Source organism: Lycium ferocissimum, chromosome 4 (assembly GCF_029784015.1).
Source record: "Lycium ferocissimum isolate CSIRO_LF1 chromosome 4, AGI_CSIRO_Lferr_CH_V1, whole genome shotgun sequence".
Taxonomy (NCBI): domain Eukaryota; kingdom Viridiplantae; phylum Streptophyta; class Magnoliopsida; order Solanales; family Solanaceae; genus Lycium; species Lycium ferocissimum.
The window spans coordinates 70,327,948-70,399,678 of record NC_081345.1 but is presented as its reverse complement, the minus strand read 5'-3'; the positions used below and the strand labels follow the sequence as shown (position 1 = coordinate 70,399,678).

The following is a 71,731-nucleotide window of genomic DNA, read 5'->3' as shown; positions in this document are numbered from 1 at the left end:
TGGGCGGCACGAGATGGTACCGGATGCGGGAGGCACGGCCGCGGGCTAATGATTATCGCACCGCGCGTATAAGGTCGGGCGAAACTTATACATATATGCATAAATGATATGATGATGATTATGAAGTAAGCCGACATGCATTATTTCTTTTATAATTGACGATCGATTCTGATTTGTCTCCTTATTTCATTGACGTATTATTATTGTTTTATGCCTTACATACTCGGTACAATGTTCGTATTGACGTACATTTTTCTTTGCCTTTTGTGTTCGTACCCACGAGGTAGATAGGGGAGGTGATCCGGACTCGTAGGAGCTATTAGGCCATCGAGAGCACTCCATTGTTCGGAGGTGCCATTGATTTATTCTTTTGGTATATATATGTTTTGGGCATGACGGGGTCACATCCGGTCCTATGTTCAGTACTCGTAGAGCTCGTAGATACGTATGTGTGGGTAGTATGGTCTCACAGTTTCTCCTCGTATGTATATGCATTATTTTAATTTTGATAGCGGAAGAGCTTATGTATATAAAGTAAATATGTTTCAAGTAGAAATGGTTCTTCTACGATTATAAGTATGAGATTAATGAATGACCGCAAAATGAGTAATAGAATGAGTGGCGCTCGGTGGTTAGCCCCGGGTACCCGTCATGGCCCTAGTCGGGTCGTGACAATAGATTTAGTTCTTCCCTTTGTGTTAACTATTTTTGTTTGAGATAATTGTAAGTTGCGGTCTTGAACAGGATTCTACTGTTCTAGATTTATCAAGTGCACAGCTAATTCAGCCTTCTCTGCCTTGTATCAGCAATGAATATTTTAAAATCAAGTTCGAGATGCTTTTCTTGTGCCATTTCCAAGTTGTCATATGTTCAGGATAAAGAGAAACTCCACTGTGTAATGTAAATGTCTTTAAAAGTAATTTATGCGTCATTTAATATGGCTCAGGAACTACACTAAGTTTTTTAGTACATGAGAGCTTGGATTTGTGATTGTTGATGTTCCAGTTTTATGATACTCATTTCCGTCGCCTATGAATCTTATTTAAAGGCATTTCAGCTTTGATGTAATTTGGATATTCTCAAAGCTCATAGTGTCTATTTCACTTGTCTTAACACTTTGTCTCCCTTTAAACTATGAACAAAAAATTGCAAAACTTGACATGTATCGTCACGAGCTGGGCACCAAAAAGGTGGCCCGCTCAGTTACATAGTTATCTTTTTTGGTTTTTGTCCAAAATTTCCATACTTGGAATCCATAATTCTGTTTCTAAGATCACTATTTTCTATTTGGGAGGTGGATCTACTCTAAATTCTTAGCGTTTGGACCAAATTTTCATTAACAATCCTTGCATGTTGAAATACAAAACAAAGCCTTAGTTGTATAATAAGGGTAATTTTGGCTTGGTCTAATTTGTCTTTCATTGTAAAATCAAGCCTTAGATAAGTTACTTTCTCCATTAATATATTTGAATATGACATATCATTTGCATTAGTTTCATTTGATTATCTAGTATCTTGGCATTTTACGTTTTCTTGCTATAATTAATGTGCATTTGTTACTCTTTGGCAATTTGATAATAGCAATCCGAGCATCCAAAGTGTAACTCATGTCAGGGGCGATATTTGCCCTTATAAAAGCCTCCTTCACGATGGGAGACCTCCTATGATTCAGGAATATTTGTCAGAAACTCTGACTCCTTTGACCTTTATGTATCCTTCCTACGCTTCACTGACACTCCATACCTTCATCTTCTTAGAGTTTAACTTATTCTCTTTCCCCTTAAGGATAACCTCAGAAACTGGTAATATAGTATCCCTTGTTTTCTCGAGACTTCCTTCCACCCATACACCTTACTTGATTCTCTCTTTCTCCTTTCTAATAAAGCCTCTTATGTTCGGTCTGGGCTATCGGTAATTCTTGCACTTACATCAAGAATATCTCGAATCTCTTCTTCAGTGATCCTCTTCTTTCAATTTATCCTTGAAGTTGCTAGTCCTTAGTCCAACTGATGAATTAGGGATAAGTTTGGAAATTCACCGAAATGTGAACCAGGTTTCTTACTACGCGGTGAATTCAAATCATTTCACTCTTTCCTTTGTCTGCAGTTTTCCATCATAGATATCTAGCAGAACCATTAGTTTGCTCGTTCTATGCGGTTTCATGGCCACCAGCTTTGTTCCAATCGGCGCATCATCCCTTTATTACTTCCTTTGAGATTCTTCTTGGACTCTTGGCCTTCGCTTGATTCTTACCTGCCAAATCTTCCCTATAATCTAGCGTACCTTGTTTGTTGCTTGAGTTTATCAGCCGTACAGATATTCGAAGTCCTTAAATACTCATTTTCTCTATTTACCTTTTGCGATTGAAGATTTTTTTATACATTTCCCCCTCATATCTTGACCTTATCCTTTAGCCAACCAAATTTGATTTCTTCTTGTAATGCCATCATAAATCAATGTACTATTGCATTTATTTCCCACTACTCGCTCTTTCATTTACCCGGCTAATTTGTTCCGTAGTTCTTTTACTAGGTGGTGGTGCCGTAGTCGGGGCGCCATAGTTCTTCCAATATCTTGTCAATCCTTGTCCTACTCACAAATACTTATAAAATATCTCTTTTTCTTCCGTCTTTCATTCCTTCCTGATCTTCCCTTTCGACACCATAACTTGTTCATATTTATACATATCCCTCGTATATTCATCTTATTTCCTTTATAATCGAATTTCTATACTCCTAATCAAGACTCTTATCTCATGTTGCCGATCTTTTGCCTCTTGGCCAGACCTGTTAGCTTATTATTCTTCCTCTTGTCCTTGATGGTTACCAAACTTCCTTTTGCTAATTCGTTAGTCCATTTTTCTTACTTTCGCCCTTAGGGTCTTTCTTCACTTCCCTTACTTATAAAGTGCTCTTTCCCACTGCCATTTTACAACAACGGCCCTGGAATTGTAGAATATTAAATTAGAAATACGAATCCTTTCCATTTCCAAAATCGTCTTTTGGGGGGGGGGGGGGGGTTCTGTTCTCTAGGTGAACGTGTCAATGTGGCATTATATTTATCCTTTCGGACGTACCTTAAAAGTCAGAAATCCTTTGACAGCTTTCATAAAACCTGGTTATTCTTCTCAGGTTATACTTATGTCCATCGTTATTATCATTCAACCCTGTTTATCAAGATCTATTTTTGGGATCTTCGCATTCGCTCCTTATTACATATTGCCATACTCTATCCGCCTGGTTATTTACTTTTAGAAATTTATTCGAATGGCTCTCCACTTCTACCACCGGCTTGACTCTTTTCTAGAAAGTTTTACTTAACCCTTACTGGCAACATACTTCCCTTGCTTACGCTTTCCTTCTTCTCATGACACCATAATATTCTTACTCCTATATACACATTTTCTTTTTCTCCCTGATATTATCACATCATAATTATCCAACTTTAACATTCGGAGACAATAATATCAACTTGCCCTGTAGCACTTGCTACCTTAACTTCAATACCCAGCTCGATCAATACCTTTAGCATTTCGTAAGATTGATCATAAGGGCATGCATAATATTTAATGTGACCACTCATGAGTTATCGTTTACTTCGCTTATTAATACCTCACTTACGAAGTATCCCAATACTATTTAAGATTGTCCTGTTTCCTTTGTAATCGTATCTCTATTCCAAGTCCATTGTCTTATGCTATCAATGTCTACCTTTGGCCAACCTTACTAATTTATTATTTTTCCTCTTATCATCGATGGTCACATAACTTCCTTTAACCAATTCATTAACGTACTTTCTCTTACTTTCGTCCTCAAGGTCCTTCTTGATTTCCTTTGCTCTCAAAGTGCTCTTTTCCCTTTGTCAGTTTATAGTATGTGCCTAGAAATTTGTGGAACATTCCACTATAAGTACAAACCCGTCATCAACCCGTCCTGATCTTATGTATATATACATAAACTTCTAGAGTAAAACTTTCCCCTCATCATTAACTTCCTTTCCCATATCAATATCTCCTCATTATCTTTTACTCACCAATCTATAAATTGTAATACTGCATTTGAGTTCTTAATGTCAACTTTCCCTATATCTTCAATAAATCTCAATTCTCCAAAATCTAGAATGCAACTCATTCCAGTTCCTTTAATTACTAATCATTTTCCCCCTCCAAGGTTCTTCTCTTAAATTAAATTGAAATCATACTAAAACTTCTCTTTGAAAGCATCTCATAATTGTTCATTCAATCATGACTTACCAAACATCCGATTGTCACATTTTCCCTTCATTCTTTCTCTATAGCATAGACATTCAAACAATTCAATTTGTAAAAATTTCGGCAGAGTTTCCTCTATACTTCTTACTGCCTCATTCCTGCACACAGCCCAGAAAACACATCCAATGCCTCACAGGGCGATCACAAATACCCGTAACATCTAGCTCAAGTTCTTATATCAAAGTCTATCAATATCAATAAGGCAGGAAACATACCTTTCGGAGTAACAACTTCAATTCTCATCAATTACCTCATAGCGGCATAATCAACTGCTTGTCCACAATCAAAACATTTAGGGTCAGAATCAGGGACATCACATCCAATACTTTAGCTCTACGACACGATTTAAGATGAGAAGGAAGGGTCAATGGTTCCTAAATGCCCTGCAGCCTCTTGTTTATAAGTGTGGCACGCTTCACACCCATAAACAAGACTCTACCGAATACGGTATGTATACAACCCTAGGATAGAACTACTCTGATACCACTTTTATCACGACCCGAGCCGATGAGCCGTGACCAGTGCCTGACCACTACTGACCAAGCACCCCTAAACTCGTACTTGCATCTCGCTGAGCAACATGGTTACCCATATAATTTATAACTGAGCTATACTAACTCCTGTATGCATCAAGAACTCGCAACCAGTATATATATACATATACATACGTGCTGAGGATAACAGTGCAATCCGACTAGGCCGCTACATATGCCTTACAACAAAATAAGAACCGACAAGGCTACATAACATCTCAACTACACACAACTATCTACAGAACTCTATGGAGTACTAGCTGCAGAAAGGATAGGACAAGGCCCCGTCATACCCATATATACAGGTCAAAATGGCATACCAAAAAGGACTACAGCTCCGATCCAAGTGAAGCGCACCGTCTATAGCTGAGCGGAAGGCCTGCGAGCCGGATCGCCCGTCTCTGCTACTCGAACACGCGTGTCACGACCCGACCTACGGCCGCGGCAGGTACCCGAGGTCGACCACCGAGCACCCCTCATTCTATTGCTTAACTTTGTCTTTATGCATTTCTCTTATCATTTATAATCATAGAAAACGACTTTCGTATAGAACATATTCACTTAGTTAGCGTGGCCCTTTGGGCTATCGAAACAAGAATAATATACATAGGCTTTCATTTGCATAATGACTATGGGACAATACTACCCCACACATACGTATCTACGAGCCTCTACTAGAACAACGAACATATGGACGGGACGGGACCCCGCCGTGCTCAAAATACATGTACACAAAATGATGTCTCGAAATAGCACCTCCGGAATAAAGGAGGGCGTACGTAACTTCCGCCGAGGGCTACCGTGAATCGGCACCGTCTCCCGTCTACACGTGGCACGAACACGGCGTCAAGAAAACGGACGTCGCACGAATATTGTACCGAGTATGTAAAGCATGAGCGGTAAAGATGGAGAAACATAACGGTATTATATGAAATGACATAAGATGGAAGACATTATCATGCTCTTCATAGTACTTACCTGCTTTCCATAGGGACGTTCTATTTCGTGCTCGTGTTCATACATTCATATCTTTTACTTACTTACCTTTCATATCTATTCACTTGTCATGCTCATGCTCGTGTCCCGTACTTTGCATATACATAGCCCTTACTCGTGCACTTACATGGTATTAGCATATCCGTACTCTAATTCGTCGTATACATAGCATACTCGTGCTCGTAAAGATGTCATATACTTATCTCATTCGTACTCACATGAATGTGATGCATACGGTATAATCATACAGGTAACACAATCATACTCACATAGATATCATACGTGAAACATAGTCGTGCTCATAGAAGTATCATGCATATAACATAGTCGTAGTCATAACGGTATCATACATGTAGCATACTCGTATTCATATAGGTTGGCATCATTCGTACTCGGCCCCCTTCGGGCTCGATAGGATCGCTAGCATACGTACTCGGCCTTCTCGGCTCGATGACATTCTTGGTATACGTACTCGGCCCTCTTGGGCCCGATGGGGATCCCCGGTACGCGTACTCGGCCCTCTTGGGCTCGATAGGCTTAGGATTATACGTACTCGGCCCTCATGGGCTCGATAGACTTGATGGCATTCGTACTCGGCCCTTATGGGCTCGATACATACATATATACATATATATCACATAGGGTATCATGACCTTAACATATCTAGTCATCATCTTGCATTCATCATAAACATACGTACAACTTATCATAATGTCGCATCTATTTATACACATTTAATCATTATCCATATTCGGCCTCATAGGCTCGATAAAGATATCGTATTCGGCCACGAGGCTCGACCACATCACATATATCTCATATCGTACATGCATTATAGGTTCATTATTATTTCTCGTTTCATAGTCATGCTGTGGCTTTGTTTTACTCTAACGTCATCATATGCTTATCACAATACATGCATAGGGACTCTTAGCTATTCATACTTTATCGGGGTGACGTAAAGTCGTGAACCCCCGATGTCATTATGAGCATTCTTACGTATTCTGCCTCACCTTGAAGGAACAAGCATAAGGTGAGTGTGCACAATGATCAATATCGCTAAATTACATCATTAGCTTCTTAGAGCATCATATCATAGGCTATAGCATTTCTAGACTTTAGCTTACTATCATAATCATCGTATTCATCTCGTATGTCTTATCTCGTATAGCTATTCATGAGAGAGGACTCTTAACTTTCTCGGAGATAGAACATTCATAGTAAAGAAGGAAATTCATGCTGTAGGACTCATGCCTTGGAAGAAAGGACTAGCCTTACATACCTTAGCCGTTTGGCTACTCTATTGCTGGCTCGTCCTCCCTCAACGCTTGCGTCTTTACCTTCAAGAGGGTTCGTATCGTCATTAGCTAATCAATCGCGAAAGCATACTTACTAAAGCTATAGAAATTCGGACAACATCTCCTTTGTTTATACTACTTCCCGCTATATTCTATATCAACTCCCGACGTTCATAATAATCATCACAATATCGTTAACAACAATCGCCATTCATTCATCTTATTTGCATTTCATAATCTCACTTCAATTTCCCATAATCATGACTAAAATCCATCGTCGTATTCTTTTGTATCCAATGCTCATTTCATGTTCTATAGGTCATTTATAACATATTTATAATCTCTACTTATCCATTTTCGTGATTCATTTCGACCACCAATTCAAGATGACATTATTCTTCCATATCTAACCCATTTCATGTATTCTTTTGTAATCCAAGTGTTTCAACTTTATAATACTCTTAACATTATGAAAATACTATAAAACATACCTTGTATGATGGAGGAACAATCCTTTGATGCTAATACACCCTTTGCACAAAACCCTAGTTTCACCTCCCTTGGATTCTCTTGATTTAGATGACTTCCATGAGGTTTCCTTCACTTGATTCACTTGATTTCTTGTTGTTGATCTTTGATTTCTATGGTTTTCTTGTGGATGAGATACTTGGAAGGTTCTAGAGGTGTGGAGAGGGTGGAAGTCGTGTATGGAAAATGAATAAAATGAAGTGGGCATCACTTATATAAACTTAGAACATTTCAGCTGTCGGGACTTCCACGGACTGTTCCACGGTCCGTGGAACCCAGAATTGGTCGTGGAACTGGTCATGGTTCACGACCAGCCAGACCTCTCCTCTGCTGCCCATTCCACGAACCATTCCACGGTCCGTGGAATATTATATGGGCCGTGGAAGTGGTCGTGGAAATCCTTTGCTTTCGCCAAAGTTGTTCCCGTCGTTTCGTTTGATCTCCAATCCTTATGAAACCTTCTTAACACTTGTTTATCACTTCATTAATAATCTAAGGGACGTTATAACTCTCCCTTGGAGCATCATTCATACACCATTAACTCAATGCTCGTACTTCCTTATCCGATACTCTCAACTTACAACTCGTTTCTCTTAACAACTTTCTTTCTTCAAGTCTAATGTCTTCGAAAATCTTAATTAGGGTCATCACATACTATCCCTCGCTCATCTAAACCTCATGTTCATCATGTCCCTTATGAGTCTACTCACCTGTACGCTAAGGGGAATTTTCCGAGATGTAACACTGCGGGCATGAACGTAGCGCCCCCCGGCAAAAGGGACATCAGTACGAAAGAATTTACTAAGTATGTAAGGCAAAGGATAACTGAAACTGAACTGAAAACAATACAATCTGGAGGCCAAAGAATGCCCTGAATATCTCACCTGACCTGTGTCATATGAAATGCAATATAATGCTATTATATATCTTACTGACCAAGTGGCCAGGCAACTGAAAAATCTCAATGACCCGTCGGCCAGGCAATCTATCTCACTGACCCGTAGGCCAGGCAACTGAAAAATATATATGTATATTATGCAGTATATCATGCATATCTTTGAAAGACACTGATACTGTAACATGTCTCTTCTGTCTCTCTATAAACTCAAGGACATAGGGAGGGATATGGCCCCTCAGAAAAAACAACATAACACTTGAAAACTATGCCACAATATGACAAGCTCTACTTTGACAAATCTCTAGTTATAAGGTTCTTTATACTCCTACCATATATGGAATCATGCCAAGAAAAGAAGGAACAGCCTTAACATACCTTTTGGGTCTCCTTAACTACTTAACGTTTATCCTCCCAAGCTCATATATTTACATTCAAGAAAATTCCTACTATTGTTAGGCTTTCCGTCGGATGCTTATCTTAAGCCTTCAAATTAAACCCTTTTTAGAATCTGCCGAAATTCGAGCAACATCTCCCTTATATCTTCTACTCCCTCCAATATTCGAAACAACTCCCAAAGCACAATAAAACATTAACAATTTCATAATCAAAAGATTACATTCAAATTGTACTCAATTTAATCCCAAAACTTCTTTTCATAATCAATCCATAACAATAACTTCGTACAACCCCTTATACACTCGTATACGACAATTCCTTAACATCATTATTATCCCTCATAACAAGATTATGCTCAAAACATACTAATAATTATAACTTAAGTTAATTCACAACTCAAAATATCATCAAATGTATATTTGAACTTTTTCTCCAATTTTCTGCTCCTCCAATCTTAACATAATTACCAAATAAACTCATAAACATGAAACTAAGATGAAATCTTACCTGAAAATTCAAGAACACTTCAATTCCATGGTTTCTCCACCTTAAAAATACTCACCCAAACATCTTCAAGAAGAGGAGACAAGTGTAGACCTCACTTGAAAACCTTAACCACTTTAATATTTACTTTGATCCATGGTTTAGGCTTGGAAATATGTTGGAATATGTTTGGAGAGGTTTCTAGGGCTTTCTAGGACTTAGGATTATGTTAAAAATGAAATAAAAATGGCCAAAATTGTCATATAGACTTGTAGGAATATATGTGGATGTTGTGGAAGTTAGAGGAATGTTCTAGATGATTTGGGATATGTTTAGGGGGGTTTGGATATTGGATGAATGTTGTGGGAGGTTCTAGAGAGGTGTGGAGATGAGAAATGGTGAAAATGAGGTGATTTAGATGACTTAAGAGGGTATATATAGTAGTCCAACTCGATTTGGGCTGATGGGCCAAAATTGGTGGGCTTTTTAAGTAGTTTCTAGAATTTCCGCGTAGGTTCGCAGGCTTCTGGCAGTCCGTTTTAAAACGCCCATATCTCTCTACTCCGATGGCATATTGACAAACGGTTTGTTGATTTGGAAACTACACTCAACGAACTTCATTTTAGGCTCTTGAAACACCTCAAAACTCCTGATATACTAGGAGATAGACCACTCTGAAGCTGACTCAAAATTCTGCCAAATTTTTTTCAAATTTTCGACAAACTTATTTTCTTCGATTTGCTCGATCCCAGAACCTTTATACACTTGATTAACACCTGTTAAGAGTATTCCTTAACCTTATAAGAGTTTTATGACCTCTCCAAGCTCACGTTAGTTTACTCACGACCCAAACGACGTGAGAATTTTCGAGGTGTAACATTATAAAAAGGGGATAAAGAGGATGAGACCAAAAGCGAATAAAGGTATGTGGTAAGTACTGGGTAAGCGAGCATATAAGGATATAAACGATAGAGGTCAAAGGGACAACGAGAATGATAAGGCGTGAACTAGTAGACAGACAGGTGATAAGGAAAAAAAGGATAACCGTGAGTACGTGCATAAATTTTAGCCATAAGAAAAGGAGGATGATATTCAAGAATTACTTGGGCAAGCAATTCAGCAAACTCGAGAATACACCCATTGGTAGTAAATAAACAGTAATCAAGAAATACCAAAGGAATTGTGAACTATGAATGTAGAGTCTACATGTACGTAAAGATGATGAGTCAGTAAGCGCACGAGAAAGAACTGTATATGTTAAGAAGGAACCATGTTATTGCTCATATAAGGAAACCTAGGAATCCAAGAATGGTTAATTGTTCGAAATTGAGGCCTTCGGTATAACAAACTATCGAATACCACCGCAATAAGGCGGGAATGCCAAAGAAAAAGATAAGGCAACCCAAGAGAGTTAAGGAGAATACTAACTAGTTGAGTAGAATCAATCAGTACTGACACAATTGAACGGTATGCAGACAAGAGATGAGTAACATTTCAGCAGAAGAGCTCCAGGTACAACTGTTAATCAACTGAGAAATAGAGCGTAGGGCTCATAGGGATAAAAAGAAAGGAAAAGCTAAACATCAAGTTGATCACTATTTATATGAATGATGGGGTTAATTGTTAAGTTCTCAGAAATCGTAAGCAGAATATGAGGAAAGATTGAATGGACCATAAGTATAAAGGTTTAAACCCCAAAATGAATAGGAGGGGATTGTCGCTTCAACAAATCAATATATCGTCATAAGTCTGCAAATTATGGTTACGATTTATTAACTTAAGGTATATCGCCTCCAAGGAACCGCGAGGAGGATCATAAGTTGCATGGTTCGAATAAAGTTCGGTTTTGAATACGTGAGTAAGACTACCAGTAAGTAAAGTAAATGCCAGCAGATGCAAGTGAGAATATTAACATCAACGTCAAAACGAGTTTTACTTCAACATTCGAGGACGAATGTTTTTAAAGGAGGGGGTGTGGGGGGGGGGGGGGGAATGTTACACCTGGAAAATTCTCGCGTCGTTTGCATCGTGAGTAAACTAACGTAAGCTCGGAGAGGTCATGGAACCCTTATAAGGTTAAGGAATACTCTTAACAAGTGTTAAGCAAGTGTCAAATGGTTCTGGGATCGAGCAAATTGAAGAAAATAAGTTTGTCGAAAATTTTAAAAAAAATTGGCAGAATTTTGGGTCAACTTCAGAGAGGTATATCTCCCGGTATATCAGGAGTTTTGAGGTATTTCAAGAGCCTAAAATGAAGTTCGTCGAGTGTAGTTTCCAACGCAATAAACCGTTCATCAATACGACATCGGAGTAGGGAGTTATGAGCATTTTAAAATGGACTGCCAGAAGCCTGCGAACCTACGCGAAAATTCTAGAAACTACTTAAAAAGCCCACCAATTTTGGCCCATCAACCCAAACCGAATTGGACTACTATATATACCCTCTTAAGTCATCTAAATCATCTCATTTTCACCATTTCTCATCTCCACACCTCTCTAGAACCTCCCACAACATTCATCCAATATCCAAACCCCCCTAAACATATGCCAAATTCTCTAGAACATTCCTCCAACTTCCACAACATCCACATATATTCCTACAAGTCTATATGACAATTTTGGCCATTTTTATTTCATTTTTAACATAACCCCAAGTCCTAGAAAGCCCTAGAAACCTCTCCAAACATATTCCAACATATTTCGAAGCCTAAACCAAGGATCAAAGTGAAGATTAAAGTGGTTAAGGTTTTCAAGTGAGGTCTACACTTGTCTCCTCTTCTTGAAGATGTTTGGGTGAGTATTTTTAAGGTGGAGTAACCATAGAATTGAAGTGTTCTTGAATTTTGAGGTAATATTTCATCTTAGTTTCATGTTTATGAGTTTGTTTGGTAATTATGTTAAGATTTGAGGAGAAGAAAATTAGAGGAAAAGTTCAAATATACATTTGACGATATTTTGAGTTGTGAATTAACTTGAGTTATAATTATTAGTATGTTTTGAGCATAATTTTGAAATGAGGGATAATAATGATGTTAAGGAATTATCGTATACGAGTGTATAAGGGGTTGTATGAAGTTGTTATGGATTGATTATGAAAAGAAGTTTTGGGATTAAATTGAGTATAATTTGAATGTAATCTTTTGATTATGAAATTGTTAATGTTTTATTGTGCTTTGGGAGTTGTTTTGAAGATTGGAGGGAGTAGAAGATATAGGGGAGATGTGGCCTGAATTTCGGCAGATTCTAAAGAGGGTTTAATTTGAAGGCTTAAGATAAGCATACGACGACAAGCCTAACAATAGTATGAATTTTATTGAATGTAGATATACAAGCTTGGGAGCATAAGCGTTAAGTAGTTAAGGAGACCCAAAAGGTATGTTAAGGCTGTTCCTTCTTTTCTTGGCATGATTCCATATATGGTAGGAGCATAAAGAACCTTATAACTAGAGATTTGTCAAAGTAGAGCTTGTCATATTGTGGCATAGTTTCGAGTGTTATGTTGTTCTTTCTAAGGGGCCATATCCCCTCCCTATGTCCTTGAGTTTATAGAGAGACAGAAGAGACATGTTACAGTATCAGTGTTTTTCAGCATATGCATGATATACTGCATAATATACATATATATTTTTCAGTTGCCTGGCTTACGGGTCAGTGAGACAAATTGCCTGGCCTACGGGTCAGAGAGATTTTTTAGTTGCCTGGCCTACGGGTCAGTGAGATTTTTCAGTTGCCTAGCCACTTGTTCAGTGAGATATATAATAGCATTATATTACATTTCATATGATACAGGTTAGGTGAGATATTCAGGGCATTCTTTGGCCTCCAGATTGTATTGTTTTCAGTTCAATTTCAGTTATCCTTTGCCTTATGTACTCAGTACATAGTTGTGTGTAGTTGAGATGTTATGTAGCCTTGTCGGTTCTTATTTTGTTGTACGACATATGTAGCGGCCTAGTCGGCTTGCACTGTTATCCTCAGCACGTATGTATATGTATATATATACTGGTTGCGAGTTCTTGATGCATACAGGAGTTAGTATAGCTCAGTTATAAATTATATGGGTCACCATGTTGCTCAGCGAGATGCAAGTACGAGTTTAGGGGTGCTTGGTCAGTAGTGGTCGGGCACTCGTCACGACTCATTGGCTCGGGTCGTGACAATATTTTACAGAGATAGAGGAGGTGCAACTTTATCTGGACAAGGTATATTATCTAATGGTTTACTCAGTCAATTGACTCAATTTCACTTGAAATTCTTGTTGTGATCCAGTTTGGAATCTTGGATAACTAAAATCTTGTGTTTGGGCTCCAAAGATATGTTGTTTTGGAAGCTCAATTTGCTCTTGAATATCATCAAATGCATTGCTCTTCGGGAGAAAGTTAGATTTCCTCTCTGATGACTTAGAAGTGCTTTCCCCCTACACACAAGTAGTTGCTTTTATGTTGGCATTTATGTGAATGCTATTCTAATCTAAGTAGTCTTATTCTTCGTCCCATGCTAGGAGTCGTGCGATCCGACGGCTTATGTGTGACCTTTGGTCCACACCTCCTATTTGTGCAGGACGGGCTGCGTGAACTCTAGATTCGATCCGAGTATTCAATCCCGCTGCTGAGATGCTCTTGCTTCCCCCCCCCCCTCCCCACCCCCAAAGATTGATTTGAAGGGGAGCCTTGGCGTAACTGGTAAAGTTGCTGCCATGTGACCAAGTGGTCACGGGTTCGAGCCGTGAAAACAGCCTCTTGCAGAAATGCAAGGTAAGACGGCGTACAATAGACCCTTGTGGTCCGGCCCTTCCCGGATCTTGTGCATAGCAGGAACTTAGTGCACCGTTAGTGTCATCGTTAGATCCTGATATTGATTTAATAGGCAGAGAGTTCTAGTAGCGGTTATTAAAATGAATATGTAACACAACACTGAGGTATGGTGTTGAGAATCAAGTGGGGCAATGATCATTAATCAAAGGAAGGATATTATATTCCATCATTGCTAAGCACTTGAGGTATTTTAACATTCAATCTTGATAATATGTGTGATCCAAGACTCAGATTCTGATAATGTAGGATAGGTAATTATATGGTTCTTATTATCAGCGTATGTGCTGGATCATTTGAATGACATGGCCTGCTTACAGGTAGCCTATCTGCAGAGCGCTGTAGTTTACATGGATCGCTTATGCAAATAAGATGGTTTTATGACTAGTTCTTTTTCATTAGCTTGTTGAATACTTGAGGCAAAATGCATCTCCAATGAAGAATTTATTTCAAACCACATTTACACGATGATATATCTGTTTATAAACAACTTCCAATATTGCATTTTGCATGTTGCTGAAATTACGTGAATGACCTACCAGAAGGTTGATATTGTAGGTCGTTAGATTTTCCATATTTTGTTTTTGTCAGACTAGGAGGTCTTCAGGAGAAGGAAGCCTGAGTATTTAACCATTATTAGTAATCTTTGCCATAGTGGGACACTGTATATGGAGATGGATGACATATCAGCTTGAATTTACTTGTAAAGAAGACTATTAATCTGCATATTAGAGAATTCCAATGTTTGGCCTTCTCTTCTTACAAAAATATCCTTTTGCAGATCTGTTCCCTTTGTTTTTTGTCTTGGAAAGCTACTTTCATGTAAAATGATTTAGTAGTATCCAAAAACTAATCATTATTTTGAACGTTTTCACAAAGACATGCATTCCTAGTTCTAACTAGCATTGTGTGGTAGTGAATGCTTTTCCTTTTGCTGCATTTTGCATTATGTTTAGTCATATCAGGTTATTTGGTGAGCTTTACTTAACACAAATGCAGGTTAAAATCAGAGGCAGATTCAGGATTTAAGGTTTATATGTTCAACTTTTAAGGTTCTTAGCATTGGAATCATTGTATCTTTTTAGTTATGGGTTCACTATATCAACTATTCGTTGCAATTTTGGTGAATGTTTTCACATAAATTTATGCTCTGCGTCGAAAGTATTGAGTTCGGATGAACCTAGTGTCGACACTTTGCATCCGCCTCTAGGTTTAATGCATTATAGAGGAGTGTCATATATCCAACTTTTTCAAAGTTTGCAAAAGGAAATTCTCAATTAATTGTTTGAGCATTTTTCGCTTTCCTTTTTTTTTTTCTTTTTCCGAAGTTCAGAATGTGTGGTGCTTTGTTGCAGGTAAAGAAGATGGTTAGACCAGGTTGTCCACCATAAGTGTTGAATATGGCATTGACTTCCATGTCAATGCTCGTTACAACCCTCTCTAAGTTGTCCTCGAAACCATATCCACCTTCATCTCTATGAATATGCAATAGCAACGTAGATCGTGGTGTTGTAAAACTAACATCAGTATATTTACAGCTACTGTGTACATATGTAAATGTGTAATGATTGTTAAAAAACAAGCTCTCTCATCTCTCTACTTCCTTTTTTGCATCAGGGGAATCAGGAAGAAGATGAGGTTGTTCTGCCGTGGTTCTTAACTATTCTATTATTGTCTCGTCTTGATTTGCTTCTTTTTTTTCCTTTAAGTTTCCAGATTTTGTCTTTTTTTGAGTTTGACTATTAGACGTGACTAGTAGTTTTAGCAAAATGAACCCATTTTTTATTAACCCGCTCATATTCTAGGTGTGTTCCATTATTAAATAACTGACATGTCCAAGTGTCCTAACACCTCAAGAAGCAATTACTCAGTTGATCAAGTAACTTGTTCAGACAAATATAACAAAACTAAGTAAACTTAATACTTGGTTAGACAAATCTACCAAAACCGAGTAATTACACCCAAAATCAATTACAAGATGGTTTTCAAACTGATATTGGTGCAGAGTGGATGAAATGGATGCTCGCATCCGGAGTCTTGTGTGATAAGAGGATGTCAACTAAATTTAAAGACAAGTTATATAGGATGGTTGTTAAACTAGTTATGTTATTGTATGGGCTGAAGTATTGGCCGTCAAGAACTCTCACGTCAGAAGATGAAAGCTACAGTGATGAGGATGAGGATTAGGATGTTGAGATGGATGTGTGGACATACTAGGAGAGATATGTTTATAAACGAAGATATCCAGTACAAGGTGGGAGTGACTTCGGTGGAGGACAAGATGCGAGAAGCGAGATTGAGATGGTTCGGGCATGTAAAAGGAGATGCACGGACACCCCATTGCGAAGATGTGAGAGGTTATGGATGGTTTCAGGTGAGTAGAGGTAGGCTGAAGTATTACGGGAAGATGGTTAGATAGAACATGACGCAATTTCAGCTTACCGATGACGTGACACTAGATATGAGATTGTGGAGGACACCGATTAGGATAGAAGGTTAGTAGGTAGTACAAAGTTGTCTCGCTTATCCTTTCATGCTCGTAGTCGTAGCATTATCCTTTTAGTTTGTTGCCCTTCAATTTTTGTTACTATATATTGTTTCTTGTACTTTGATTATCATATTATTATGTTGTAGTTCTTTGCTCAGAATGCTTTGTCATGCTCCTTATCATATTTTGCTATGACTTCTTCACTTCCGTTATTTTCAGTCTTTGAACTGCTTTGAACTATTTTTTCCTTGAACAGAGGGTTTATCTGAAATAGCCTCTCTACCTCCAAGGTTGAGGTAAGGTTTTGCGTACACTCTATCCTCTCCATACCTCACATTGTGGGATTACACTTGGATAAGTTGTCATTGCCCCAAGTAAATTTAAGACAATTTGAAATGAAACAATAAATAAGCAAACTAAAATAAATGAGGAATTAATACATAGAAAAGATTACTACAACTATAATTTAGCAAAAAAAAAAAAAAAAAAAAATTACAAGTAGCTTCCTGTTTAAAGTGCAATAAAATTACTATTGATATTTAATTGTTATACCTTCTATTAAGTAACATGTGATTATTTCTTATTTAAAAGGTTTGAAAGATACATGTACCAAAAAATGTTTGTTCTGTCTTTTGATCAAGTATGTGAATAAATTTATACCGAAAGATTTGGAACAAAAAGCCCCCAGCCGCATAAACAAGATAAGGTGAACATATAAATGTCAAATAGCATCCTGTTTATTTTAAAAAACCTTCCTGTTTAAAGTGCAATAAAATTATCATTGATACTTAATTGTTCCATCTTATTATTAAGTAACATGTGATCATTTCCAGTTTAAGAGGCCTGTAAGATGCATATTTCAAAAAATATTTGTATGTCTTTTGATCAAGGGTGTGAATAAATTTATACCAAAAGATTTGGAACAAAAAGCACCTAGCGACATAAATAAACAAGACAAGACGAACATACTAATGTCCAGTAGCTTCCTGTTGATTAAAAAAGTAAATGCAAGTAGCTTCATGTTTAAAGTGCAAAAAATTATTATTGATATTTAATTGGTATATCTTATTACTGTATTAAGTAACATGTGATCATTTCCTATTTAAGAGATCTAAAAGATACATATTTCAAAAAATGTTTGTTCTGTTTATTGATCAAGGCTGTGAATAGTTTTTTAATCTATTCTCTTAATTTTTTTTTTGTTTGGTTTCCCATTCGGTGTCTGGTACCCATATTGGAGCTCGGCTAATCTAGATTCGAGCTATGTATGACCCATTCGGTGGAAGCGCTTAGGACTTTTCCATAATTAGAGCTCGAACTCGAGAACTTTGGTTAAGGAAGGAGTAGCCCATCCGTTACACCACATTCTTTGGTGCAGGGGCGGATCCACCCCTTAGGGTGGGGGTGGCATGACACCCCCTAGATTAATAGTTTTTTTTATTTACTTATGTTGTAATTTGCTTAAATTAGGTTAAATATTTGATCCTGCCACCCCCAGTCTTAAATTAGACAAAGGTGCCACAGATGGTAGACATAAGTTTGAATCAATCTTGAACATTTTTCGACTCCCGTTTTTCTTTGTGCGTTTTACTTCTTTTGTACTAGTGATTCCCTTTTCGGCTCTCCCAATTTTCTATTTATCTTTTTATTATTGCTTATATTGCCTTTCCTTTTTTCTATTGTTTTATCTGTGATCTCTAGCGAGAACACACAAATAGAAACTTCAAAATTCCTTAAATTAAGCATTTCTCTTAATCTCAAATCTGTGAGTATTTAAATAAAAAAACTTGGGTCTCAATGGAAATTTTGGATTGAGATAAAAATTCATTTTTTTTTTTAATAATTTCTTTGGTTTATTACTCCCTCCGTCCATGTTTACTTGTCTATATTTGACTTGGGACACTCTTAATAAGCAATAAATAAAATGAGAAATGAATTGAAATACTTAATAATACGGGCAAAATAGGTATAAAATGATAAATTATGTCTTGGTTTTTCAAACTATATAACTTACAAGTAAAAGCGAACATATATTTTTAGTATAATGGACAAATAAGAATGGACGGAGGGAGTATATTATAAAAATTGATGCTATTCTATAATTGTTAAATTCAATTTAAATCATTTTACTACTTAAATTGTGATGGAAATTTCGTAAGCACTGCTTAGAAAAAACATGAAATTTATGATTTATTTTTGAGAACTTGTAGTTTATCTAATTCTACATTTACTTATGGGGTGTATTTACCTATTGAAGAGTTTTTCTATTGTTTTTCTTATTTTGATTGGTGTAATTCCCTTATTGAAGATGTTATTTTACTTGTGCAAATTCATTTTTTAATATACATAAGAGATGCAAGTCCCTTGATGAAAATGTTGATTTTACTTCTGTTGTTAGTGGGTGTGATTCCTTGTTTAAGATGCTAATTATGTTCGTTTCTTGATTTTTGAGATGTAATTTCAAAAAAAAAAAAAAAAACCTATTAAGTTGACCCGAACAAACTAAAAAGAGATGGACCCGACCCAGATACACGTTCCTAACAAGATGCACATTGAAGAAAATTGTAGCACTCGCCACCTTCAAATCCTAGGTCCGCCTGTACTTTGGTGGTGCTTAGATTTCTTCATATTAACTATATTTGTTGTTAATCCATATTACAACGGTATTTTACTGTACTTTACCTATAAATTTATACCAAAAGATTTGGCACAAAAAGCCCCCGGCCACATAAACAAGACATGGCGAGTTTCCACAACATACAAATGTCAGATCAGTTGCCAACTTTTCAGTTGAGAAACTAATGGACATCATGAAAATCCATGTCCTTTTATCCTCAAACTTTGCAAAGATGGATAAACTAGCAAAAAAAAAAAAAAAAAAAGAACACTATATAATTTGATCATCCTAAAGCAAAAAGAAAAAAAAATAGAAAACTAGAAACAATGGTACTCCAAAAAAGTCTACCAATGACTGCAGGAGATTCAGAATGCAGTTATGCCAATAACTCAATCCTTCAGGTCTCGTTTTTTTTTTTTCAATTTCTACTTCTTCATGCATGCAAATCCAAGAAAAGCAAAAAAGTGAATTGAAACTCATTGAATGTTAATCTTTCGTGATTGTTTTAATTGATTCATGCCTGATATAATAGAGGTCAATCCTTCAAAAATGTAATTTATATTGTAGTTTAATATGCCATTACAAGAAAGAAGACATTTGACAACATTTTATTTTATTTTATTGTCATAGATAGGTTATTGTTGCAAAAAGTACTTCTGGCAATAACATTTTTTTTGTTGTTGCATAAAATTTTCCCAACGGCTGTTATTGCAACGACGTGCAACAACTTTTTTTTTAATTGTCAAAAGTACTTTTTGCAACAATAGTCAATACTAAATGGCAACATAATTAAATTTTTGGCAACAAAAAAAAGTTGATTTTTAAAAGATTCATCATATATGCCCACAATAAAACTAAGCCTCCGTTTGGCCATAAGAATTATTCACTTTATTCCGGAATTCTTTTTCACTTTTTCCGGAATCAGTGTTTGGCCATGAGAATTTCGAATACAACTTGAAGTTGTATTCCGAAATACCAAAAACTCAAAAAACTTGTTTTTCAATTTTTTTTTACTTTTTTCACTTTTTTACAACTACATTTCACCAAAAACTACAATTTCAAAAACTATGGCCAAACACAACTCCAACTCCAAAATTTCAAAAAAAAGTGATTTTTTTTTGTATCTATGGACAAACGGAGCCTAAATTGTTGCCAAATATTGACTTTTGCCAACTATATTATTTTTATTGTCAAAAGAGCTTTTTAAATTTCTATACTTTCTTGTAGTGTGCATCATTAAAAAAGAAAGTGCTTATCTGCACTCCATAACATATATATATATATATATATATATATATATAAATAAATACAATATTATAATATGGAAACAATTTCTTGCAGAAATGTAAGGTAAGCGACGTCTGATAGATCTTATGGTTCGGCCCTTCCGACCAAGCATAGCGAAAACTTAGTGCAAAGTCTGCCTTTTGTAGTTATTTTAGTATATGGATTGTATGTTGCTATATTTCTTGTTTTTTGCTTCGAAATCATTTTCTGTCCCTGTCGTTTTCTTTTCTTTTTTCTTCTCTTTCCTTTCATTTTTCTTTTGAGCCGAGAGTCTTTTGGAAATAGCCTTTCTGCCCCACAAAGACAGGAATAAGGTCTATGTACATCCTACTCTCCTCAGACGCCACTTGTAAAATTACACTGTGTATCTTTGTTGTAGTGAAGGGAAAATATATCATATATAATTGTGCATCCTACTTCCTTTCTTTGCTAGATGATCCAGCAGTTTGTTCTGTTCTTTAAAGTTGTGCATGATATCAAGAGGTCTCCTAATTGACTTACTATTACGTATTAGATTTACTAGATGATGAAAGCCCGTACTAGCACGGGTCCAACACAAAAAATAGTATCACATTTTTCTTTATAGTCTGTCTAAAAAAGAAGGGATAAGGCACCATTACCCCCCTGAACTATACCCGAATTTGCTACGACACACCTTACCTTTCCCTGGGCCCTATTACCCCCTAAACTTATTTAAAACGGAATAATTACCCCCCTAAACGCTGATGTGGCAAAGAGAGTGTGTTTCACTCTCTTTGAGAATGAAAACATAAAAAAGGGGAAAACTTAATTTTTTTTTCTTAAAAATTTGCATTTTCTTAAAATTTGAAAATAAATCTAATCTTCCACATTTAGTTTTAAAAAAAGGGTTTTCCACATGTTAAGAAAATAATTAATTTTTTCAAAATTTTATAAAAATTCAGTTTTTTTCACATTTTGGCAAGAAAAATACTTTTCCGGATTTTATTTGAAAAATAAAAGTGTCCTAAGAAAATGAAATCATGAAAATCAAGATTTTTTAAGACATTTTAAAAAAATAATCAAGTTTTCCATATTTTTAACAAATCCATTTTTCCATATTTTAAAAAAAAAATCATTTTTCAGTTTTTTTTTCTTTTTCAAAAACGGGTTTAAAAAAAAACAAATTTTCAATTTTTTTTATTTAAAAAAGTGTTTTAAAAATCCTCTTTTTAAAAGAAAATTCAGTTTTTTAATCCATGTTTTTAGTTTTTTTTTTTTTTTTTAAATGGGTTTAAAAAAAATCAAATTTTCAAATTAAAAAAAAAAGACGGGTTTTAAAACTCTTTTTTTTTTTAAATGAAAATTTAGTTTTTTATTTTTATTTTAAAAAAAATTGACACGTAAGTGAAAAAAAAATTAAAAAAAAAAAGAAGAAAACAAATAAATACGCATGTGGCAAGGAGAGTGTATGTCACTCTCCCGTATGAGTGGGCGTCGAACTTTTGGGGGTAATTTTTCCGTTTTAAATAAGTTTAGGGGGGTAATAGGACGCAGGAAAGGTAAGGTGTGTCGTAGCAAATTCGGGTATAGTTCAGGGGGGTAATGGTGCCTTATCCCAAAAAAGAATGATATATTTTTATGTTTAGAAATCATCTAACTTGAAACTTTCCCTTTTACCTTTAATGAAATGATTTAAATCCACACAAATATCTATGACTTGTTTTAGACCACAAGTTTCAAAGATTTTTCCTTTCTTTTTTAAACTTCGTGCCTAGTCAAAGTATGTCACATAAATTAAGACAGAGAGAGTACCTTTTAGTAATATAATTATGGAATTTTTATTATAGAAAGTATTATAATTCAATTAATTGAAAATATCAATAAATTATTTTACTTAGTCCGCTTCTCCCATATATGACTTTCTTGGTTTGGTTCTTCAATTGAAAGATTTGAAATACACCTTTTCCTACCGAGTTTCATGCCATCATCTCTTTCTACTCAACAACACTGAAAAATGCTTTCATGTGTTAGCATCTGTTGCAGTCTTAAATTTTTAAGTATATGTGTATACGTTTCTTGACCGTTTAGATTTCGTCTTCTTGATGTTATTCCTCATTATTTGTGTGAGACGCATGTGTCTAAAATTAGTGCATTTTTATCCTTACCCAAAGGTATAAGTTTTAAATCTTTTAGTTTTATGACTTCTTTAGCGGGTTTTGTGTTCAATTTAAATCGTTATTTCTTTTTTCCTGAATTTCTCTTCTTTAAATTTTCTCTAAGCGTACCTTTACCATTTTTTGAATTTATTATTCTTATTATTTAAATGTCCTTTTTTTTTTTTGGCAATTGTCTCCTACTTCTTCACGTGCACCCACCTTTTTTTTTTTTTTTTTTTTTTTTTTTTTTAACTATTAACTATTATAGAAGAGTGGGTTGACGACCAAACCCACTCTTTTATATTTCGTCTTCTTGATGTTATTCCTCATTATTTGTGTGAGACGTATGTGTCCAAAATTAGTGCATTTTTATCCTTACCCAAAGGTATAAGTTTTAAATCTTTTGGTTTTATGAGTTCTTTAGCGGTTTTTGTGTTCAATTTAAATCGTTATTCATTTTTTCCTGAATTTCTCTTCTTTAAATTTTCTCTAAGCGTACCTTTACCATTTTCTGAACTTATTATCATTATTTAAATGTCCTTAACTTTTTTTTTGGCAATTGTCTCCTACTTTTTCACGTGGATACCACCTCTTTTTTATTTTTTTTTATTTTTTTATAACTATTAACTATTATAGAAGAGTGGGTTGACGACCAAATCCACTCTTCTATAATAGTAGAAAAATTACCCTTTTAATTGAGTCCACAACAATTTGAAACCATACCCATTGTATTTGTACCGGGCCCCCCTATCCATACAACTAGACTATAAGCATTAGTTCTGAATGTTATTAATCTTTTCTTGAACTGATTTCTCATCTTTGAATTTTCAGAGAACGGTGATAGTAAAGGCAAAACCTGTATTAGAAGACACTATAAAAAATATGTTCAAGAATGGTATTTTTCCAAAGTGTTTCACCGTGGCAGATTTGGGTTGTTCTTCAGGACCAAATACTCTTTTATCCATCAGCAATGTCATTGACACGGTTCATAATTTGTGCAAAGAAAACAAGTGTGAACCACCAGAACTTCAAGTGTATTTGAACGATCTGCCAGATAATGATTTCAATAGTGTCTTCAAATCAATTCCATCATTTATTGAGAAAATGAAAAAAGAGAAATATGGGAATTGTTTCATAGCAGGAGTTCCTGGTTCTTTTTATGAAAGGCTTTTTCCTCTCAACAGCTTGAACTTTGTTCATTCATCTTATAGTCTCCATTGGCTTTCTCAGGTACTTTAATTTCGTGAAAATATATGTGACTCACTTGCTAATTTTAAAAAAAAACTATTTCTTTAATTCATCTTATTTTTATTCTTTACTAAATATAACTAAAAATTTATGTCTGCATTAGGACTTTCTTCATAAGTGTTTCACATTTTTTTTGTTTTTTTGTTTTGTTTTTTGTTTCATGTTATCATGCCTTGATCTCTCCTAATTTTGATCCCCCTCTTCTATCACCTAACTAACTAACACTTAAAATAACTCATTTTAATTTTTAAGTTTCTCACAATTTCTTGACATTCAACAAGTTGATCAATATCACTCAATTTTCTGTCTTTCCGATAGGTGATGAAATTACATGCTTACCCACGGTTAGGAAGAAACATAAAAATTACAATGATATACCAAGCAATATTGTACTAATAATTCATTACAAAGTACAAATAATTGGGTCATTTACAAGAATGGCATTGGAGATGAGTGGTTTTGAATTTTTGACCTCGCTTGCCCAGAACTTCAAGTTTAACAAGTTTTGACTTTTGACCTAAAATGTTTGCTTCCTGAGCAAGCGGGGATCAAAAGTTCAAAATCACCAATTTCCAAGATCATTGAGTGTAATTTGTTGCAAATTTAAATGTAGGAGATTTCCAAAATATGGTAGATTTTGGCACTTAATCTTTTCATAGTCAAATTGTCATTTGTCACAGCCTAACATTACCGCAGAAATTGTCCGCTTTAGCCTCATCATAGATTTACGGATTTAGCTCTTGGGCTGTGTCACATAGACCCTCAAAATGCATATCATGTAAACTTGTGCTCTATGTTATATAAAATTTCAGATTAATCCTTCTCGTTATTCAATGTGAGATTTGTTTAAAGTGTCATGCGCTTCTTCTTAAGAAAATTTTCAGCCGAAAAGCCTATCAATTCTTTTCCAGCCTACCTTCTGTCATGGACGCTATCAAATTTGAGAACTAATTATACTTTGATCCTTATATATATAATGAATAAACAATTAATACAACCAACAACATTAGAGTAAAGATATTATGAAATCTTACATGTTACTTTTCCTCTATGCACATTTTTAAAACTAGATATTACCAGCAGGTTCCAAAAGGGTTGGAGTGTAACAAGGGAAGTATATTGATATCCAAATCAAGTCCACCACAAGTACTGGAGGCATATTTCAAGCAATACGAGAAGGATTTTTCAAGCTTTCTACACAACCGCTCTCAAGAACTAATGAGTGGAGGGCATATTGTCCTTGTGTTCGTTGGCAGAAGCAATCCAGATCCAAGAAGCTACGATTGTTGCTGTTTGATGGATTTGCTAACAAAGTCACTTCTTCATTTAGCAGCCGAGGTTGTTTACATGTTCCTTAAGCATCAACTTTTATTTTTATTTTTTCAGTGTGTTTGGTATGACAAAAGTTATTTTTCAAAAAATTTCTTTCCATCTATATCATTTCTGGTATTTAATTTACATAGAATACTTTCCTTCAAAATAGTTTCCGTCGAGAGGGAGAAAGTGACTTTCCTCATTTATGGGGCGGAAGTCACTGTCTCAATTGTTAACTTCCTATTGCTCCAACTATTTAGTCTTTATTATTACTCCGCACATCCCAATTTATGTGAAGGTATGTACTATTTTTTGGGAAGTCAAATAATTTTTTTATTTATTATAATTTTCTCAAACTTCTTTAAAATACTTTGCATCATTAGCTATGTTGATGTAGTACTTTTTGTGTAATTTGCAACTATGTAAATTTTATTTTAAAATATTAAAGAATCTATACCCGTATTCGTGGTCAAACTAAGTGTTTTCCCCCTCCTACTCCGAACACCTTCATATAAATTGGGATAGAGAGAGTAATTTTTAGCACCCAAAACTTAATTTTATCAAAACCTCTCTGATTTGATAAAATTATTATAATTTTTTTTACTTTATTTTTGTTGTAAAATATTTTCCACTCACCAACCGAACACCAAACTATATTTTTCAGAAAATATTTTTCGTAAAAAATGACTTATATGTTTATGTTTAACGTAGTTTTGTTTTTTAAATGGAAGCAGGGCAAGATCAAGGAGGATGAGATTGATTCATTTAACATGCCTTCTTATACACCATACGAAGAAGAGATAAAGAAGATCATACAAATAGAAGGATCATTTACTCTTCAAAGACTTGAAGCATTTGAGAGTGATATGGCTGCCATTGAGAAACCAAATGCCAAACATTTTGAGGATAGTGCCAAGTTAGTAGTTAAGACTATTAGAGCTGTTACTGAGGTTATGTTGGCTTCTCATTTTGGAAACTCCATAATTGATCATCTATTCGATATATATATAAAGAATGTCATAGAATATCTATCGATGGGCAACACGATAAAGTTCTTTAACATTAGTCTATGCTTGCAAAAAAAATAATTATTCAGAGGCATGCCTGGTAGCAAGTACTCAGAGAAATGGCTAAAAGAGCGTGCTAGAACACCACACGTTTATACAAATAAAATTTGATTACTGCATCCCTTGGAGGTAATCATAGTGGATTAGAAAAGATTAATTAACAGGTTAGTTTTGGGATACAACACTGCCATCCATGGCTAGGGCATTGGAGAATTTTATCTGAAGAACTTCTCCAAATAGTGAAGATGAAGAACTTTTCCGAATAGTGGAAATTCTTTTAACGTAGATCATTGCAAAAGTTAGTCTTTGCTTTTTGTACAACATCAATTTGTAGATAAAAGAGAAATAAGTTAAACGACATGTAGCTTTCTATATATGCGTGTACGAGATATGGTTTAATTCAAGGGCAACATCAATCCTATAAATATTAAATAGTAGAAGATGACAAGATCGATAAATGACGCGATCTTAGAAGCTATTGTTATCTTTCTATATTCTTAATCAGATTTAATAAAGCAGAATTTGTAATTAAACAACAAAGCAAATATAATTTCGAACCCACTAGTTACACGTGTATCCTTAAGGAATTTAATCCCTCATTGTTGTTCAAGGTTTCAGATTATTTCCTCCCACGATATAACGGAATAAACAATTCTACAATAGCAACACTTCAAATTACAGAACTTCAACGAACGCAAAAAACAGAACAAATTACACTTGACACTTGTTATTTTTGAAAGTAATGCAGAAAAAGAGGTGTTAGGATTGGGCTACTTCTATGCACTTCAAAAATTAGATTATTGAAGCAATTTGCTTAAGATGGTATTCCAGCGGAAGTAAATAATCACACAAGAATTTTCACGTGGAAAACTCCTTGCTCAAGGTAGTCAAAAACCACGACCTATCTTCTATAGGATTTAACCCCATCTTCACTATAATTTGGAGCGATAACTAGTTCTATAACTTCATTATCAAACCTAAGGGACCTGTTCCTTAATAATCCGTCTATGATAACCTAGAAACAATTTACCAACAAACACTTATCACCAATACTTGCTAAGAAAAATTAGTGAAACCACAATCATAACCTAATTATTACAACCAAAGAACTAGAAGGATAACTTGATAAAGTTCGAGTTATTTGTTGGTCAGTTGGCTCTTTTTGAGAATAAGATGTTGACTGTGCTCACACTCATCTCTCGTTGGATGTTTATAGTAGTAGTTGTATTTGTGGTTGAGTTTCAATGCTCCTTCATACTGTGTATATAATAGTGGTTGCCGCCTTTAGTTTCTGAATCCTTGAAGATTTTGGTTTCATTAATTGTACCCAAAAACCAACCTTCTAAAACTTGGATCTTCTTTTCTTTTCTTGTATGCGTGTTGGCTTCCATGTCCTACTTTAATGTTAATATTCATGTTATTCAACTTATGGTATATTGTAGAATATGACCATAAGCGAAGTTCAACTCTTCATAGAATATGAATCAATCAATATTTTGTTTTCTCCAAGTCGGCATGAAATAGCTTAAGTCTCCAGTTGTGTAAGGACCAGTTCCTTGAGCAGTTCTTCATGAATGTTGCAACTGCTTCACTAAGTCCTTTGGAGATCTGATTGGATGTCCGGTTCTTCAAGTGATTTCTTCCTTATTTCTCCAGTTAATTATCTTGGGGACATTGTTTGTCAAATCATCAAAACTTCAATGTATAGATCATGATTATTGGGCCAATAACTACTCAACAATTTCCCCCCTTTTTGATGACGGAAAACACATAGCAGCTTTATATATATCTTCAAATAATAATGTATCCAGCTTAATTTATCTCCATATCTGGATCAGCTTCATACAATCTTCATGTGTCCAGCTTACTTCATCTTCTGTTTTGGTTCAGGTTTTTCCCTCTTAAGCATTGCTACTATATTGACAATATTCCCCCTTAGAACTAGCTCCATGTTGTTCTAACACTACAACTTTGTGTTGGTACAACTGAGGCTCACTACACGAGGTTTATAAGCTCGTAGTAGTTCATCCTTGAGTTCAGCAGGGTTTGTAAGCTCGTTGACTCGATAAGACTAAGTAAGAGGGATTATGTAATCTAGGGACTAACCTTACACTCATTTCTACCTAGGTAGGTGGCTAGGTTGTAGAATTAAGCAAGTATGATGGTTTGCTTTAACAGTGCAGGATTTACCCTCTACTCATTGCAACCTGTTAGGTGGCTGAGTTGTATAGAACCTGTAATGATGATCCGTTGTCCCTTGATATGTTGATGTAATGACCCGTTTGGTCGTTACGTGCATTTTTGACCCTTTTACCCTCGTTGACCCTTCCCCTAGCCCCGTTAGCGTGATTTTGACCCGCGGGGATGGGTGACACGATTCCCGAGGTCATTGGGAGAGATTGAGAAAGTTAGGACCTTAAAGTGAAAAACATTTGACTAATAGTTGACTTTTGGGTAAACAGACCTTTTTCGAAATTCCGTCATGAGTTTCGGAGGGTCGATTATGACTTGGTGGGATATTTGGTTTGGTTCCTGAGGCATTCGGGAGCATTTTGTACCATGGGTTGGAAACTTGGTTTTGGTCGTTTGGGGGTTGACCGAGTCAAGTTGACCTCCATTGGGAATTCTAAGGTCACGGTTGAGTTCGTAGTGTGTTTTTACTAGTGTCCGCATGTTCAATTTATGATTGGGAGGTCTCGGGTGGATGTCGAAATTTTGGGTGAGACTTGGTGAAAACCAGATTTTCTGGTGTCCCGCCTCTACATGTCTGCCCATGGGAGACTTGGCCCGCAAATGCAGAAGCTGACTTATTTAATGAAACCCACCTCAGCAGACGATCATCCGCCCAGGCAGGAGCACGAAAGCGAAAAATTGAGTGCGAAAGCGGGGATCGCTGAACAGATTCCCCTTTTATTTCCCAATTCGAACCATTCTTTATTTATTCACCAAATTAAAACCCTAATAGATTCTAGAGGCGATTTCAAGAGCAATTGGAGTTGTATCATCCTTGAGTAAGTTTCGTTAACTGTGTTTTATGTTTATTTACTTCATAAGTTAGAATTCATGATGAATTAAAGGGGTTAGTATGAAAGGTAAGTTGAGACTCTAAGTTTGCCATCTTGATATCTTATGCTATAGAATTGGACTTTTGTTGGTTGTGGGCTTGTCGCCTTGTTGTGTGATTTAGGTTTGTCGCCCTTTCGTTATGATGTGACTCGTGTATGCATTCATCTCTCTTTGCTTACGCCACTTATCATCGAACGGGAAAAGAATCATGAGATTAGGCTTGAACTATTGTAACGACCAGTTTGGTCGTTATGGCCTTTCTAGTGCTTTAGATCCTTCCCGAGTTTGTTTAGCTCACATTTGATCCGAAGGGACAGTTGACACGCTTCCCCATGTCTTTGGATATGATTTGGATGACTTTGTGGGAATTTGGGCTTAAAGCGAAAAAGAGTTGACTCAAAGTTGACTTTTAGGTAAACGGACCTTTTTCGAGAATCCGTTGATTCCGAGAGGTCCGGATGATTTTTTAGAACTCGTGTGTATATTCGGTTCGGTTCCCAATGCACTCGTGTGCATTTTGGGACTTGGGTTGGAAAGTTAATTTTGAGGTATCGGGGGTTGACTCGGTCAACGAGACCTCCGATGGGAATTTCGAGGACACGAGTGCGTTCGTAGCGTGTTTTTTTGTATGTCTTGATATATGGTTGTGAGAAGATGATCTCGAGTGATAGTCTGGATTTCGGGTTGAATTAGTGAAATTTGGGAGTTTCTGGTGCCCACTATGGCGGCACCAGGACAGCGGCTGCGGTACCGCTATAGCGGTTACCCTGCCGCTATAGTGGCTTGTGCATTTGGGCAGAACCGCCGAAGCGGTCATGGGACCGCTGAAGCGCTAGAGTGTGCGCAGAAGCGGGTGACGGACAGTTAGATTCATTAAATGTGTATTAAAATCCCTAAGTTGTTCATTGAATACCTTTCCGGCTTTAGAGCTTTTTGGGAGCATTAACGGCTGTTCTTCATGGAAAATCATTGTGGTAAGTTCTTTTACCTTCCTTTGCATTAAAAATTAATCACCGCAGAAATCCATTAAACATGCTAGTCTCCTTAAGAAATGGTGGATTGAAAGAGGGTCTTGTGGGTTCTTCATTCTAGGCTATTAAATCTTGAACTATTGATTGGGCTAGCTTCATTAAGCATGGAATTGATGATTAGAAACTATTATTGCATGATTCCTTCCTATTTAGTGGCCAATTTATGGAATTGGTAGTTAGGGTTCATACCCAAATTTGGGGGTTTTGCCTAAAATTCGAATTTAAATGATTTGTTAGTTCTTCTACTTATAATTGATAGGAATTGATCACCTAGATCATTAATTTCATGTTGAGACCTATAGATTCCTAATTTCACCTTTTTAGTTCATAAACCCCATTCCATAGGTTGGGATTTGGTTTTTGAACAGAAGTAAGGATTGGATGATGTTTCTTTTTTATTCTAATTTCATAATTCAGATATGATTAGACTTCTATTATCTTGAGGCTCAAAGGAAGGGAAAGACTAAGGTTTGACTATTGGAGACTTTGCTGTTCGGCTTTCCAGGTAGGTTACGGTTTATCTTATGGTAAGGCTTCGATTAGCGAAGTGTATGTTTAGATGATATTATCAGAGAATGCATGTAAACCTTAGGGTATGAAGTTGGGTTGGATATTGTCTAAGGCTGGGCCTTGTTGTATGATTTGGGGGCTAGCCACCCCGCTGTGTTGTTGACTTATCTTGTTCTATTTACTTATTGGCTCGTTGCCACGTTGCGACCCCGGATATTGGTGATTAGTGATATATCATGACTATGATATTGCGGTACTTTACTTGATTTGATATTGAGATGAGAATTGTGATTCCATTGTGGCTTATTGTGTAGCCTTATTATTGATATTACATGTGTGGTACTGTTTGGGATTGAATTGGTTGATGATATTACATTGCATCATATTCATACTTATTTCCATGAAACATTGATATTGCATTGTTATGGTACTGAGGATGGAAAGTGAGATGGAAATACTGATGCGTTGAAACACATTATATATCGAGTCATCTCTGGGTTGTGTGCAGAATGACTGATATGAGGTGTATAGGTGGGAATGAAGTCATCTCTGGGCTGTGTGCGGAGTGACTGGTAAATAGACATCGCGGGTCCTCATCGGTTGTGCTGCTGAAATGTGATGTTCCATTGGTCGGAGTACATGTGTACGTTGCATATGCATTGCATTCATCATTCATACATTATTGCATTGCATTGTCCCTCTTGGTTTTCTGTGATATGGTTGTGATATGATTGTGATGCACTGGTTTGGAATGGTTATACTGAGATTTGACACGCTATTGGGTTTAGATGCTGTAATGTAGCTGATGACTTATTGTGATATGATTGTGATATACTGTTTCGGATTGATCACACTGAGACTTGGCACAGCTGGGTTTAGATGCTATAACATAAATGATGACTTGTACCTTGGTTATGGACTCGTGTTGACTTGTACCTTGTTGTTTTACGTGTTTATCTTGCTTCGTTTTCTTTATATATGTTAGCTAGTCTTAGTCGGCCTATGATACCTACCAATACGTGTTGTTTGTACTGACCTGTACTTGCTACATTCTTTTATGAATGCAGAGTGCCAGGTTAGATCTACTTCTACCTCTCGTGGCTGATACTCAAGGATTGCTGATTCGAGTCTCTTCTGGGTGAGCATGAGGATATTCGCTGCCTGAAGACTCTTCCTATTACTTGTGTCTTACTTTCCATTCTGAGACATGATTTTGAGACTACTTATGTATTATTATTCAGACTTGTAGTATTTGGTTTAGATGCTCTTGTATGACCAGACCAGATACTGGGGTGGATTTCATTTACTTCCGCACTTATTTATATTATATCTGTGAGACTTACGTTATTTTACTTTCTTCCGCTATTTTTCCATCATTTGCGAATGTTGAGTTAAGGTTTCGCCTACTGAGATAGGAAAGTAGGTGCCCGCACGACTTAGTGAAATTGGGTTGTGATAAGTTAGTATCAGAGTCCTAGGTTACTCGGCCTATAATACAAGCGCGTGTCTAGTAAAGTCTCGTGGATCGGCACGATGAGCTCCGTCCTCATCTGCGAGAGGCTATAGGACATTTAGGAAACTTCACATTCTTTCATTCTTTCGTGATACTTTATTCTAATTGGTATCTGGAACAATCGAATTGGTATTTGACTCATATCTCTTCTCTCACAGATAGTGAGACTCGATCCACGATAGCCTGCGATCAAGTGCCGGAGTCCGCAGCTGCTGCTGGCACCAGGGGACGAGGGACAGTTAGAGGACGCGGTCGAGCGAGACACGGGGTTGTACCAGCCACGGGCAGGGCTCCTGCGGTTGGACAGCGGCGTGCGAGATCTCCATCTCCAGAGCTTGAGCCTGAGGTTCAGCAGGTTAGAGACCAGGCCATCGGGTATGATGTGGCTCCTGCGCGGGCACACCCCTAGGTCACTTCAGATCAGGCGACCCAGGACACTATGGCTTGCATTCTACTTCATTTGGATGCCCAGCAGGCTGCCACTGGTATTACTTCTCCGGGTGAAGGATCACAGACTAGAGATGGGGCCCAGACCCCCGAGCAGAGGCAGACCCTTGCAGCGCATCCTGTTTCGGCTGTGGCTCTATGGATGGATGTAATGCCAGCCCCGGGAGATGATCTTAGACCCATGGCAGGCCCTCTTATGACTTTGACCGATCTGGAGCTGGTAGGGAGGTTCAGGAAGATGGATCCGCCGAGATTTACTGGTACTTCTGGAGAGGACGCATATAAGTTTATATTGGACATGCACGAGTTATTGCACAGGATGGGGATTGTTGAAACCTACGGGGTCGATTATGTGTCATACCAGTTTCGTGGAGACGCGAAGACCTGGTGGAGGTACTTTATTTCTTGCAGACCAGAGGGTTCTCCTCCACTTACTTGGACACAGTTTCATCGGGCCTTCCTTGAGAAGTATGTGCCCCGAGCTTTGAGAGAGGCACGTAGAGATGAGTTCCTCCACTTCCCAGCAGGATTATCTGTTGATGCTTATGTGACTCGCTTCTTGCATTTGTCCCGTTATTCAGCATCCCTGATTCCTACTGAGCCCGATAGGATTCGACTATTTGTTGGTGGGCTCGCTACTTCTCTTCAGATTCCATGCCTTTAGCTTGAGGCCACGGGTGCTTCCTTCCAGTTAGGGGTGCTCACGGTTCGGTTTGGACCGGTTTTTATCGATTTTTTCAATTTTTGTCGGGTTTTTATCGATTTTTGTCGGTTTTTTAAAATACATTGTAGTCACTATTTGAATTTAAACTCATCTGAAATAGTATTGACAGGAACAGTCACTCCTGAAACTAAACTCAGGAGCATACTTATTCCTAGCAATGGGTAGTATTGCCAAGAACAGTAGAACAAGCACAAAACAAAAGTTGAAATAGTTAAAGCCATTCCTCAAATAGAATGATGCCCCTTCAGTACCATAGTCTATAGAGATGACTTTTACCACCCCCAAAAACATTGTACACCAGCAAGTTGATAACGGAAACATGACAAAGTGCTAACCGTACTAGCAGAGCTTTTTGCATAATATCTCATAGCTTCAGCAATCATACTCTCTACTTCATAGTTAACACACCATACATATGAATAAACAGAAAATAAAACAAGGCTCAACACATGAATCAACATTAAAAAGAGGGCTCAACACAAATAGAAAATAGTAATGTCATTTTCATCATCCAACTTTAAAAAGAGTTGTATTACAATAACAAAATCATAATAGGGTCCTGTAAAACACTCTTTCACATAGCAAATTAAAACAAAATTCATCCGGAACTTCAAGAAACGAGAATATAGTAGTAGTTGCTTCCATCATTCGACCTAATCAATGCTCAAAACATCATCGGGATATTTTGAAAGAAAAGAATTAAAATATTAACATTAAATGAATTCAGAAACTTAAACATATTCACAAAGAGTTAAAGGTATAAGTTTACCTTTTTCAACTATTTCAAGTTTTTGAATTTCCTCTAGAATATCTTGAATGTTGTATTCTTTGGGAGTTGACCTGAGCCATTGTTGAGTGCAAATTAAAGCTTCTACAGTTTTTGGGGACAAAGAACTTTGATATGAATCAAGAATCCACCCTCCAGCGCTAAAAGCCAATTCAGAAGCAACAGTAGAAATAGGAATTGCAAGAACATCTCTCGCAATCCTAGAAACAATTGGATACCTTTTGCTTGCATCTTTCCACCAAGCCATGATAATTAAATCTTTGGTTAACTCCATATCATCTATCAAGTACCACTCAAGATCATTCTTATTTCCAACATTATCTTCCTCTTGTAAATATTTTTCCCATTGTGATTGACATATCTCGCCACTATCACTTTCAGTCAACATGTAAAATTGACCTCCCAAAATTAATATCAGAAGTCTTAGAAGAAGAATCTTGGTAATGATGATACAATCGAGTTAAAGTATTCATCACTTTCTCTGATCTCAAATTTCCCACCAAACTACCATAAGAGTTGGCAAAAATGAACTTCACATACCTCATCTTGTACCGGGTATCCAATAAAACTGACACAAATAATAAAATATTTATATTATCAAAGTCGCCCCAATATTTATCAAACTTGACTTGCATCTTATCAGCCATATCAATCAACACCAAATCATCACCATGAGATTTGTTTTTAATAAAACCAAGAAGATTAAAAAGCTCATGAAAGAAAGAATTTGAAGTAACATACAAAGTTCCCGAAAATTTCAAAGTAATCTGATAGAAAATGTCAAGAAACCTTGTAAAACCTTTTACCTTCTTCCAATTGTTGACACCTAATTTTCACCTCATAGAACACGCATTCTAATTTTCAAATTTTCCGAGTCCAAGACGGAGTAAGGATGCCTTTTAAAATTTTAAAAATTTTAAAAATCCCGAGAAAATTGCAAAAATTGACGTTTAATTATTATTCTATAAAAATTGACAATTACAAGAAATTACGAGTTATTTATTTTCATAAATGTAAGTCAAAAAGAAGATGCGTATCCCGCTCCGTCTAAATTCGGGAAATTCAACAATTAAAACGACGTATGAATTACGGTTCATCTTTCACCGCATTTTTCACATCCCTAAATGTTATCCGGAACTATCAATATTAGGCTCGTTTTGAAACCAATATTCTAAATTTGCGAGTTTTAAATTTTAAATTAGCCTAAAATAACTCTTTTATTTAGTTATATATGTGTTTATATTACTTAGTTATTATTTGATTTAAATTAAGAGGGGGTTAAATTAACCTTTTTAAAAACTTAAGGGGGGCGTTTCTTTTAAAAAAGGGGAATGAACACCCCCCCCCCCCCCCCCCCCACTTTTCATTTCCCTGGCCCGACTTCCCCTCTCTCTTTGCAGGCAATTTGAGGCGACTTCTACGGTTCCGCCTCCATGGCTATTTCACAGCCATTTTTGGCCGGATTTTTGAGGGTTCTACTCTTCGCCTCGTCTCATCATCATTTTCAGGTTTAATTTCCTGATTTTGTGAATAGTTGGGCTCGAATTGAGTCGATTAATGGGATGTTGCTCGAGTTCTTTCAGTACGAGGTTGCCATGGGCGGAACCAAGAGTTCCTAGCCAACTTGTGCACCTCGTACTACGAACAAAGGACCTAGGGTAATTTCCCAAAAAATATCGAGTGATTCGGGTACTATTTTAGGATTTCTATCCTATTTGTACAACGTATACGTTGGATGTACTGGTTCTTTTGTCTTATTTGTGACTAAACGTACTATCCTAGTATTTTGCTGATTTATCTGGTTTTATTTGAATTTTAAGGATAAAATTGGTTATATTTTGTGATATGTATTGTTTTATGATTGGGGAATCAGCGAGCTAGTTGAGGAATTTGCTGAGTTGTTATAGGATTTTGAAATTGTTTTCGAAATAGTGGGAAAATCTATTTGAGGGGAGGACACCTAGAACTTTCTATTTTTGTCTTTAGGGTTCCCACTTATTGTCCTATAAATATCTAGTGTTCATGAAAGAATAGGGGATTCTGAAAATTTTTACCCCACGGCTAAGGTTGAAATTATCCCTAAGTTTCTACATTAGCTACACATATATCAATATATACTACCCCTCCAATACCTATAAAGATAATAGAACTTAATATACACTATAATCATGGTAATATACTAGAAGACCAATAGAAAGACTACTATTCTTGAAGAATCTAAGGGGTTTAAAAGCTGTTTAAGGGTGCTTTGGTTGTTGGTGTTTGAAGTTTGGAGACTCAATTCCCATTTTGATCTTTAGGTTGCCCTACAAAAAGGTAATATTACTATTTTAAGCCTATTTTATTGTGTTATTTTAGTTTATATTGTTATTTATGTTGTTTGAATCATGATGTGCTATTTGACTTGTGAAACTGTTTTGGTATGTAGAATGTGATAATAGAGTTGTTTAGATGTATCTTACTATTGTTTAATAAGTGTTTTGAAGCCTTAAAATGCTTGTTTGATTGAAAGGGGACCTATTCTGTGTCTATGGTTACTGTTTCATTGAATTTTTCCTTTGTTTTTGAGGTGTTCAAGTTTGGTTCTGAGTCTTGAGGCATTCAATAGTGATATCCTGGTGTTATTTGAAGGATGTAATGTCTTGAATAGCTTTAGATATGAATAGAGGGGTTTGTTTGTGTTATGAGTTTATTGTTCCATTGATTTTGTCTTAGTCTAAGGTGTTTGATTTATATAGGCTATAATGTGATCCTTGTGAGTTCCTGGTGTTGTTTAAGAGGTCTTAAGTTTAGAAAATGCTTTAAAAGATGAAATAGGTGGCCAATCTTGTTTTGAGCACTGTTTATTGACTGTTTGTGTCATTTGAAGCTTGAAAGCCTGATTTTCCTGGTCTTAAGTCATCACTGGTTATGTCATGAATCTTGTTTTAAAGGTTTTGAAGGCATAGGAGGCTGGCATGTTGTTTTAAAACTAAGTCAAGAATAAAACCAGTTTTGTGCTCCCTTGTTTGTGACAGTTTTCATGAGATTACAACTTAAAATATTGTTTAAGACTTGAAAGAGGCTTTAAGGTGAAAACTAAGCTAAATAATGGTTACACTTTAGAAAATTCCCCTTATCGTACGATGAATAGGCTAACAAAGGACATGACGAATACGAAGTGCGGACAAGCAAGAAATAGTATGTGATGACTCTAATTAAGATTTCCGAAGGCATTCGGATTGAAGAAAGAAAGTTGTTAAGGAAAGCGAGTTATAAGTTGAATGCATCGGATGAGAATTTCGAGCATTGAGTTAATGGCGTATAAATGATGCCCCAAGGAAGAGTTATGACGTCCCTTAGAATGATATTGAAGTGTTGAACCGGTGTTAAGAAGGTTCCATAAGGATCGGAGGTCAAACGAGTCGACGAAACAACTCTCGGAAAACTGGGTAGACATACGGCCAGACATACTGGTCGTATAATATCTACGGACCGTATGTCTAGCCGTAGATCCAGCCCAGTATGTCATGATTCACTGGACCAGATATACGGTCCAACATACGGTCGCATAGATTTTATACGGACCGTATGTTGGTCCGTATATTTCAATCGGGACTGAACCTGATTTTTATATAAGTAATCCTTTCCATTTCATTTTTCATTTTATACTTCACCCCTACACTTCAAGAAACCTCTAGAGAGTTCCATAAACCTCAAACACAAGAACTCAAGAGAAATCAAAGATCAACAATAAGAAATCAAGAGAATCAAGTGAAGGAAACCCATCAAAAGTCATACAAATCAAGAAAACCCAAGAGAGATGAAATAGGGTTTTGGGTGGAAAAGGTGTAATATCATCCAAAGCTTGTTCCTCTATTAATTAAGGTAAGTTTCATGACCTTTACATGCTATTTGAAGTATTATTAAGTTAAGACTCATGGATTGTAGAAGTGTCTAACAAATGGGTCATCAAATGGATGAATAATGTCATTTTGAAATGGTGGTTGGATTGAATCATGAAAGTGAATATGTTAATGTTGTAAATACATTATGAATGATGTTTAGAACATGAAATAAGTATTGGATATGAAAGAATGCGATAGTGAACTTTGGCCATAATTGTGGAGATTTAGTATGAAATTGTGAAATGCGAATAAGATGAATGAATGATGATTGTAGTTAGTGATATCATGATGGTTATTATGAATGTTGGGAGTTGATATGGAATATGGCGGAAAGTAGTATAAACAAAGGAAATGCTGCCCAAATTTCTATAGCTTTAATGAGTATGCTTTTGTGACGATATAGCTAATGTCGATACGAATTCCAATTGAAGGTATAAACAAGCGCATTAAAGGAGAACGAGCAAGCGATAGAATAGCTAAACGACAAAGGTATGTGAGGCTAGCCCTTTCCTTCTAAGGCATGAGTCTTATGGCATGAATTTACTCTTTTATTATGAATGTTCCATCTCCAAGAAAGTTAAGAGTCCTCACTCATGAATAGCTATACGAGATAAGAGATATGAGATGAATACGATAACGACTCTAAAGACCATGGTATGATGTTCTTACGAAATCAATAATGATGATCACGATCCATTGGTATTCTTTCTTATATGTACTCACCTTAAATTGTAAATCCCTCCAAGGTGAGATATGACGCTTATGCTTATTCCATAACATGACTAGGGGTTTAAGACCTTACGTCACCCCGATATAAACATAGCTGCCCTTAAGCTTAATGTATGTATATGTATATGTAACTAAGGATGCTAAACTACGGTAAAGTTATGATAAGCCACGATATGTCCATGAATTGAATATTAATGATGACAAGTATATGAAATGCATGGTATGTGTGATAATGTGATTCCACAGCGCCAAATTGGCCGGACATGTCACCGCTACGGCGGGCTGCTATGATTCCACCGTACCGAGAAAAGGGCGGACATGATCACCACTAGTGGGCTGCATGGGATGGTTACCCGGACGCGGGTAACGATATGATGATGTATGATTGATGTGACGATGCTTGCATGCTATGATAATGTATGTGATATATTTATGTATGACGTATGTATAGTAAACTGGCTCATATGTAAAGAGTGTACAGGTTGCATCCTCATCTCATGACTTATGCTTTCCTTATTATGCTCATTTCACTCCTACCTTACATACTCAGTACAATATTCGTACTGACGTCCTTTCTTCGGACGCTGTGTTCATGCCCACAGGTAGGCAGGGAGACGGTGCTGATCCCTAGGAGACGATGGGCGGTTGTGAGCACTCCATCGTCCGGAGGTGCTATTGACTATTCTTTTGGTACATATTTGTATATTCATATTTTGGGCATGACGGGGTCCTGTCCCGTCCATATGTCTAGTACTCTAGTAGAGGCTCGTAGATACGCAGTGTGGGTAGTATGATCCCATGGTCTTCATGTATATGTATGTGCATGTATATGTATATCATTTTGATAGCCGACAGGGCTTATGCTTATAAAAGTGATTGTGTTTCAAATGATGAGATATTTTTATGAATATGAGCATATAGTACGACTGAGAGCAGATAAGTAACGGCATGAGCGGTGTTCGGTGGTTAGCCCCGGATACCCGTCGCAGCCCGTAGTTTGGGTCGTGACAATAATAGCCCCTAAAATGTTGGTATATGTCCTGCTTTGTTTGGCCTCTTGCAAGCCTATTGTGACTGTCTTTAAGAATTAAAAAAGAAGAAGAAGAAGAATTTGTGAACTTGCCTTGGTGCTGTCTATGTGCTCATTATCTGTAAACTAGTTTAAAAGGGTTTTGAATATCCTCTGAGTGAAAACATTTTCTTTAAAAAAAGAAAAAAAAAAAGAAAAAAGAAAAGTGACCTTGAAAACTCACTCTTCCTGTTTACACTTAGCATGATGTGTCTTGAATTTACTCTGCTATTTTTGGAAAGAAAAGCTTATCAAGTTAAAATCCTTCAGGATGACTCACGTCTTCTCTGTTTTGTTTAGCTAGTTGTGTTTAAATGTGAGGGTTTGGGATTTTGTGTCCATGAACCTACTTATAGACTTATGTGTTATTTTACCTGAACTTTATGTGACTGTCCAAAAGAGGCAAAAGAAAAATGATCTTCTTAACTTGGCTAAGTAGATGCTAAGACTGTAACTTGGTCACTTATTTGGTGAAAGGGTTTAAAAAGTTTGTGTTTTTCATGTTAACTCTTAGTTGTTTTTCTCTTTATGTGCATTTGGTATTTGATCTGCAAATTGGTAAAAGAGGATTGACTAGTATTCAGAAGCAAGTTATTTCTTCTTGAATTAGAATTGGGATAACAGGGTGTGGGAGTGATTAGCATGTTAGTAGCTTTGACTTGCTTCTGACCTGTAGACCACTGTCCTGTCCTATATTGGTTACCTGTTTTTAGTGTTCATGTTGGTTTATCACTTGTGACTTGCATTTTTACACTTAGACTGCTTACAAATTACTTGGTTCCCTTGGTCTGATATAACCACATCATATACTAAGTGTAAGGAGTCTGAACTAGGACTATTTAAAGGACTGAGTATGATACTTGTTTTGTGACTCACCCTCTTCCCCTCTTGTCATGTGTTTGTGAAAATCTGAGATTGCCTTATATGTTTCTTGTCTTTTATTTGCTTGCCTTATTGAAATTGAACCATGTCTACTACTGCTAAAGATCTAGGATAGTATCATGCCCCTTTTTAACTTCATTTCTGAGAACTCATGAATACCCCCTGTGAACCTTGTCTTTGTTATGTTAGTCACAGAAGGTTGTCTATACTAGTCTTGACCTATGCTTGTACCTCTTTGCCAACTGTTGAACTATGCTGTACCTAGCATTTCATCTCCAGCCTAGGATAGCATTCATGCACCTGTTATGATTCATCATGGTTTCTACTTGCATCTGTGGTCCTTTGTGTAATCCCGTAAATAGAATTGAGGTTATATCAATATTTGAGACCCTCGCTAGTATCCTATAAGGACTACTAATATACTTTGTGATCTTGCTAAATCAGTTCTGAGACTTATATTGAGTCTTTGGCCAAGATTTTCAAATCTTGAGAATATGACTTACATCACTTGAACCTTTATCCTACTTTAGACTCAAATCAGTCCAGAAATAATGCTTGGCTTGTAAACTTGCTTATGTGATATGATGTTGATTGATTAAAGGCCCTAAAAATGAGTTTGAATCTAATCTAACTTGCTTAAAAACTTAAAAGTGATTCTCTGAACTAGCTCAGTCCCTTCCCTGGACCAGTGAATTCTTTTAAAGAATGTTTGTGTCTTGACATTTGTTTTATTTTTGCTTTCTTGTATTTACGTACTTGGTATTGTCTTCCCTGTCTCCATCTTCCCTCATATTGTTGCTGTTTCTCCCATTTGTTCCATGAATCCTACTTGGTTCTTGTTTGTAGTACTATTGCTTCTGTGTCTAGATATTCTACCTTGTCTTGTTTTGATCTGGAGTTTGAAATCAGCTCGGGCCCGACAGACCTCAGGTGGCAAATAATGGCGGATGAAAGCATCTACAAACTCCTGCCATATCGGGGGAGGCACATTTTCCCCTCTCGAAGAAATCCAGTTATTAGACCAAAGGACGGCTACATCCCACAATCTATAGGACGCTAACTCCACTGACTCAGTATCAGACGCATGTATTATTCTTAGCGTCCTCAACATCTCATTTATAAAATCCTGCGGGTCTTCATCCGGCTTCGACCCGAAAAATTCTGGAGGATTCAAACTCATAAAATCACGGGCTCTGGCACTAGTCGCTTTGTCACCAGGGCCTGCACTCTGCCACTGAGCCTGAGCAGCAACTAACTGTGTCAATTATTGAATAGCCTCAGTCATCTGCTGGCCCGAAGCACCTGATGGAGGAACTGGAGGCATTGGAGCTGGAGTTGAGGCCCCTTCACGCCCCTCTAAAATAGGCGGAGTGTGAGAAGTCCGAGATGGAGCCTCATTATGGGACTCACCCTCCTTTGTATGTACCGGGGACTCCCGTTCAATCCGCCTTCCTGTCGGAGTCTTGCCCTTCTGCACAGCTGTTGCTTTCCTCTTCACCGGCAGCGCTAAAATCATAACGCACAATTAGGGAAAAGAGAAATCTTATATTATAGCTCTATCGCACGATCTATAAAGAAGAAGGACGGTCATTATTCATAAATGCCCCGCAACCTCTTGCTTATAAGTGTGACGTGCTTCACACCCATAAACAAGACTCTACTGGATACGGCTCGTAGATACACCCTTGGACGGAACTGCTCTGATACCACTTTTGTCACGACCCAACTAGAGGGCCATGACGAGTACCCGGAGCTAGCATACCGAGCACCACTTGTCAGACTTATCATCAAACTCAACCTGAACATACACCATTCTCAACACAAGCTTATCATGAAATGATCTTCGATTATCTCTCAAAACATATATGTACATAAGCCCATAAGGCTACAAAATGATAAACAGAGCATATACACTAAGAGATCACATAAAATCTACTACCCACACCTATGTATCTATGAGCCTCTAACTGGAGTACTGAAATCATAAGGACGGGACAGGAACCCGCTATGCCCCAAATATATACACAAAAGAATATACCAATAAGCTGCACCTCCGGAGTAGTGGAGTGCTCCTGTGTAACGGCTGACAAGGCTCCTATGTATCCGTACCTTCTCCCTGTCTACCTACGGGCATGAACTTAGCGTCCAAAAAGGAAGGAAGTTAGTACGAACAATGTACTGAGTATGCAAAGCATATGTAACAACATAATAAAGAAATAAGAGAGCATAAGATGAAGGGATAACCTGTAACTGATTGCCTCTTAAGGCAGAGTCATGCATGCTAACTTTTATATTACAACAACATCATATCATATATATACATACATGAACTGCCCGACCATATAGGTACGGTGTGATTATCATTAACTCGCATCCAGGCCTCCCGCGTCCGAGATAACTATCTCATGCCGCCCACTAGTGGTGTCTGCCCGGCCAACTAGGCACAGTGTAATTATCATCATACACATAACATAAAGCATGCATGAGAGCTCAAGTAAAAGCTATAACTCTATCGGAGTGATGTAAGGTCGGTAACCTCCGATTATATTATGGAACATTCATAATCGCCATGTCTCACCTTGAAGGAACTAATATCATGAGGTGAGTTAGCCAATAATGAATAATATCAAGGAAATTATAAAACAAGGTCATTAAGCTCATACTAGCATCAATTCATAAGTTTTGGAATCTCTAGAAATAGAATCATCATCATCATCATTATCATAGAACACATCTTTTCTCTTTGTCATAAGAAGCTCTTAAGAACCTTTAACTTTCAACTTTTGGGATGTAAGAAGGTCATGGAAACATAGAAACGAAATCATAATATAGAAGCCACGCCTTTGAAAGAAAGGGAGTAGCCTTAACATACCTTTACGTCTTCTTAACAACTAAACGTTTTCCTTCCAAGCTCACAACTCTACATTCAAGAGAATTCGTACTAAATTAGATTATTTAAAACATGCTTAAGTCTAAACTAAAGCGACTAAGAGGTAACGAAAATTGGGCAGCATTTCCTTTGTTTCAACAAATTTCTCCATATAATAAACAACTCCCAAACATCAATAGCAACACCCACAATACCATAATCAATAGACTTTTTCAAGTTAAACATTGTTCAATCCTCAAAACTCCTTTTCAAAGTCATTCATAACCATAACTACAACACAACACCATATTCGTTCACATATAATACTTCCTCAATGTCATTAGTATCATCCACAACAAAATAATACTCATAGCATACTAAGAATTATGACTCAAGTCAAGTTACTATTCAAGAATATCATTAAATCTATGTTTGAGCTTCATATTCTTTTTCCTTCCTTCACTCAAGTTATTCAACAACCACATACTTTTAATGAAATGAAATAGATGTAAAACTCACCTTTGATCATGTAAGTATGAACTTTGGATGAATATACTCCACTTGAGAGAAACCCCAACTTCAATACCAATGGAATTCTTGACTTCTACAAACCCTAGTGAGCTTCTTTGCACTTAATTCTCTTGGTTCTTGGTAATTAATCCTTGATTTCTCTTGGATTTGTGTTAATATGACATAGGGAATGTTCTAGAGCCTTCAAGAGTTGTGGAGAATGTGGGAAATGAGAAATAAGAACTTGGGTCACATATTTATAATTGGAGAAAAATCTGTCCCGATTGAGTTGTACAGACACTTATACGCTCCATATAATTGTCCGTATAATACTACCATGGACTGACCTTCTCTGGAAAGGTTATACGGACCCTTATACGGACCGTATAAAGTTATACGGATCGTATAAGTGGTCATATAACTCAACTTTTCTGAAATTGTTCTCGTTGATTCGTTTGACTTCCAATCCTTGTGGGACCTTCTTGACACTTGTACAATACTTCATTAACCATCTAAGGAGCCCATTAACTCCTTCCCAAGACATTACTAAACAATCGTTACCTCGATAATTGCTAAACCTTCACAAACACAACTTATGCTTCACTTCCTTCAAAGAACTTAATTTCTCCGATTCGTAATACTTCAAAAATCTTGTAGTATACACTTTTAAGCTACCAAATACCCTTCTTAAGGTCATATGGACTTCATGTTCACCTTAAGCTTACGTTAGTCTATTCACAGCATAACGACATGAAATGTCCGAGGTGTAACAGTTACAACCTTTTAGTCCAATGGTGGATACCTAAGCATTTAGATAAGAGCGGCGTATCTACCCGCCGAGATCCAGCCCTGAGAGAGGATGACTTGGGAGTCGCTGCTATGCCTTGTGGGGTTCAAGATAAAAAAGGATGGGCTCACATCTTTTCCAGATTGAGAGAAGAACATATCAGGTGGAGGGTACCTGATTTTCACTCCAAGACTATTTGTGTTAAGAGTCGTAGACGACCATATCTACCACTTATGGGCATTAGGAGAATCAGACCCTACGCACCATTGAGAGTTCTTAGATAGTTTTGTATGAGACAGGTTATTCCGAATGTGGGTAATATGGGAGAGTTTGTACGAGATTATGAAAAAGGTCGCATCGAGGGAATAAAAGATGCTCAGAAAGATTGGAAGAATGTGATAAGGGAAGGTAAGTTGGATAAGGATCCAAACAATCCAAGCCATGATGAAAATTACTATGAGTGGCTTAGGGCTGAGTTAGCTGATACTGCCACTCTAGGACCATATCTGTACAAATTTCCCGAGGATAGGGAAACCACGAATGCAATTCAAGTTTGAAGAATGAAACAACGAATAGAAGGAAGAGAAATGGATCATCAAGCAAATATAGAATATGATCAAAAAGATAATCGAGCGTTGGAATGAGTAGATGCTTCATTGAAGAGCTTGGAATGGCTTGACACTTTTGTTAAGGAAGCCATAGATACGGAGACGTCAATGGCTGATGATCAGAAGGGTCAATGGATCGGGACAACATTGATGCCATCCTATGTAGCCATTCAGACTGCCCTTCGAAGGGCCAAGAAGGCGCGAGATAATAGATAGTAGATTTCTGTCCGTGGAATGGACTTTTTATGATTATTGCATTTACTTTAAAAGCCTTGTAATCCCACTTGGGAAAATATTATTAATAAAAAGCCTTGGGATTTCTATTTTTTTGGGAACAATACATATGTTTTACATATGACACAATTTTGCTTCATACGCTAGCAGCCTTGGAGCAACGAGGTATAGGAAAGCGAATTATATATTATCTAAATGCTTACTTGATATAACTGCTGTGTGTGAAAATCATATAATTTTTTGAAACTCTTGATTGATCCACATTCCGGTCACTATCCCAAAGAAAAAGCAAGAAAATAACCCCCAAAACAAATTTAGCTCCACTTTTAAATGGTTGATTTGCTAATAGGAAATGGAGACTCCGGACAGCATGAGTGCGACTTCTCCTTACGTCAACCTAGTCAGTGATGATGACGACATGGAAGCGACATGTGAGAAAAACCGACAGTGGGACAACAGAATGGCCCTAGCCATTGCTAGAATGAAAGAGGCTATACAAACCACTAAGGCAGCCAATGAAAAAAATGAAAGAAGCAGAAACTCTCCTAGCTTATGTTGAAGAACTAACAAAGCAACACTCTGCCAATCGGGTAAAACAGGGAAAGACACCTGAAACTCCACTCGGGAGTTATGTCCCGCTCAATCAACAAGAAGGGATTGACCCCATACCATATAGAGACGATGAACTACTTAGACCCAATCTGAAAGTCTATGGAGACCCGCGTGAGTCTCAGCTCAAGGAGCCTCCTGTTTTATGCACAATTGTTCTGAAAGGAACAAGATTACATAATTAGGGTACACCAGTAGAGCTGTCAAAACAAGAACTCTTGGAGACTTTAGGAAGCGTTGGAGTGTTCGCACAAACCCCAAATATGTTGTCACCATGCGCTCCTTCTATGATTTACAGAAAATGCCTCTACCACCGAAGTTAGTCAGGACATACCGCCAATGAGTGTGGAGCATTAGAAAGGAAGCTTATTTGATGGATTGACCAAGGGAGAATTAGCCAACTATGGGGACCCCACTCTCTCCTGACTCTTGACCAAGGAAGAAATCACCCAAAAAGGATATCAAAGGTTAGGTTCTGGAGGAGCGACTTTTCCAAATTCGAAGAGTCGTAGCCAGGATCCTCTCCCTACTATGTAGCTGAAAAAGATAAGGGTAGTGCGACAAACCTATCAGGGTCACCCAGGATCTCCGAAAGAACGGGTTTGTGTGTATCACCATGGCCGCCCCGGCCACGACATTAAAGAATGTGTGAATTTCAAGCTTGAGCTGGAGCGCCTCGTGAATGAAGGTCATATTTGGATTGTCGCGGGAGGAGGAGGATAGAAGATGAAGATAAGAAGACAATGAAGATCTGCTTAGTATGGTTGGGTAGAAAAATATAAGTATCCCTTTACTGCTTTCAATAAGATAGAGTATCCCTTTCCTTTTTTTCTATGTGAATGGAACCACGCCAACCTGATGTCCCGTTGGGGATACATGGGAAGCCTATATAAGGCCTGGTCAGGGTAGAAAACTAAGTTTCGGGTAGCATAGGGAAAAACATTTTCTGTGTATGCTTGAACTACGGATGGACCTGATTTTCCTTTGGTGGGATACGTAGGCAGTCTATTTAAGACTCGGTCCTTTTACAAATAAAATCTAAATTCCCCCTTAGTACAGAATGGGTAGAAGCAAATCAACCATAAAAACCACTTACAGAAAAATCAATATCCCCACAAATACAAAAGGCCAAATACCCTTGGAATATGAATCAATCAAGAGTTGAAATAAAATGTATGACTTTATGTGCTATGAACTGCAAACAACATGATATTTTATGTTCCGTGCTTAAATCTAATGCTAACTTATGAGCTTTTGAGTTGTTTTCTCTTATAGACAGGGGTCGATTCGCCGGTTGAAAAATTAGTTACTTCGATCAAAATCCGGAGCGTTAGCATCCTTAAACCATCAAGAGGAAAACATGTCTGAAACTCCACCATCGAACAGAAATGCTTTAGTCGAAGGTAGCCCAACAGCTGACATAGCTGGAATGCCTTTAGAAGAGGCTGTTGGTTTACTGATGAGGCAATTAGCTGAAACCAGAGAAGAAGCGGACCACCTGAGGGCCGAAAAGGAAAGTGCTACTAATACTGAGGCTAGGAGACCTCCACCCACTTTCCCAAATCTGGATCTACCAATTCCTGACCATTTCGCTCAAACCCAGACTGGGGTTGCCTTTCAAACTCCACTACGCCAAAATACCACCCATGTGGGGAGTTCCTCCCACCAAACCCCAGCTTTTCAAACACCAGCTCATGCTACAAACACAAATACTTATCAAGCCCCTCGGGCAACAGGAGTTCCTGTGCCCCATCTCGTACAACCTAATGTCACTTTTCAAGACCATGTCACCCATATTGACTCTTCGCCAGAATTGGAGAACATGGAAATGTTCTTTGAAGCAAGAATAGACAAAATGGAGAAGGAGAGGGGGAAGAAAATCGCTGAACTGGAACATAGCTCTAAAAAGAAAGACGGGTTAAGATACTCTGATTTGTGCATACATCCAGACCTGGGTCTACCAGAAGGCTTCAAAATTCCCAAGTTTGATCACTTTAATAGGTCGGACAATCCCAAGGCCCACTTGAGGGCTTACTGTGACCAGTTGGTTGGAAATGGCGAAAACGAAGCTTTGCTCATGAGGTTGTTTAGTCGAAGTCTGTCAGGAACGACTATGGAATGGTGTATCTCTCAAGACATTAGCCGATGGAAAACATAGGAAGAAATGGCAAGTTCATTCATGGAAAGATTATGGCTTCAACGTGGAAAATGTGCCTGATCGCTTCTCATTGGAGAAAATTCGTCAGAAATCGGAAACCTACCGAGAATATGCTAGTCACTGGAGGGATGAAGCAGCACGTGTGCAACCACCCATGACTAAAGCTGAGGTGGTAGCCGCATTCATACGGTACCAAAAATCTGATTGTTTTGACAAGATGATAACTATGAAAGGGAGAACCTTTGCAGATTTAGTTGCCATTGGGGAAGATATCAAGGATGGCCTCAAGACCGACAGAATTGTTAGTGTACTAAACAGATCAGGTGCATCTGGCGCCATGGGTGGAAAAAAGAAAAGAGAAGATATAGCCTATGTTTCTAGAGCTACTAGCCCGAAAAGCCAAGGAAAAGAGATGTCCCACAAAAACTCAGAAAACTACCAATCACCTCCACCAACCAACTATATAACCACTTCAATCCAATATAGCCTAATGTTTATGTGCTACGCACAACCTGGCTATCAAGCTCCACAACCAAATTGTCAAACACCCACGCCAAGCAACAGAGCTCCACTACCAAATTATCGAATGCCAGCACCTAATAACCAATCCCTACAAAATCAGACTTTCCAGAACCAGCCTTCACTAGTAAACTATGAGGCACCCCAAAGGAAACTTATGAGAGCATTCACTCCTATGCCAGAATCGAGGACAAGTTTATTTTCCAAGTTAAGGGACACCGGGCGAATAAGCGCTGTCCCACCAAAGCCTGCTAATCCTACAGATCGGTGGTACAGGCCAGATCTCACTTGTGCCTATCATTCTAACCAAGTTGGCCATGCCACCGAATATTACATAAACCTAAGGCACAAATTACAGGATATGATTGATTAATCATGAGCTTATCCTAGAACCAACACCTCCAAATGTGGACACAAATCCACTCTCAATGCATGGAGGAAACCAAATTCACATGATAGAAAGAGGTGATGAATCGGAAGAGAGCCCGGCGATAATTCGTCCAGATATTGAAAGTTTAGAGAGCACCGTTGCTTCATTGTCTTTACATGAGCGAGAAGAAGTGCAAGGCCCTTTGACAAAGGAGTCTGGGATATCCCGTAATCCTAGCCAAAAAAGAGGCTTTGATGCTCGAATACCCCTCAACAGTCGCTTGAATTCATAATGAGCCATTCATACTCAAAGCATCACGATCAATGTAACGACCCGTTTGGTCGTTATAGTTCTTTCGGCATTTTCGCTCGCTCACGAGCATCGATTAGCTCCCTTTTGACCGAGGGGACCATTGACATGCTTCCCGAGGTGTCTAGACTGGATTCAGGCAACTTTGGGAAAAATATACACTTGAAGTGAAAAAGGGTTGACCCGAGGTTGACTTTTGGACGAACAGACCTTTTTCAAAATTCCGTCAATTTTGAGAGGTTCGACTGGTAGTTTAGAAATTACGTGTGTGTTTGGTTAGGTTCCCAATGCACTTGGGTGCATTGCAGGACTTGGGAGGAAAATTTAGAATTAAGGCACCGGGGGTGGACTCGGTCAATGAGACCTCCGTTGGGAATTCCGAAACCACAGTCGCGTTCATAGAATGTTTTTATATGCGACTAGGTATCTGGTATGTGATCAGATGGCCTCGGGAGTTAGTAAAAAAATCAGATCGAAAATAAAAGCTTAGGCCAAGTTATGGAGTCTGGTGCCCGCTTTGGCGGCACCACGTCAACGACGTTTGTAACACTTGGCATCGTTGGAAAAATAGCCCTAACAAACCGCAGTGGTCCTAGCGTTTAGGCTTAAATACCGATGGGTCGGTGTGTTCGTGGTGGCGCCGCATCATGGATATCAATGAGCTACGCCGTAGCGGGTGACGGGCAGTTAAATCCATTAAATGAGTCTTAGACCCTTATTAATTCATATCTCGATATTGGAGCTTGGGAAAACTATTCTTGGAGACAAAGTGAAGGAATTCTTGGAGGTAAAACTTTGTCGAAGCAAATCCTTTAAATGTTTAATCACAATCACCTTAGAGAAAGACCTTTTCAATCCCTTAGAAATGGAATTTGAATGGGGGTTTTGGGAGACTTTTCCCTAATATTATACTCGATAAATTGATAATGTTGATGTTAAAATGTGAGGAATCTAAGCTTAGTAAGCCCATAGCTTCCACTCTTAACGTTGAATTTCAGATTCGGAGAATTAGGGTTTATACCCAATTTGGAGGATTTTACTTGAAATCAAATTTGGTCCAATTCTTGAGTTAAATCAACAATTAATGGTTGGGTTATGATTCCCTAGTACTTAATTTGGTATTTTTCCCGCGAATTTTCTGTTTTGCCCTTGTGGGCCCGTTTCCCCAATTTCTAGGGTTAAAATGGACCTAATTGATATCATAGCAATATTAGTGTCATTCTTCATGATTTCTAATTTAGAGTTCGATTATGGTTAGACTAATTTGGTTCTGAGCTTCAGAGGAAGGTCAAGGCAATAGAGTGACTTGTTGGTGTTGCGTGTTCGTTTAATAACCAAAAGGTTATGGTTTACTTTTAGCGAGACTTCGTATAGTGAATCACATATTTAGATTATAATGTCGGAGACAACATGTGAACCTTCGGGTATGAATATATGGATATTGCCTTAGGTTATTGTAAAATGTGTTGGGACTAGCCACCCCGTTATATGTGTTTGATGGATTTATTGTGTTGGCTTGATGCCATGTGTAATTGATAGATATCGAGTCCTTCATGTCATCCTGATTTGGATAGAATGGACATACCGTTGTTAGTAATTGTGCTCGATATATGTTGGCACCGTCACTTGAGTTATTGATATGTGTTGGCGTACCCACTGTTGGTACTTAACTTGATATATTTTGGCATACCCACTATGGTGTTGTGAGGCGATACATTATTGGCATACCTCGTTGTGGCAATTGTGACATTAAACATAATTGTTGATGATTGACATATGTATTGCATGCATTCTCTCATATTCATGCACGGCCAATAAGTGTGATGATCCATAACGTTGATTAAAACCGATATTTGATAAACTCATTTACTTGAGTGATTGTGAAAAGGCCGATGTGTCACGACCCAATAGGGTCCGGTGCTAACCGCCCTGGCGTTTTTGTCTTAAACATAATTGTTGATGATTGACATCTTGCATTCTCTCACCCGGCCAATACCTTATCCGCCTCTTGATTCACATTTACATCTAGGTGAGCCACCTAGCTAAATCATACTTTGTATCCGTCATTCATACTAATTCCATTGGGCAGCAATACCTTTATCTCACCATCAACAACTATGCCCATATCAATGTACATAAGACGACGAGGCTAACAAAATGATATACAAAATATAAGCCGACAAGGCTAAATACATCTAACCATATACACATGTCTACGAGCCTCTAAGGAGAGTATGTCACATCATATAGGCGGGACAGGACCCCGCCATGCCCATAAGTATGTACACAAAAGAATAGATACCAAAAGTTGTAGCTCCGAATGAAATGGAGCTCCTCTACGTAGTCCCTGAGTAATAAAGCTATGGATCAAGTCTGTCTCCCTGTCCACCTGCGGGCATGTCGCAACGTCCACAAAAAAAAGGACGTCAGTACGAAGAATGTGCTGAGTATGTAAAGCATAATCAACATCATTATAGAAGCATAATAGACAACATAAGAAATAGCATAAGATGGGAGGTAGTAGAACCATCGTCATAACACTTACTTGCTTTTCATAGGGACCTTCCATTTCTAATGCGTGATTGTGTACATACATCCATATCCATATCCGTATTCGTATCCGTATTTATTTACATTTTCATATCCATATTCATATTCATAATCATATTCATATTCGTATTCATATTCGTATTCATATTCGTATTCATAGCATACCCGACCATGAAGGATCGATGTTTCACATACCCGGCCATGGCAAGGCTCGGTGATTATACATACCTAGCCCTACCAAGGCTCAGGGTTATCCGTACCCAACTGCAGTGGTGTGCGCGCAATACATATCATACCCAGCCATATAAGCTCGGTGTTACATAATAGTCATACATAAACACATATACATAAGAGCTCATAAGCATCTTTGGCATCATTACTACTGTGGTTTTATTACATCTATCCTTAGAGGATCACTCATCATATAAGGAATTTAGTAGAATCAAATCATAACGAGAATCATGAGCTTTAGTAGCTTTAAAGACAGAATCATTTGGAAGATATTATAGACTCATGAAAGAATAGGTATATAACCAAAGAACCATGCCTTACTGAAAGAAGGGTTAGCCTTATATGCCTTTTCGGTTAGCTATTCTATCACTTGAACGTTCTCCTTCAATGCTCACGTTCTACCTTCATTAGAATTTATGCTTACATTAGATAATCGATAGCTTAGCATACTTGACTAAAGCTAGAGAAAATTGGGCAACATCTCCTTTATTTATACAACTTCCTCCATATCATATATCAACTCCCAAACATCTATAATACATTCACAACATCATAGCAATAGTCTTCATTCACCTACATTACCCATATTCCTCAATTCACTTCAAATCATTCATATCCATAGTCATAGCACACTATTACATTCACTCATATACAATGTCTATCCCATGTTCTTAATGTCAATTATGGCATAATCATAATCACAACATATCAAGAATCGTGACTCAATCCAAGCTACTACTAAAAAATGATACTATTCTCACATTCATGACCCATTTTCTATCTCCTTCTACAATCCAAGTCTTTCAACCTCTCAATACCTTAAACAACATGGAAAGACCATAAAACTTACCTTAGATGATGTAGGAATGGACTTTGGGTGGAAACACTTCACTTGAGCAAAACCCTAGTTCCACTTCTACTTGGATTTCTTGTCTTGGATAAACCCTAGTGAGTTTCTTACACTTGATTCTCTTGGTTTGATGAAGTTGATCATTAATTTCTCTTGAATTCTTATGGAAGAGGTGTGGAGAAATATTCTAGAGAGTTCTTGAGAGAAGGGGAGTGAAGATGAAATGAAATGAAATGAACTTGGTCCCCTTTTTAATAATTCACAATCTGTCCCGCTTTGGTTTCACGGACCAACATACGGTCCGTATAATTTATATGGACCGTATGTTTGGCCGTACTTTTGGTCCAGTGAAGGCTACCAATCTGGGCAGAATATACGGCCTAACATACGGCCAGTATATTTTATACGGCCAGTATGTTGGGCCGTATAATGCCCAGCTTTTCCGAACTCGTTCTCGTCGACTCATTTGATCTCCAATCATTATGGAACCTTCTTAACACTTGTTTAGCACCTCATTAACAATATAAGGGATGTTATAACTCCTCTCCAAAGCATCATTAAGTCATCATTAATTCGGTACTCGTAAATCCTTTCCGATACATAACGTATACCTTGCCTTCTTTGGCAAACTTTCTTCTCTTACTTCGAATGTCTTTGAAATCTCAATTAGGGTCACCAAAGGCTATTCCTTACTTATCGAAACATCGTATAATTCATGCCCTCCGTTATTCTATTCACTGTGCATTAACAAATTTTTTTTTGAGGTGTAACATTCTTCCCCCCTTAAGAACATTCGTCCTCGAATGTTAAGTGCTTGGGAATTTTATAAAAATTTCGCCAGAGTTTCCCCTGTAATAGGGCACTACCATCCTGTCACAACAGCCCATAATAACAATGCCTCATAGTGCCACAACATAATAGCAATAGGGTTTGGCCACACATGACCCAAATGCATAAAAAGGAAAACGTTCATACCTCAAGTTCTTGATGTCTTATCTTGGATCTCTTTCGGGGTTTGAAATAAGTACGGGTCCTTGGATGTCATATTTTCTTCCGCTTCCCATGTCATTTCTTCTCGGTTATTGTTTCTCCACAAAACCTTAACTGAGGCCACTTCTTTGTTTCTTAGCCTCCAAAATTGCCTATCTAATATGGCAATGGGTACCTCTTCATAAGTCAACTTTTCTGTCACTTGAACATCATCCACTGGCACGATACTAGTAGGGTCTCCAACACATTTACGAAGCATCGAGACATAAAAAACTAGGTGAACTGACTCCAAATCAGGAGGTAGATCTAATTTGTAAGCCACTTCGCCTACTTTGCGCACAATCTCATAAGGCCCAATGTACCGGGGACTAAGCTTCCCCTTCTTGCCAAATCTCATAACGCCCTTCATTGGCGACACCTTTAAGAATACCCAATATTTCACTTGGAACTCTAAGTCCCTTCGACGATTATCCGCATAGGACTTTTGACGACTTTGAGCCGCTAATAACCGATCTTGTATGAGCTTAACTTTCTCTATGGCTTCTTTGGACCAAGTCTAGCCCTATCGATTTAGTCTCTCCTAGCTCAAACCACCCAATTGGGGATCTACACTTTCGCCCATATAAAGCCTCATATAGTGCCATTTGGATGCTAGAATGATAACTATTGTTATAAGCAAATTCAATAAGTGGTAAGTGATCATCCCAATTACCTCCAAAATCCAACATACATGCCCGTAGCATATCCTCGAGAGTATGAATAGTACGCTCAGCTTGTCCATCAGTCTGTTTGTGAAAAGCCATGCTAAGGCTCATATGAGTCCCCAAACCCTCTTGGAAGGATTTTCAAAAATTAGCTGTAAACTGAGTTCCTCTATCAGAGATAATAGATACTGGAACACCGTGAAGTCGCACTATCTCTTTAACATAAAGCTTTGCATAATCTTCCGCCACATATGTAGTTCTGACTGGTAAGAAATGAGTTGACTTCGTGAGTCTATCCACAATCACCTATATAGAGTCATACTTACGTCGAGAACGGGGTAAGCCTGTAATGAAGTCCATGTTAATTACTTCCCACTTCTAAATTGAAATTTCTATAGCTTGCAATAATCCGCTCGGCTTTTGGTGCTCGATTTTCACTTGTTGACAGTTGGGACATTGAGCTACAAATTCCGCTATATCCTTCTTCATCCCATTCCACCAATATATAGATTTAAGATCATGATACATCTTCGTTGCTCCGGGGTGAACAGAATAGCGGGAGCAATGGGCTTCTCTCAATATTTGGTGGCGTAATCCTGCCACATCAGGAACACATAATCTGCCTCGGCATCGGAGAACTCCATCTCCTGAGACCTCAAATGATGACTTCTCCTTCTGAGAGAGTGTATCTCTGTAATGCATTAGCATGGGATCTTCGTATTGTCGCTCTTTCACTTCCACTAGCGACGAGGCTGAATTCGAATGGTAGCTCCCGTGCTACTGAGTCCACTACTTGAACTCCTAGGCTAGCTAGCTGTTTGGAGCTCACTTGCCATTTCTCTTTTCTGCGGCCGAACATCACTCAAAATTCCCATAGATCTACGGCTAAGAGCATCAGCCACAACATTCGCCTTTCCGAGGTGATATAGGATATCAATATCATAATCTTTTAGCAATTCTAACCATCGTCGTTGCCGCAAATTCAACTCTTTACGCGAAGATATCTTGAAGGCTCTTATGATCGGTATAAATATCCACATGGACACCATATAAATAATGTCTCCACATCTTTAATGCATGAATCACTGCAGCCAATTCAAGGTCATGGGTTGGATAATTTTTCTCATGTTTCCATAATTGCCTTGAAGCCTACGCAATCACCTTACCATGTTGCATCAACACATAGCCTAGCCCAATGCCTGAAGCATCGCAATAATCAACATAAACTTCCTGTCCCTCTGGAAGCGTCAGGACTGGGGCAGAAGTTAACCTATCCTTTAGCTCTTGGAAACCACATTCGCAAGCATCCGTCCATTGAAACTTTGCTGATTTCTGGGTCAGCTTTGTTAGTGGTGCAGAAATAGAAGAAAAGCCTTCTACAAATCTCCTGTAATAACCTGCTAAGCCTAGAAAACTACGAACCTCCGTAGGAGTCGTGTCTTTTGGCTATCCACCCGAATACCATTAGCTGAAACAATGTGCCCCAGAAATGTCACTGAGTTCAACCAAAACTCACACTTAGAAAATTTGGCAAATAACTCTCGAGTTTGAAGAACTCTAAGGACAGTACGCAAATGATCCGCATGTTCCGCCTCGGACCTAGAATACACCAAGATATCGTCGATGAATACAATCACAAATAAATCTAGGAAGGGCACTGAACACATTGTTCATCAAATCCATAAATACGCCGGTGCATTAGTTAGCCCAAATGACATTACGGAACTCAAAATGGCCATATCTTGTTTACGAAGACTGTCTTAGGGATATCTTTCTCCCTAACTCTCACTTGATGATACCCGGATCTCAAATCTATCTTGGAAAACCATTTGGCGCCTTGTAATTGATCAAATAAGTCATCAATCCTTGGAAGAGGATATTTATTCTTAATCGTCACTTTATTCAGTTGCCGATAGTCAATGCACATTCTCAAGGAGCCGTCTTTCTTTCGGACAAACAACACGGGTGCTCCCCACGGGGAAGAACTAGGCCTAATAAAGCCTTTCTCAAGCAAGTCCTTCAATTGCTCCTTCAACTCTACGGGATCCATTCTATAAGGTGGAATAGATATAGGCTTGGTGTCCGGCAACACATTAATAGCAAAATCAATCTCTCTTTTCGGAGGAAGGCCTGGAAGCTCTTCCGGGAATACATCCGAAAACTCATTCACTACGGGAACTGACTGAAGAGTTGGCGGTTCAGCTTCTACATCTTGAACCCGAACTAGATGATAAATGCAACCTTTTGTGATCATTTTCCTTGCCTTTAGATAGGAAATAAACCTACCTTTTGGTGACGCCGTATTTCCTTTCCATTCTAAAATTGGTTCTCCCGAAAATTGGAAACGAACCATTTTTATTCTACAATCAACATTGGCATAGCAAGAAGCCAACCAATCCATACCCATGATAACATCAAAATTCACCATTTTTAACTCATGCAAGTCAACCATAGTACGATGGTCACAAATCACAACAATGCAATTTCTATATACTCGGCTAGCTATTACCGATTCACCAACGGGTGTAGACACCTCAAAAGGTTTGATCGACTCCGGTTTGACTCCAAACCGACCCGTAATATATGGAGTAACATATGACAATGTGGATCCCGGATCTATCAAAGCATATACATCATGAGAAAATACCGATAATATACACATGACAACATCGGAGAAGACTCGAGATCTTGGCGTCCGGCCAAAGCATAAATACGGTGTTGAGGACCGCTGGGGCCCAGGGACTCTCCCTCTTGCCTCTACCATGGCCGGCCGGCGCATGTGAACTGGCCCCGTAGGGCGTATAGATGATGAAGATCCGGCTACCGACCGAAGGCCGGGTCCTACCCTCACCACCAACCGAGGGGCAATCTCGCATAATATGGCACGGCCGACCACATGCATAGCAAACCTGCGAGCCTAATCGACCGGACCCGATGTAACTTTCCCGCTTTGGGAACATCGTGGCACGGGTGGCCTCGCCTAACCCGAATCACCCCTAAACTGTGAGCCAAAAAAACTCTGACTTGGCCCGGAATGAGTAGATCTATCAAATCTCTGGCCTGTAAACCGTAGAGGTGCACTAGTCATAGAATGGCCTGAATGCCTAGAAAACGGTTGTCTGTGCCCGCCTCTAAACTCACTCATCGGACTCGAAGATCTAGCCCTCTTATTATACCCTCTATCATGCTCACGCTCACTTCTTTGTTGTTGTTGCCTTTCCTCTAAATTTTGGGCATGGGCTTGAATGCCTGAAATATCCACGTTGTCTGAAGGACGCGATCAAGCACTATCCATCAAATGTGGCCCTAGGCCTTTCACAAATCGGTGCACTCGGTCACCCATATCAGCTATCATGGCTAAAGAATACCTAGCAATTGAAGCGGAGACTATACTCTAAAGCACTCATACTTCCTTGCCTCGGAATTCAAGAACTTATCGGCATCTCGCCGAACCTGCGGAAGCAGGTAATGTCGGAGGAAGGCATTTACAAATTCTTGCCATACCGGGGGAGGCGTATTGGCTCCCCGTAAAGCCATCCAAACTGTGTACCAATGAACCGCAACATCCCTCAATCTATAGGATGCTAACTCCACCGATTCGATGTCCGAAGCATGTATCAACCGAAGTGTCCTCAACATTCCATCAATAAAAATTCTGAGGGTCCTCATCCGGCTTTGATCAGAAGAATTTCGGAGGGTTCAAGCTAATAAAATCATGGGCCCTTGCACTAATAGCCCTATCACCTTGCCACAGCCTTCTTGGCGTCGAGTGCAGGCGGCAACCAGCGAGTAAGCAAATGAATGGTGTTATACCCCATTTAAACGGGTTAAACTGGGTACAACATATTGGAGATTCCTATTTTTTGCTTATTTTAAGGAGTCGCCACCTAATTAATTTTACGGTGAATTAGGGCACCTATTTTATTAACTAAGGTAAGGCCTAACTAAACCTCCGTTAATGGTCTGCTTAAGTTCAATTCTAGGTAAGGGTTCTAGATTATTCTAAAGGGAAGGGATTAGGCATCCTTTAGAATCCGTTAACTACGGTTATCCGATCAAACTTAGGTTAATTAATTAAGATTAAAAGTGATGATTGAGTTTCAAGAAAATGACTTATCCTTATTCTTTGAGATTGTAAAGGAAAGTATAAATATACTATTTAAACTAACTTGTAGAAATCATAGTGATTTAGCATAAAGAAAAATTTTAAATGCTTTTACAAATAAGATTTATAAATGCGGTTAAGACTTTGAATAAAACAAAATAATACATTTTGATATAGGATGATTCGCGTGAAAGAAGATTTTAAATGCTATTTTAAAATAAAACTAGAAAATATTGCTAAAGTTTTAAAAGAAAATATAATAACACTATTTAAATAATATTTATAAATGTTATTAAGGTTTTAAATGGAAATGCAGTAGATTTATAGAAGATGTAATGATTTGCATAAAAGAAAATGATATTAAAAAATGAAGTTATAAATATTGCCAAAGCGTGAAGAAATAATGCTATATATAAAAACAAAGCTTGCGAAATATAATAATTTGCATATAAATAATAGTTTTTAAGAGAAGACTTAGTAAATGGGATGCAAAAAGAAAGTGAGTTTTCTTTCTTCTTTAATTAACTATGCTCGACTTAAAGAAAACATGTATAACTTGATAAATCTTAAAGGAATTGTTTAAGAATATATTTGAGTTTATATTTGCGTATTAATGATGTTTTGAAATTAATATAATAAGTATAAAATATAATTCCTTTAAATTTGAAAACATGAATTAATATTATCAATTATTCTAGAGGTGAATATTATGGATACTATAAATAATCTAAATATAAAAGAAGAAGATAAATCTTATGGGATTAATTATTTATTTTTCTTAAGTTAACTACCCATTTCTAAAACTAAATCCCACTAATTTGCTAAGAGTTCATCTAAATTAAGGAAAAATAAAACACAAGATAAAGGGTTAGTGGCATAATACAAGTTAGATGCACAGAATAAAATAAAAAGGGCTAAAAGTACGGGCCACCCATTTTTAAGAGAAGAGTATGGCTGTGAGTTCCATTTTACTACTGGGCTTGGGCCCAATAAATCTCATATGTGGCTGCTGCTGTTGCTTTTATTATTTGGGCTTTGGCCCAGAACTTGATTTTTCCTATTACTTGGCTGTGAACTGAGCTGGACAGAGGAGGAGTAATATTTTCGTTGGGCCTTGGCCCAACTCCGAATGCGGAAGAAGAACGAGTCTCTCGGACTCGTATGCGATGATCATGCAAAAAGAATGAAAAGGAAAAGGATTAGTATATAATCAATGGATAATGTTAAACATGTAAAAATATAACTCAAACAAATCTGCAGATCATGTATACTATTTCAAGTATAGCATCTGTTTCTTTTAAAACTCAGCAGTCCTTAAGTGTGATATCAGCACTATATTACAAGTGTATACTATTTCAAGTATAGCATCTGTTTCTTTTAAAACTCAGCAGTCCTTAAGTGTGATATCAGCACTATATTACAACTATTGATGAACAGACTCCAGATTTGAATTCGACATGTAGTCATTACACGGTATAACAAACATTGGCAATAGCTAACTAAGGGGAGGGGAAATTACGAAGCTACTTATATCTGCCAAATGCATGGTAAACAGACTTCCATTTGAAATAAACGAAGAGTATATACAACAGGTGTTTAAGACATATTTCTATGAGCTAAAAAGACCTGTTCTAGTTCTCAAACCAAAACAAATACTAAAAATATACTGACTAAACAAGAGGGTTGGTATTATGTTATTATAATGGTCAATATCGGCTGCTTATGGGAAATAGAACTCATGAACATTTTGTTAAACTAATCATATCAAAGCTGAAAATTCCAAGTGGAATTAACCAAGAGAAGTGTTAGCAATTCTAAGCTATATTCAAGGACTTGTGCAAATGACAATCCACAGTTTGAAACAGTAAGTAGCTTCCATGAATCTTAAAAAAAACAATTGGAGTTGACTAGTTAAACCTACTAGTTTTTAAATTCGGGAATAAAGCACCTTCAGTTACTCTTTTAAGTCATAAAAATAAGTTAAACATATATTTCAAAGGAAAGTTATACTTGAACCAAATGTACTTAGTTAATTGAAAAGGAAAACCATTTAGACAGGCACAAATAGTATTGGATTCCAAACCATGGCTATAAATAACACTGAAGCTAAAAAAATGATAAACAAGATGGTCGTTTTATCAAAGGTGAAATAAAATGTCAAACTAAATGGTTCCCCCTTATCATGTTTTGAGAGTAGAGTGTTTTGATCTAATACTCGTGGGAAGTTTTAAATCGAATAGTTAGACTATCTTTTAGAGAGAACAAGTTAACATAAAAGGGCGAGAACCGATAGCTAGTCACGCTAATATCTAAACAAATGCACATTTTGGAACTAATATTACAACATGATAAAACAAAGAAAGACCGGCGGGTTTAACACGTACTTAGAACAAAACGAGAGACAGCTCCTTTTTGTTATTTCTTAAAATGAGGATTGGCTACAGGTCACATGAGAAAATAGGAATCCTTATTAAGAGGGAAATACGAGGAAACTCAACTAAACCTCAACGGATCCTTACTCCAACCAACTAACACTAGTAAACCAACACATGAAAGGTGCATCAACTCAACATTGTTCTTAGAGAAATTTATCTTTCAAGGCGGCCATATAGAAAAGAAAACCATACGTTGAGTTAATCTATAGCATCTCTTTATCACTTTACCAAAACTATATTTCTATATTTAACACAATAGCGAGAAAATAGACTATTTTGGCACATAATAGCCTAATTCAGGACCCATAATGTTTAGATCTTATTACACGACAGTTAACTAATCTATTCTAACCAAAACACAGGAACCAACTAACCTATCATACATGCCTTCCTTAAAATAGACCAGACCAACGTAATATTAAGACATATTCAATTTAAATAAGTTAAACCAACACCTAAACCATGCTCAAGAGACCTCACCCGTACGTTTCAGGCTAAACTAAGTCATCCCCCACGCATGAAACTACCAGAATCACATAAGATGGGTTTAACTACATAACTGACATTACTCAACTAATTCACCAAGATGTCAACATGCTTTAACTATTGGTCTAGCATAAAAAAGGCACGGCTAGCAAATTACATAAGAGCTAACGGACCAAAGCTAATACATAAACAGATTATCCTACCAACTTAAATTAATCGACATGTTTAAACTAAACACATAACACATAACACATAAAGAAACAAGAAATTGCAGAAAGAATAAAAGAGAAAGAAGATTACCTTTTCCGGGTACAGCGAACTGAGGCTCGGGCTTTTAATATAACTCAAAACACTCCGAATTCCCAAACTTGTGTATGCTCAGATTCAAACGGACAACTCGAAATTGAAACAGAACAGGGTTTGGAAAATTAATTGTCACGACCCAACCCCGTAGGCCGTGACTAGCGCCCGAACTGGGCACCCGTACGTACCAAAAGCCAAAGATAATAACTCGGGTATTTAAAAAAATTTGGGCGAGTTTCCTCGTTTTTCTTACTAACCAAAATTTACACACACACGAGAAAATACCAACAAAGGCCACACGGGGCCAACATATCCATATACACATATATAGGCGAGCGACAAGGCCGGTGCGTGGTGAATAAACCGCCCAAACATACAATACGTGCATATAGGCATACAGATATAGCCACACCCACGGACATGTCTACGGACCTCTACACGAGTAATAAAGTCATATGACGGGACGGGGCCCCGCGTACCCGAACAAATATACACGAATGTAACAAGAGATCAGTACAAAATGCGGGCTCGGGACAAGGGAGCTCTTCAAGATAGGCGAACGGGGACCTAAGTGGCGGCTCACTCAAACGTGTATCTATACACGCGCGGCATGAAACGCGGCCCCGAAGACAGGGTCGGTACGAAATATGTGCGAGTATGTAAAGCGAAGAACACAATCTGCCGAATCATACGGAAATAAAGAGGACGAGAAAAGTAGTACGAAAGAACGGGTCTCATAAAACTTACCTTGAACGTAAATCACGTTTTTCAAAATCATTAATGGACGAGTATCATAATTAAAGAAATCATCATGAACATATGCATACATAACATGCCCCGCCCTCTAGTGAGGGACGCGGTAAAGTAAAATCATCATGTATATATGTGTAACGTGCCCGACCCTCTAGTGAGGGACGCGGTGAATAATCATCATATGCCATCTGGCCACCTCCCGTCATCACATCATCATCATAAGTATATATATATATATATATATATATATATATATATATATAACATGCCCCGGCCCTCTAGTGAGGGACGCGGTGAATAATGCAGTGGAATTGCACGAATACATGCCCTGGCCCGGGACGCAGTGAAAGATGTCATAACAGTTCGCACGAGCAGAGTAGTGAGAAAACCATATGCAATATAAAACATACACTGTTTGTCAAGACTCGGAAGAACAATTCAGGTGATAGATCATTTAAAAGAAATCAGACAATAGCCATAGATCGTACCTTTCAGAGTTGCGACGAATTATATCAAGGACAAAACCTTTGGGATCGTTAGTACATGGCAAAGTATATCATAGGACTCAATGGAATAGTCAAAACGATCACTTTTTAATAGTCGAAACTTAGTCAAAAATCGTACTTGCCTATCGCTTAAAATAAGTCAATTAAGCCAACGTGGAGAAATCTCGGAAACTAGGGGCCCACCTCGGGTCAAATGAGGCGGCGTACACAATTTGCGTATAATACGTTTCATGACATTACTTATGAGAGTTTTAGGGTAATCGGACCCTATTCATGCAAGTTCTAGGTGTTCAAACAATTCTTTCAACTATTCGTAAGCATTTGATTCAATTCTCCGAATGAATAGTAGTCAAATTCAAGCTCGGATTTCTAGAATTAGAGTGGTCCCCGAGACACGTATTCAAGCCTATTACATCTAAGACATGCCAAAGAAAGAAGAGGTAAGCCTTACATACCTTATTTGCCGTTTACGCTTGTCCAATTTCAAATCCCATTTCCTCCAAAATCTATAATTGGTCACATTTACCAAATATTAATCATAAAGCTTTAAGAATTCAATCTCGACCAATATTTGTCTACGGAGATTTGAGTAGCATCTCCCCTATACATACAACATCCCCGAGATTCAACTCGGCCCAAATATCAACAACCAAACCAACAACAATGCCAATAACATCAACAATTGAATTGAAACGCATTCTAACATATATTGTCTTCCTTTCTACATAACACATCAACTTCCACCCAACTTCACACTTTCAAATCAATATCAACATTTTCATATTCATGCATTAAATTAAAATCATTCAAACATAGGCCAAGAACACTCCAAGCAATCGATACAATATTCAACGATTCCATATTCTACCCGAAATTCCTACATACACAATAAACTACCACGACGCATTTTCTACGTTCATATTCATGATCAATAACAACAATCTACACTTTCACGACTTCATTTCCATAATATCATAACATCATACTAACATGACATAACCTTCTACAATCCGTTTCAATGCCGACTTAACCCATATATCCTTCATTTACATTGTAAAGATCACAACAACACAACTATCATAGTAAACAAAATAAATCCATCATTATTTCACCACAACATAACCCACGGCCAACATGCCAATTTCCAACTTCATCCAATTTTCATTTAACTTTCATTTCCAATACAAATTTCACAATAACCACAACTAGAATACAACATAAAATTCAACTCACCTCAACCATACAACATACCACACACACGGCCACATGCATGCATTCACACCCACTTTGCAAACTTCCATATTTCCATAAATTCTACCATTTCCATATACTACAACACAAGCAAACCTTCATAACATAATAAAAGGAATTGATTCTTACCTTTTTCCACAATCTTCTTCACTTAACCAAGTTGTCAACTTGAAGAAACAAGTGCTCTTCCTTCCAAAACAATTACACCAAGTTGTAGAGGACCCTTAAATTAGTAGGATTATCACAAGACAATAATTTTTGAAGCAAGATTTTGAGGGGTGATTTTTGAGAGCTTATGGCGGAATGGCCTTCAACTATGGCTCTTCTTGTTTAGTTTTTCTCCTTCACTTAATTTCTTGAATCTTCTAATAGATAAAGACCCCTTATATTAATTTTGCACATGGGGAATTTAATTAAATTTTTGGTGGGCTTGGCCTATACATGGCCGGCCACCCCCTCTTAATTGGGCCTTAATTTCCATCCAATTTGTTTGAGCCCAATGACTTATGGATCACATTTTGTAATTCCCGAAACTAATTTTCAAAATTCTAATTTTGCCCCTAGCCTTCCTCAACACTTCCATATTAATATTCTTCCGTAAACAACTCATGTGTTAAATAAAATCAATTATTACCTTATTCCTTACAAGCCAAATTATTTCCAATTTTCCCGAATACGCGAAAATACGGGATATAACATCCTTCCCCCCTTTAGAACATTCGTCCTCGAATGTTCAACTAGTCCCGTAGGGTCTTATAAGGATTTCGGGGGTTTTCCTTATCACCATAACATGCAGTTCCATCTATTGATTATATTTCTTTTTCATTTTCCCCCTTAGCTCCTCAAGTCATCTCCTTTTTTCTACTACTTCGTCCCGATATCTTAACGCATGCCATGTCTTTAATATCCAACATTCTTGCCTCACAATATCACTGTAGGTTACTCATTATCGTTCTTTACCGTATTTTTTTTGTAAAACCTCCACCTCCTAATATCCCGTCGTTCCAAATCTCCCCAAATAAATCCCCGCACCATCTCAGTTCTATCCCAATTCCTATCCTTTTTATGGCTCTTAGATTTTTCTAACTTATCTCGACAGGGAACTTTACCAAGTGGGCGGGACATCGCGTCAACTGCGTTTTTTTTTTTTTGTAGTTTTAATTGTCTCTATCCGGCACTTACACTTCTCGTATTCGCTTCCCCCCTTTAGGGGTGTACTTATATTATTATCTGATCATATTCGCCTTACGCTTGCATTTTTCTCTCTCGGTCAGACCGTACTTCTGTTTCGATGTTCCGATCACATATTGATGTACTTGGGTCCCTCTTTATTATTCATCCGCTCACTTCTTTCTCTTTCCTAATATCCTTATGCCAACACTTCCCAAGTCTAACCTATAGGAAAAATGACATCAAATTACCCGATAACATTCATGCCATTTGTCATCTTTTCACTTGAACTCGTTGTTCTGGAATTGGACACCTCCCGTACACCTCTTGTCACATTAATTGCCGAACACGTTCACCCGCTAACATAGTCATGCACGGAGTATATCACGCTTTCGGACACGTATATAACGCCACCGTCTCACTCACAAAAGATCCCCCAAACACTACTCAACCGACCCTAACTTTAGTGCTTTGTGAGGCACCTTCTTTTTCTTTACCCGATACAATCCACTCCGGCCTACGCGACCTCCTAGGATTTCCGCCTGCTCGTAGATATTCTAGATCCCTTTAAACTACTCTAGCTTTCCATTGCTTCTGTCACGACCCGACCTACGGGCCGCAACGGGTACCCGAGGTTGACCACCGAGCACCCCTCGTTCTGTTGCTTAACCTGTCTTTATGCATTTCTCTTACCGTTTATAATCGTAAAAAAAGCGACTTTCATATAGAACATACTACTTATATACCGTAGGCCCTTTGGGCTATCAAAATAATAATAATATACATAGGCTTTCATTTACATAATGACTATGGGACCATACTACCCACACATACGTATCTACGAGCCTCTACTAGAACACTGAACATATGGACGGGACAGGATCCCGCCGTGCCCAAAATGCATGTACACAAAATCATGTCTCAAAATAGCACCTCCGGAATAAAGGAGGGCTTCCGCAACTGCTTCTTTGCTAGCACCGAGAATCGCACCGTCTCTCTCGTCTGCCGTGGGCATGAACACGGCGTCCAAAGAGAAGGACGTCGGCATGAATATTGTACCGAGTATGTAAAGCATGAAAGTAATGATGGAGAAATATAACGGTAATAAATGAAATATCATAAGATGGGAGACATTAACATTCTCTTCATAGTACTTACCTGCTTTTCGTAGGGACGTTCCCTGTTCTATTTCGTACTCGTATACATACATTCATATCTTTTACTTACTTACCTTTCATATCTATTCTCTTGTCATACTCATGCTCGTATCCCGTGCTTTGCATATACGTAGCCCTTACTCGACTTACATGGTATTAGCATATTCGTGCTCTAATATTGTCATATACATAGCATACTCGTACTCGTAAAGATGTCATATACTTATCTCGTTCGTACTCACATGGACGTGATGCATATGGCATAATCATACATGTAACATAATCATACTCATATAGGACGTTATCATTCGTACTCGTACTCATATAGATTAGCATCATTCGTACTCGGCCCCTTCGGCTCGATGGGATCGCTAACATACGTACTCGGCCCTCTTGGCTCGATGGCATCGGTATACGTACTCGGCCCTCTTGGGCTCGATGGGATCCCCGGTACGCGTACTCGGCCCTCTTGGGCTCGATAGGCTTAGCAGCATACGTACTCGGCCCTCATGGGCTCGATAGACTTGATGGCATTCGTACTCGGCCCTCTTGGGCTCGATACATACATATATACATATATATCACATAGGGTATCATGACCTTAACATCTCTAGTCATCATCTTGCATTCATCATAAACATACATACACTTATCATAATGTCGCGTCTATTTATACACATTCGATCATTATCTGTATTCGGCCTCATAGGCTCGACAACATATCGTATTCGGCCACGAAGGCTCGATCACATCACATACATCTCATATCGTACATGCATCATCATATCGTCATAATACATATATTTGTGCATAGACACCCTATACTTCATATACTTGTCATCATACATTATCATAGGTTCATCGCTATCATTTATTTCATGAACATATTATTCTTTCATCGCTATCACAGACACGCACATATAAGAGTATAAATTCTAGTGAGGATTCATGTACCTGTAGCCGCATCCGGTGGCGCTCTCGATCCTCGCTCCTCGAAAGTAAATACGCGGTTCGAAGGGACCGCCGAAACTCGGAATCCACCGCGCCCCTATCGCCGCCCGCCGGTGCCGGTATATCCGCCGCCCGTAGGGCGCATACGCCGAAGAAGACGCAGCCGACCGACCCCCCCCCCGTAGGGCCGGACCGCACCACCTCGAACCATCCCGATACGGCAATCCCCTCACAACATGGCCGTAACGGCCGTAAGTAAACAAGCGCCCGTGACGCGGCGCACTCCCCGTATGGCGCCGGCCGCACCGAGGGCACCGAGGCATAGTGTCACGCACCCAATCCCATGTGCCGCGATCGGTGTCCTAATCGGGCACCCGTACGTACCTACCACCGCATCCGGTATACCAAATAGCTAATTCCGTTCGTACATACCTAAATTCATACGTATATAAATACGTATATATATATATATACATACTCAAACCCGTACGTGTTCGTTAGGCTATCATAATAAAATGTAAATACTCGCATCGCGACCGTGCCGATTTACCCGATAAAGGACAACCCACAACCCACAATCATGTCTACGTGCCTCTAACATACGTAATGGGGATCGAAGACGGACAGGCCCCGCCGTACCCAAATGATCATATGTACAAAGCACAGACAAATGAAGATATATACCAAAAGTATCGACTCGGATCAAAAAGCGAGCACTCTCAGCAACGAACGGTACACCTAAGCTGGTGGCGTATCACGCGATGCGTCCGTACCTGTGGGCATGTAACACAGCCCCCGAAGAACAGGGGGTTAGTACGAAGGTGTACCGAGTATGTAAGCTTAAAACATAACATACATAGTCATAATCGTAGTCGAATATATAAAAGTCCTGTGACAGTAATCGGATTCGTAGCAGTAGCCGACTTACGGGGTGTGTACCGAATGTAATCGTAATATGTCGGATTTAGGGAGTGTAGGCGACGGAGTTGTCTGAATACTAGAGGTACGAGAATGTGGTCGACGAAGCACAATGCAAATCGGATACGCAGTATGATTTCAAATTGTCAACGAGAATCCGGGTACGGAGGCGTAACGCATGCATCTCGAATTGAGTCGAATCGGAATATGACGTACGTAAACGTAATCCGAATCGTAGTTCGAATTAATGTGACGTTTACGTACGCAGAATCGAGTCGGGTGGACATCGCAAATGTGACGACAGACTCCTTATCCGTGTAGTTTCGATGTGCGTGCGCAGTCATAAGACATACGTACATACATATCATAAATCGATCCCGCCCTTAATAAGGGACGCGGTAAATGTTAACCCGGCCCCTCGTAGTACGGGGACGCGGCGGGACGTACGTAACGAATGCATCAAATGCCATCACGGCCGCCATCCCCATAATATCACATAATCAGATCATAATCGATCATAATCGAATGCACGATCCCGCCCGCACATCCGAGGGACGCGGTGAACAAATCAAAGGAAGTGCACGAATCGCTGAGAACTGCCCCGGCGCGATGAAGGAAGCATTGAGGCATCCACGAATAGACTAACGAGAAACCATATGCATACGGACCAATATTCGTACTCAACGAAACCGAAATAGTCTCGTACGGTAGGTCAAATCGAGTAGTCGATTATATCGAACGTAGTGTCCAGAATCGTTCCAGATGTCAGAATAATGTCAAGATTCATAAAGATAGTCATAATACTTATTAGTTAGCGGACGGAAACATAACTAAGAATTATCTATGAAGAACGAACAGAAATAAATTAATTTGAGCCATACGAGAAGTATCAGAGTTTTGTGGGCCCTCCTCGGACCCGATAGCAGTGGTATACATAAATGATAGATAATAATCTTAGGGGTCGTCCCTAATCATTGTAGGGTGTTCCGACTCCATTTATGGAAATTACATACATATAGTGTGTTTTATCGACAAAAGGTGAAGAAACGTTTCAATCTTACTGAATGGTTTTGAGCTATTTTCAATCTCAGAGTGTGAGAAGCAGAAGTGCGATTGAGGCTCGCTTTCAAGCCTATTACACTCAGAACATGCCAACGAATGAAGGGCAAAGCTTTACATACCTTTGTTGTGCCTTACGCTCGTCCAATTTCGATTCCTGTTTCGTCAAAAATCTGCAAATGGTCAACTTTACCAGTTACTATTCATGAGAGTTAACATTTCACTCTTGGGTTTATACTTAGCTACCGAAATTTCGGCAGCACCTCCCCTATAAATGTAACACCCCCGAGATTCAACTCGGCTCCAACAACCAACAACAACTCAACAACAACATCAACAACATCAACAATCACAATAAAACACAATACAATACGCAACTAGTCTTCTTCTTACATAATGCAATCGCTTTCGTTCCGACTTCAAATTTCCAACCATCACCATCATACTCACATTCATTACTAATCAAAATCATTACAATGTCATACGGAAGCGTTTCACAATATTTCTATAATATATATACGAGGTATACAAAATATACAAACTTTCCAACATAAGGCCATAATTCTCATTTCGACTTCCCACTTTCAAATCAATTCCAACTCAAACCATTTAACCTTTATTTATGTTATAAGAATCATAATGACACAACTAACATATCAAACAAAATAATTCATTTTATTCCAACTTTTCCATAGCTCACGGCCAACATCCATTTATTCCCAACTTCAACCCAATTTATTCAACTTCTATTTCCAATATAAATTCTACCAAAACTACAACTAGAATGTAACATAAAGATTCAACTCATCTTATTTATACAACACTACACACACACGGCCCCATACACAACCATGCACATGCACGGCTATATACATATACACACATACCCACACCACACACTACACACAACTCACAATTCCATGCTTTTCATTCAATTCCACACACACATAACATACATATAACCTTCCATAACATAATAAAAACATGAAATCCTTACCTTTCCTTCAAGTTCTCACTTGCCACTAGAGTTGTCCTCTTGCCAAGATAATTATACCAAGTTGTAGATAATCTTGCACTTAGTAATAATCCCACAAGAAATGAATTTTGAACCAAAGGATTTGGCTCCAAGAATTTTCTTCTTTTCTTTTCTTTCTTTTCTCTCTAGAGCCGTTTTGACTCCTTCTCTTTTTTTCTTGATTTTTCCTTTGGTTTTTCTTGAAAATTCTAGAGATGGTCATGTATATATATATCCCCTCAACTTGTCACATGTTTGGCACATGGAAATTTATTAATTAAAACATGGGTTTGGGCCTATAGTTGTCGGTCACCCCTTTAACATTGGG

At 38.0% G+C, this 71,731-nt stretch overlaps 2 protein-coding genes across 2 annotated transcripts; both read left to right on the top strand.

Annotated features, from left to right (window-relative positions):
* The first annotated feature begins 19,570 nt into the window (after window positions 1–19,570).
* LOC132054931 (benzoate carboxyl methyltransferase-like) lies at window positions 19,571–26,769 on the top strand. Its single transcript, XM_059446868.1, has 4 exons — window positions 19,571–19,719; window positions 23,554–23,952; window positions 25,054–25,308; window positions 26,019–26,769. The coding sequence occupies exons 1-4, from the start codon at window positions 19,645–19,647 to the stop codon at window positions 26,370–26,372; spliced, it is 1,083 nt and encodes a 360-aa protein (XP_059302851.1). The 5' UTR covers window positions 19,571–19,644; the 3' UTR covers window positions 26,373–26,769.
* A 21,204-nt stretch (window positions 26,770–47,973) lies between these two features.
* LOC132054303 (uncharacterized) lies at window positions 47,974–49,663 on the top strand. Its single transcript, XM_059446345.1, has 2 exons — window positions 47,974–48,695; window positions 48,772–49,663. The coding sequence occupies exons 1-2, from the start codon at window positions 47,974–47,976 to the stop codon at window positions 49,661–49,663; spliced, it is 1,614 nt and encodes a 537-aa protein (XP_059302328.1).
* The last annotated feature ends 22,068 nt before the right edge of the window (window positions 49,664–71,731 follow it).

Excerpts from the sequence above, each read along its gene's own strand:
- LOC132054303 (XM_059446345.1), top strand. The coding sequence starts at position 47,974 with ATGTCTGAAACTCCACCATCGAACAGAAATGCTTTAGTCGAAGGTAGC. Across the intron at positions 48,696-48,771 it reads AACGAAGCTTTGCTCATGAG|GAAGAAATGGCAAGTTCATT; the intron begins GTTGTTTAGTCG and ends TGGAAAACATAG.
- LOC132054931 (XM_059446868.1), top strand. The coding sequence starts at position 19,645 with ATGGTACTCCAAAAAAGTCTACCAATGACTGCAGGAGATTCAGAATGC. Across the intron at positions 19,720-23,553 it reads CCAATAACTCAATCCTTCAG|AGAACGGTGATAGTAAAGGC; the intron begins GTCTCGTTTTTT and ends TTGAATTTTCAG. Across the intron at positions 25,309-26,018 it reads TTCTTCATTTAGCAGCCGAG|GGCAAGATCAAGGAGGATGA; the intron begins GTTGTTTACATG and ends AAATGGAAGCAG.